Source organism: Odontesthes bonariensis, chromosome 9, assembly GCF_027942865.1.
Source record: "Odontesthes bonariensis isolate fOdoBon6 chromosome 9, fOdoBon6.hap1, whole genome shotgun sequence".
Lineage (NCBI taxonomy): Eukaryota > Metazoa > Chordata > Actinopteri > Atheriniformes > Atherinopsidae > Odontesthes > Odontesthes bonariensis.
In genome coordinates this window covers 26,858,049-26,930,137 of record NC_134514.1, presented here as the reverse complement: position 1 = coordinate 26,930,137, position 72,089 = coordinate 26,858,049, and the positions used below count along the sequence as shown (strand labels likewise).

Sequence of the window (72,089 nt, the reverse complement as noted above, 5' to 3'; positions counted from 1 at the left end):
CAATAAAAGCCAATGGGTGTCATTATTTTGCCCTCTTGCCAATAAAGAAATAATATTCTGATATGTTCCAAATTGACTGTGCTGTAAAATTGAGTCTGCAGAAAGGAGCAGAATCAAGTGGCCTTAAACCACACTCTGCGGACTTAAGGAGGGACACAATGAGGCAGCAGACAGACCATCATCATTATGATATCCATACAATGACCAATTCACAGCGTTTTCTCCACACATATAGGGTGAAGCGGTTCTGTTTGTCGTAACCAGTTTTATAGAGACGCCAAACCAGAAGCTAGGATACTGTGCTGAGGTAAGAATGGGTTTGTATTTGGACTCGCATATAAATCACTGACTGGAGGTCCGTTTCACAAAGCAGGTTGAGGGAAAACTGAGTTTATTAACCCTGAAATGAGGGAAACTCTGAGTTTTCCGTTACACAAAGGGAGGTAACTCAAACCCGAGAAAGAGGGGTAACTCTAGCCTGTTTCACAAAGAGAGGTAACTTAAGCTCTCGGTCAGTTACCGTAGTAACAGACTCTCTGAACCTAACCTGGTGGGGACCAGGTTTTACTCAAGAAACCTCAAGTTTCTCTCTGTCTCCGCCCTCTTTCAGCCATACACGCCATTTGATTTCCTCATTCATTCAGTCAGCAGAGCGAGTTCTTCTACTTCTAGAAGTCCATTAGGCACAGGAGACGACTTTTTTCACGAGCATGGCATGTCCTTTTGACAACGATCCCGTGGATGAAGGTGCAGCGTTATTGCGCAGATAATTAAATATTCGTCGGGAGATGGTTATAAAAAATAGATGTTTTAGCATTTACAGACAATTATCTTTTTGAGCGGCACCATCAGAATTTTGTTGGGACAAAAGAAAAAAAGACATAAAAGACAAATAAATATTTTTATGAATAGGCTTAAAAAAGATATATATAGGCCTATTATATTTTATAAAGGCACTTGTGTCTTGGGGGTGGATTCCCTCAGCCACTGGCCTTCGGTTAGAGGTGGCGGTGCTGGGCACCACCCGTTTTACGGGCATCTGCCTTCTTTCTGTTGGCTGAGTAGAAGTCTGTGTTAGTTTAAATAGGCTTAATTATTTAACAGAACATGATATAGATGAGAAGACATAGTTTATGTGTGTGAAAACAGCATTATGTTGGGGATAAAATAACTGCACAGTCAAATAGCCCCTTAATATCTATTTTAAATTGTAAAACATGATCAAATTGAGGTACCTTCATGCCGAGGTCTCACCTGTTTGAACAATGTTTTTGTATTTCATCTTAAACTGCTGCCAAGTGCGCTTCTCCCCCGCGAGATTGCACCTACATTAAATAAATGAATGGGCTACCATTTAGTCAGGTTCACTGTGTACTTTTGTGGGAATTTTTTGGGGATTTGTTGACCTATACATTTTTGGAATCTGCAGACCTTGGGGATTCCAAAAACCAATGTTGCCACTTGAACAGACTAAACTTAAACTTATCAGCACGCACTGCTGAATGTCTCATTCATAAAATCGAAGAAGGAGCTAATTTAACCTAGGAGCTATATTTCAAAATTGGCCGAATATTTTTAAAAGCTGAAACATTTGGTAATAGCTGAATGTCTTATGAACATTTTAAAATTTGAATGGTGTCTCTAGCTGAAAGTATGCTGAAGTAGTTAAGATTTGAAAGGATTTGAAAGGATATACCATTACTTTTAAAAGGAGAAAAACTTGCACAAAAAGCTTAATATCTTAAAAAGTTTAAAAGTTAGAAACACCAGAGACAATAGCAGAAATGTACTGAAAGAGCTGAACATTTTGATACCAAAATTGTTGAAATAGCTGAAAGTATGCTGAAGTAGTTGAAGGACAAAAATCGGCGGAATAATACGGAATAATAATAAAGAGAAACAGGAACTGGCATTAAGCATTCTCACTATTACAGGCACTTTTCTTTCAACTGCTGCCTATTCAGCTTCATACCTGCTGCAACACGCTGTTTATATTCAACATTTGCATACTGTGTTCTACTCATTTCCTTCTTCTTGGCTTGATACGTGACATTAGTCATGTACATGGTCTTACTCATTTTTTTTAAGCCATTTTCATATGAAACCATTTATTTTTTTATTTCGCTGACATGGTATTAACAGCACTCGTAATTGCTTCCCATTTCTTCGCTTTAGCAGTTCCCGTCCACTGCTTCCACTGCTAAAATGACAGATTTTCCTTTTTGGATCTCTGAAAGCAGAACTTCAGTCTCAGAGCCCGTAAAGTTGTTCTTTTTGCGCCTTGATGCCTGTACATGGTCTTACTCATTTCCTTCTTCTTGGCTTGATACGTGACATTAGTCATGTACATGGTCTTACTCATTTCCTTCTTCTTGGCTTGATACCTGACATTAGTCCTGTACATGGTCCTATTCATTCATTCATTGTGAGAATGCATTAAAGCATTCTCACTATTAATTAAGTTCCTGTTTCCCTTTATTATTTCCGTATTATTATTATTCCGACGATTTTTGTCCTTTTTTGGGGGCGCTACAGCACGATTCTGAGCATAATTTTGAAGTCACCATTGGATTCCTTGACCAAGAAAACATAGGTTTGGCATGTTAAATTGAGTTTTTAGGTTGTTTAGAGGCCAAGGTAGCTGAAATTCTGTATTTTATGGCGCCCATTTTGAAATTCCAAAATGGCCGCCATACAGGTGTCTGTTCAAGTGGCAACATTGTTTTTTGGAATCCCCAAGGTCTGCAGATTCCAAAAATGTATAGGTCAACAAATCCCCAAAAAATTCCCACAAAAGTACATTTTTGTACACAGTGAACCTGACTAATTCAAGCAGTTTTCCCCTGTAATATTATTGTGATTACAAAGGACTACATTTAAACTTCTGCTTTTGTTGCTACAACGGTGTTGCACTTCTTTCTAAAAACGTGTTGAAACTCACCGTATGATCGAATTAAAATTTCCAATTCAAGGTTGGTAAAAAACGTGGCCCCTCCTCTTCCCCGTTGCCATGGTGACTCGTCGAATCGGGGCTCCATTGATGCTGGCTTTTTAACCCATAAGAACCCACCGAAGTTGTGACGCACACGCTAAACTCAAGGTGAAACTACTCAGAGTTGACTAAACTCACTCAAATCAGCGTTTCTGGAACCGAAAACTCAACAACTCAGAGTTCAGGAATAGACTCAGAGTTTGTTGAACCTGCTTTGTGAAACGAACCCCGGTAGAGCAACTTGTTTGTATATTTAAGAAAAAAATGTGACAGGACACGTCGAAATGAATATTCTTGCCCTTTACTCATAATTATCTGCACATTTGACGCATAGCAGTAGAAACAGTCCCTGATCACATGCTGATTTTGCCGTTGTTTGCATACTTGGAATTGCAGGTCTGACACAAAAGAAACTTTTGGCATTATGCATATAAAACAAAACAAACTCACTGTCAAACACTCATAAATGATCTTTGGTGTTAGCGCTTTGGCTGTTTAGTGCAATAACTCACAGAGATTCACTTTTACTTGCGGTTTTCCCACTGGCTGACATGTAGCTACTTTTCTGCTTTTGTAGTTTGACAGCAAATGGCTCCTATGGTTGCACAGCCATTACAGACTTGAGCACTGGTCTGCTTTTCTTCCCTCAGTGACAAGTTGTTACAAAAGATTTGTTACTTTTAACGAAGCCTTACACACATCTGTCTGCTTCCAATGAGTGTGCGTGTCTTCTCATTTTTTTTAAACCACATCTTATGCAGCAATCATTCTGACGGTTTGTGGTATGTAAACTCAGCCTCTCTTTTTGTGCCTCACTGCCAGCAGCCAAGAGGAATAGCCTGCTCTTGTATACGCCAATGCTCCCACCCGGAGGAGGGCCTGCAACACTTGAGCTGTAGCATTTCAGTGACATGACGCGTGCTCCTAATGTTCCTAATATGTTTATGCAGGCGCTTTTATCCAAAGTGACTTACAAATGAGGATATAACATTGCAGCTAACATCAAAGCTAACAATAAGCTACGTAGAAGGAAACCACTTGTCAGACTAGTGCAGGTATAGAGGGAAGTACAGAAAGTGCAGTAGAGGGTGTAGGGAAGTGCAGGGTAAGTGCTAGGATAGGAGACGCTCTCTGAAGAGTTTCTTGAAGATAAACAGGGACGCCCCTGTTCTGACCTTGTCAATACAGAGGTTTTCAGTGGCTTCACTATTACAAAGGAGCAAAGACGTGTCAATATACATACAACCCAAAGCTTAATTTTATGTTTGTTATCAGTGATGCGGCCACCAGGCTCAGACCACATAGTCACTACCAAAACCATCTAATGTAAATTAACCTTTTTGTATGGCTATATTTAGAATAAAAAAAGAGAAAGATTTCAATCTGCTAGTATATATGAACCAGTAAAATATATGGAATCATCACTCTTTGGAGGAGGTTAACTTTGCTGTTTTATTTTGCCAGAGACTGTTCCATTTAACAGCTAAACATAGCTGGAGAAAAAAGGTCATTCTTTTTTTTTTTTTGAGGAAATAAATACAATATTAGTAACAAACAAAATCACAGAACTCATAGCTCATCTGAATGCATAAGCTGGATTTTTTTGGAGGCATTTTTTGAAATTGCCACCATACATTTTCAAACAGAGTACGATCCAGACTGTTAGGTGGCCATTACAGTTTACTTGATATGTCTTTACTGAAGATTGGTTTTAACAGTTTGCTCTGTGACGAGACGCTAGATGGATGGAACGTGAAAATGTACATTCACATGTCCATTTACTTTAGAGATACATCAGCTGATGTGCAACCCCATATCATGACCTTGGAAATATGCTTGTTGTCTTCAGGCAGTTATTTTTTATAGTTTCCACTGTACTTCAACAAAGGTTGTTTCTTTTTTTTCGAAGGTCGAACATTCACTCGGATCTAGGGAAACGTTGAATATCAGTATTCTTTTTTTAAATGAAAAAAATGACCATCTGCATGTGCTTCAGCCTATCATTTGTATTGACAGATACGTCGGACGATTAGAAGTAGCCCTGTGATCCAGCAGAGGGCGCTCTAGTATAAACTTGACTCTGGTAATCTCTCAGTAAAAGAAGCTGGTGTTGCCAGTGTGACGTTTGCGGTGTTGTTATGAAAACGGAGGAAACAAGCAAGCAAAGTGCTCATTTACATGAATTAAGTGTTTATTTTAAATTTATCAAAACTTGATTCTATCTTTAAAAACCTTGTTGTTATAAACAGTGACCTTGTTTTCTTCTGTTTAAGTGTTAGCCATGGTTTACATTTGGCTGTGTTGGGTGTACTTGGCATTACCTTCACCTGTTTTCCTACAGTTCATTTACAGACATTGACCCGTGTCTTTGCCCATTTGCTTCTCATTTCTTTTGTTGTACATTTTCAGTTTTCCTGCATGTTGCTTTGAGTTGTCTGTTCCGACACTTTGATGTTTTCTTTGGTCTATCTGTATGTTTCCCTTTTACAACTTTCCCAGTGTGTTTGTACTTGCTGCAAATTTAGGCACAGGTTAAAAGTAAGTAAATCACAAAGTCATAATTGTAAAATACTAACTAGAAATGAATACCTAATAAAAAAAATTGGAAGCCAAATTAGTTAGAAATGTGAAATCCAGAACTTGTATGCTCTATGATATTTCATTATAACATGAGAACCTTATTTAGCCTTCAAAGCTAAAATGTGAATAGTTCAACGTATCATTTTCGTACTGCAACAATAAAACAAAACTGAGAAAACCTCTGCCTTTTTTTCTGTGGCATCGGTTCCCAGAGCCCCCGAGTGCTGGATGGCCTCTGCAGAGGCGATGAGGACTGTAAAAAGGGGGAGATGGTAGTGGCAGGTCATGGTGAGTAATCCTGAAAATGTGATGTCGCTCCATCACAACAGTGAAACCAATGGTCTGATCAACATCTTTAAACCTTGCTATTACTCTTTTGGGGTAATAATCTGATATAATCTGACATCTGTTTCATGTCAGATTATTTTAGTTGATTCATTTATGATTTGAAAGGAATTAATGAGGGATAAGCTGGGTGACTTCATGCTGTCTTGCTGTGCTGGTTTTTTTTAGGTGAAATGACAGGACGATGCTTACAAACGGATGAAAACTCCAATGGTACCTGTGAAATTTTCAGCTGGTGTCCCATTGAAACAAATTCCAAACCACGGTAAGGAGTAATGTTTAATATCCGCATGATATGCTCTTATATATATATATATATATATACAGTATATATATACATTGGCATGCCGTTCAGGAAATTCCTCTTTGTATATATGGAATGAAACTTTGACTATATGGAGTGAATCTTGAATATATTGATTGAACCTTGAATATATTGAATGAACCTTGAATATATGGAGTGAACCTTTGAATGAAACCTTGAATATATTGAATGAAACTTTACTGACGTCAGACTTTGTGGCAGTGCATGCTGCCATCTTGTGTAACAGTGTGTGAAAGTGAATGACAATGAGTCAGGCTGCACGCAATCTAGTTGCAGCAATATTAAGCAATGAGGACATGATAAATACACTGGCGAATGCGTGCCAACATCCACCCAATACCCCTGCCCAATACCCTGCTCGTTCTTCTGACGAAGAAGTATGCTCAATTTTTAACCGTGTCAGGTCTAAAACAACAGGCCAGGCAACTGCTTATCAGGTCAACCTGTGCATACCCTCCACCTCTCAGGAGCGCCCCAATACAGCTCCTGTGTACAATCTCCGGCAGTACACACAAAAGGGACCAAGACACAAGAGGTAAGAATATTTAGGCTTAATTTAAAACTAGATGAGGGCTCTCAATAGAGTGAATAGAAATATATACTGTAGATCATATTCTATATCTCAGTGCAGCTATGATGAGCCCTGGTAACAGGGCATCTCCTTCATAAAAACAGCAGAACTATTAACGGAATACTCTGCAGACTCTGTAGAGATCTGTATGTAAAGCGCAGTGCCATTACGTGTTTTACCTTCATCATATCAACTGAAAACTATATCTAGCTAACCATAAGAGCTACATACAGACCTCTACACACAGCAGTGTTCCGTGAATTCAAAGTTTCACTCCATATGTTCAAAGGTTTACTCCATATATTCAAAGATTAATTTCCTGAACGGCATGCCATAATATAAATATATATATATATATATATATATATATTTACATACATACATACATGTATGTGTGTGTGTGTGTAAACTGCCGCACAAATCTTTATTCGAACAAATATGTGTACATATTCTTTTTCACAGCAAACCATTGCTGACATCGGCCGAAAACTTCACCATATACATCAAGAACTTCATCCAATTTCATCCAAAGAGTTTAAGGAATTTTAGCTAATAACTCCCTGTGAGTTGTACACATTTACACACAAGTCTCACTGACTGCATACAGAGTTGAGCTGTAATGACAAATTGTTCCATAATTGTTTGCACACACAAACATACTTGTGCGATCATGTTTAAGTGTTGGCAAAAAAAGAAATTCCAAGGAGATCATTATGTTGTTTTTCAGGGTGCCTCCCTTGGTATTATGATAAAATGGGTCTGTGACCTCGACAAAGATGTCTGTAATCCTCAGTATAGCTTTATTCGCTTGGACCGCAGCTTCTCCAACAAGTCCATCACAATGGGATTTAACTTTAGGTGAGACAAACACACCATTTTTGTTGGCATTTTGCATAGACATGTAATGATTTATGATCCCCCTCCATAAGTTTTTAAAAGAGAAAAGGCTTAAGAGGGTTATCAAAGGCATAAGTTGGCTTAAATTACTTAAAGATGTGTCTCCATTTTTTCCTTGTTTCCAATAGACACACTCGATATTTTAAGAATGCTGACGGCGAAAGTTATCGTACGCTGTATAAAGTTTACGGCATAAAACTGAACATAATGGTGTATGGACAGGTATGTAGTTTTCTTTCAGGTCAGTGCTTGAAATATTGCTGAAGCATTATGGTGAAAAATGAAAAACGACAGATATTTGTCAGTTACTGGTTTACCCCCACAATGTGTTTTTGGACACATTTCTCTCCTCTTTGTAAAGCAAATGTCAGGAAAGATGTGTCATACGACTGAAAGAAAACTTCTCAGGTCTCTTCTTGCTTGAAAAACTTTTGTCATAGGCTGGAAAGTTCGCAATTTTACCAACAGCCACCAATCTCGGTGCAGGACTGGCATTAATGGGTGCTGTAAGTACTGTTTATATTGGAATCTTCTCTAAAAACTGCTCAGGATTGTGTGTGATTCTGTGAAAACTTTATTCAACAGGCAGTATTCATATGTGATTTTCTGCTTCTCCGCATTACGAAGAAGAAGCACACATACAGGCAGAGGAAGTATGAAGCGCCAAGGTACGAAATTTTATTTGTCCTTTTTTATTACAGTTACAGCACAGTGAAATAAGTTTCGTCAGAAGTTCTGTTACTGGGACTAGCTCAGCAAGACAAAGAGAAGCTGCTCAAGTCACAGATGATTATTTTCAAAATTCTAAGCACAGTTAGTGTATGACATTTTCATTTTTGGACAGTTTTTTAACCGAATAAGGGAAAGGAGTACCACAAAAAAGATACTTGAGCTCTCCACTCACTTTTATCATGTCAGGCCTTATTCATTTGTAGGCTCTTGTAGATGTTCACAAATGTATGCATATTCCTCCTTAAATCTTGCACTATGAGACCTCTCCTAGAGTTCTCAACGGGCCTGAAAATTACAACTAGACCCGACCCGGCCCGTGGCTTTCAAAGCCCGAGCCCGATGTAACCCGACACATCAATATGAATTATCTACCCGAACCCGGCCCGCGGCCCGACGCCGGGGGTCGAGTTTTCCCATGTTATCCTATGGAGACTGATGGGCTGTGGGTAGTTACGGCACTTATGTGCAGTGGTGAATGCCCACAGCTGGCGGCTCAGGCTGTCATATTTTAACAGCACCTTGCATCTTGAGCATTGCACATAACCTGTGGAATTTCCATCAGAATCCAGCACCACTCCAAACACTTTCCAGACCTCTGATTTTCCCACTCCTGTAGCGACGGTGAATTCATCTTCTTCTCCGCTAAAGGCGTGCACGTCCCCGCTCCATGCAGACTTTAGTTACGATAGATAGATAGATGCTTCATTGATCCCCAAGGGTAAATTCACCAGGATTCACGGTAAACAGCAGCGATTATTAATACTTATTTTTTATTTTTTCACTGGGCGGAAAAGATTAAGCCCGAGGACCGACCCGACCCGAGTCATCTGCTAATATTTTCGACCCGAACCCGGCCCGAACCCGCGGGTCCCGTCGGGTTTTTCGGGCCGACCCGACCCGTTGAGAACTCTAACCTCTCCCACTTTTGTGCATGAGGATGAATGGATCAGGCTTTGTGTTTGTCATGTTGCAGCCAGAGGCATGGAGAGGATTTCCCTCAAAGAAGGAAGAAAAAAATTCAATAAAATGCCAGCAAAATCTGGAAGAACTTGCCCTGAACTATTCCCACAGAACCTGAAAATTAAAATAAAAGGGCCTTTACGACAGAATAATGTTAGACAAATACATTTTTAATTCCCAATTGGTGGGGGTGTGACCTTACTTACGCCCGTGGTACCATGCGCAAATGTTTTGTGAATCGCTATGGCACGTAGATGGCACATTCTTATCTGATTGCTCTGGTTTGCAAAGATGCACGTAGTGCTAGCGCTGGAACCATGAATGAATCATTATCCTGATGAAATGCACTGAATTTGTGGATTATTTTGTTCTACAGGAAGCTTGAAGTAGGGGGTTTTGGTCTAAAATGAGCGAGCTAACCATCTCATGGGCATGCAAACACCTCCAACAGCCCAGTTGGCAGAGATAAGTGCTTGCAGATGCTATTAGCTGCATAGCTAACCGTTAGCTAACGTTAGCTGCTAACGATACAAACCCTTTCTTGTGGTAACAAGCTATGTAACTATACTGTACATACAGGAAAGCAACACAATTATAGAGCGTTAAATCACTTACTCTCGGGAATGAGATCCTTCCCCAAGTGAGGGACGAATGGACACAGGGTGTCTGGGCTCTCCCTTATTGGGCTCGGTATTGGCCCAAGTTCTGGAAACATTCGTCGGTGAAATGTTTGGCGCACACATACACAAATCTCTTCGGTTCTGTCGTCACTTTCCCAGAAAAAAACAAATCTGTCCACTGGCTCTTTAGAGGTTCTGATGCAGGAGCTCTAAACAGATTTTTTACATCCATGTACAGCGCAATGAGCTGGCCAAAGAGCTGTGGGCGGGGAAAGGCAGTTTATTGGCTCTGGGGGGAAACAACCTCCACGTCATAAGAGGAGCCACGTCATATGAGGCAGCTTTCCCGATCAGGCCATCTGCATGGTCACATTACCAAAGGCGGAGAATAATTTCCATTGCATGGTTTAGGTCTATCGTCATTTTTAGCCACTGGGGGACCGCAGGCAGGCTAGGGGAACTCATATTAATGGTAAACAACCTTAAAAAGTGAAAATTTCATGCCATGGCTCCTTTAAAAAAAAAAAAAACACAACCCATAATATAAAGAATAGAACACTTGTGGACTCTTGTTGACATCTAGTGAATAGGTTAAACAGGAAAAAAAAAAAACAGTCAGTATTCTAATAACAGTTGGCTATTAAAGAAGAGAGAACCTATATTAATTGGTGTTTTATTTAATGCTGCAGTTTGGACATACTATAAAAAAACCTGTAAAATAAGTAATGTTGAAATACCTTTGTTCCTTTCTGCAGCAGTGAAACAGCAGCACCTGAAGACAACATGGATGCCATGGAAGCTATGGAAGATCTTTTGGAGTCTTGATCCCCGGCTCCTGAAGTCCGTTATGTGGAAGCAAAATACTGAACCCCATAAATGCTCATCTCTGCACCGCGTGAATGCAGCTCATATTATAAAGCACTAATAGAATGATCAGCAAGAGTAAAAAAAAGTGCTATTAAACTCCCAGTACAATGTGAGATCATCCATAAAATTGTAAAAACAACTTACACTGTTCTTTTTTCTTTCTACCAAATGTCATTTTTGGAGATATATTGTGTGGATGATATTGTTAAAATCAGAAAATTTGAAAGCAACTTTGTTTAAATAAATTAAATAAAGCTTTTAATAAGAAACACAAGTGTGATATGCTGTATTTGTTATGATAGAGGAAAGCTGAGGCTAAAAAACAACAACATGCTATGCCATTTTACATTGCAATTACAATGTCCCTCAAACTGATGACACACTGGCAATTTGTGAAGAAAGTACAGGATTCTGAAAAGTTGTATTTTACTATGTCGAACCAAGCAGTTTTTTTTTTACCGAAACCTAATGAACAATTGCCTAGTTGATATTGCAGTTTTTTGACTGGTATCTAGAAAACGTGAATAAGAAAGGGTGAATGGAAATGGTAACATTTGAAAAAAAAAAATCAAAACAAGAGTTTGAGGTGGCTTAAGCCTGTTTCAAAGAAGACCTTGTTCTGGATTCTAAGTTGAAATGATTACAAAAATAACTAAACTCCCGAGCCTTTAAAGAAACGAGAGAAGTCATTAGTTAATTACGTGTGCAATTGCACGATTTCAGTATAGTGGCCAACGCACACAAGTCATCCAACAACCAGCTGAATGCCAAACTGAGGTTAAACATGCCCCTCATTTCTACCCCGAAGTCAATTTATAACTATTGACTAGAAGCTGGACTTGTGAGTGTAAGCAAATGACACCATGCAAACAGTTAGGGTAAAAATGAGCGAGGTTTTGATTAAACTTCCATGTTTTGTAAACATTCCACACATGTGGTCATTGTTGAATCCCAACAACTGTACAGAGAAAATGCAAGAAATGCGAGAGCAAAACAAATTGCTGCAGCGAGAAGGCTCCTCTGTGAGGTGAGGGCAGCCGTATAAATTAGACCCATCTTAAGAATCACAGACGTGGGTTTTTTTTCGATTCCATGACGCAATAGAGCATGGAAAGGCCACAGCCGTGGTGTGAGGGATAGGTAAAGAAATAAAATGTTGCCAATTAGCTGATGACACAGCTATTTTCCTCAAGGATGAAATGCAGATAAAAAAGGTCATTAATTGTATCAAGGAATTTTCAAATATATCTGGACTGCACCTAAATATTAAAAGATGTGCTCTCTTCCCACTAAAAGACAATTATTCTGTTACTGAACTTGAAGGCATTCCCGTATCAGCTAAGGTCACCTATCTGGGTATTGACATCTGTAAAGATCAGACAGAAAGAGTTAACTGCAATTTTCATCCTCTCATCCCTAAAATTAAAAACCGGTTTAATTTATGAGAGACCTTTCTATTAAAGGACGCATATTACTTTCTAAAACGAAAGGTATGTCTCGATTAGTTTATCCTGCTAGGGTTCTCGATACCCCAAAATCTTTTGTCAAAGAAGTAGACTCATCCTTATTTAACTTTATCTGGAAAAATAAACCACATTATCTAAACAGACAAATACTAAGTAACCCTTATGATCGTGGTGGACTAAATGCACTAGATTTTCACTCCTCTAATATAATGTTCAAAGTAAATTGGATCAAAGACTATATCAAAAACAAAAACAAGATATGGTACCTTACTCCAAACCTGATCTTCCAAAAAGTTGGTGGTTTAGAATTCCTTCTTCACTGTAATTTCCAGGTCAATAAGCTCCCCATAAAGTTGTCTAATTTTCATAAACAAGTCCTCCTCTGTTGGCTTTTGACCTACACACACAACTTCTCACCTCACAAACAGATTATTTGGAACAATCATCTCATTACTTTTAAAAAGAAATCTATATTTTTTGAAAAAAGTAATGACATCTTGTAAAAAACAAACAAAAAAAAAAACCTTGCTGTCCCAACATTTTTTGGAATGTTTTGCAGGCCTAAAATGCAAAAAGGATTTAAAGTGTTATACAATATGTAAACGATTTCAATGAAGCTGACAAGATGAAACATAAACAAACACACGCTGGGTTCATAATGTCTGCAATGAAATCAAAGTTAAAGGAAAAGCAAGAATCACTGGATTTCCTTTTTACTTGCATTTCTATACTGTCCCAAATATTTCTGATTTTGGGCTGTAATTAACTTTAAAATGTGTGAGCCAAGTAGGTGGATTAAGTTTTAAGTAGATTTAAACATGCTGTGGCATTACTGACAACTTCCATTACATCAATACAGAGGATTCCGGCTCGCTTCAGGGGCGGCCGGTCTTTTGGCACGAGGAAATCCTCAATCGCCATCAGCCGTCAGAGAGACGTCGTTCGCAAAACAAACCAATTCCAGGTGGACAAACACGCCAAAAACCCGGCGCCGCCCGCCCCGACACCGCCGTACAGCACGGTGCAGGTAGTCTTCACTCCTGAACAACGTATGCCTCCGAGTGTGTGTGCGTGTTTGTCGGGGGGGTGATGACCGAGCATCCACAAAGGTGCAGTGAAATACAAGCAAATGTTTAAACAAGCAAATAGTCAGCAACACAATAGCAGCTGATAACAAAGGCCGCTTAACCAAACCCCAGTGCTGTGTGCAACTGTGTCAATGGGAGACTGATTTCTCCTTACTTTTCTTCTTAGACCCGTGAAAAGTAAGGAGAGAAGAGCAGAGAGTCAGGATCGAGCGCAGGCCATACTTCTTCGTTTCATGAAGAGCAGAGCGTGTAAGTTTAACTTATTAAACACGCGCAGGTTGTGTCCGTGTCGTATGAGGAAACATTTCAGCCGTGACAACACGACATGGGGCGTGGCTACCAACCACCAAACACCTCCGTCAGATGTGTTCCTATAGAACCCAGAAAAGACCCAGCCTCGGAGAAGGAGCTAAAATGGTTATAGGAACTGAGGGCCATGGTCCCGAGTTCCTGTATTTGCGAATGCGGGAAAAAACGGCCTCGTTCCTGAAAAGGTTATAGGAACTGCCAAAGGTTCCTACAGTGCGAATGCGGCTATTGACAGAGCAAAGTAAAGGCAGAGAAGTGTTCCTGCAGCCTGGGAGAGAACTCACCCTTGCAGGGCAGTGCTGTGGATATTTCTCCTAAAAATTGCCAGGTTTGTTGCTTGCAACTATTTTGCCCTGTTACTGCAGCACATGTGTTACTCCTGCAGTAAGTTCTAAAAAAAAAAATTCACTTCCCCTAGCCTGTTGATTTTATTTATTTATTTATTTTTCTGCATATGGGTCATCCTTTAAACAGCTTTACCTCACCTGCAGCACGTTACAAATGCCCTTTTTCAGGCCTAAACCTGAGCTTTCCCAAAGAGACTGATCTTCAACCCCAAAATGTGCCCATGTGGCCTTTGCTCATGCAGGCACAAACAGCCAATAATGAAGTTAAAAGAATATATTACATCTTTAGAGGTATGGGTAAGTAGTAGTAGTTTTAATTTCTAGCCCTCACCGAGTGATGTTAGCCTACTGCCTAAAGCCAACAAAGCTTTGTCACAACACGTTGTGTTTACATGCAACCAGTAAAATGGCATCCATGGCTATGATGGTCACCTTGTAAAAAGAATGTATTTTAGCCCCATCTATGATTGTTTTCTAATCATACTGATGTAATGTTATTGTTTGCACTCAAAAAGGAAGTGACAATAGTGTTTTGGCTGACTATACAAATTTTTAAGTAATTTCTTTTTGCTTTTTTTTGACAAGACAATGTCAGACTTATTATGACAACATGCCCGTGCAGTATAAGACTCTGGGTCCTTCAACCTTTGTTGTACAAAGAAATAAATGCTTGATTTAAAAAAAAAGAAAGGGAGGCATTCGCAAGATTAATAAAATGACCCCGTCCCATCTTCTAAACTTGTTGTTGTATCTCCAGCTCATTCATTGTTCATCAAGCTGTGGCAAGCGATACTGTATGCATGTCTCCTCCTTATTTCGAATCTGAAAATATGAATGTTTTACATTTAAGAAGAATATTCCTCTGTCTCAACCCACCCATCGAACAGCCAGATATCGAACAAAAATTCTGTCTGCCTTTGTATCCCGTAATTTGATTGTCTGTCTTTTCTTTTGTTAGTCTGTGATAATGGTGCCTACACTTGGACAGAATCTGTAACTGCTCTCTACTTCCAACAGTGCAGAGATTCTTCTGTCATTGCCAATCTGAGGGCTCACTGCTGAGCATACAGAGCTGTTTCATAATGACACGCTGCCACCTTGTGACAGAAATTGTAATCCACCATCAAATAAGATTTTAATAACTCACTATCACATGGCAAATGTTCCCTTTCACACATTGCACATGAAAAATATACATAACATGTTAAAGGGGAACTCCGGGGCATTTGAAGCGTGTTTCCATTGCTAGAGGTTGTCAAATACTTCTAGTAGGACACAGAGAGGTCCAGATCTGCGCTCCCTGTGTGGAGATCGCTCTGTCCGCACAGCCTGTCATGCGAGGCTAATACGTGGTGGCTAAGGGGCAAGCGCTAACCTTTCCACGTAAAACAACAACTTGCACACTGCAGAAACGTCACACCACTTTATAACCCATCCGACAATAAAGTCACAAGCCTTACCATCAAAACCATATGCATGGTTCTCACATTACTGGCATGGGGACGTTACAAAACAACTTTATAAACAGCATAGAACTCACCGGCTGGTTGTAGGCTCGCGCATGTGAAAGCCCAAAAGAGTCGATGGACGATAATCCCATATACAAAACTATTATCTTCTCTAGAAAAACTACGTTCAAGTATTTAAAACATTACAACAATATTACTGGGCATGTATTGTTGTAATGTTTTAAATACTTGAACGCAGTTTTTCTAGAGAATATAATTGTTTTGTATATGGGATTATTCTCCATCGACTCTTTTGGGCTTTCACATGCGCGAGCCTACAACCAGCCGGTGAGTTCTATGCTGTTTATAAATTTGTTTTGTAACGTCCCCATGCCAGTAATGTGAGAACCATGCATATGGTTTTGATGGTAAGGCTTGTGACTTTATTGTCGGATGGTTTATAAAGTGGTGTGACGTTTCTGCAGTGTGCAAGTTGTTGTTTTACGTGGAAGGGTTAGCGCTTGCCCCTTAGCCACCACGTATTAGCCTCGCATGACAGGCTGTGCGGACAGAGCGATCTCCACACAGGGAGCACAGATTTGCACCTGTCTGTGTCCTACTATCAGTAATTGACAACCTCTAGCAATGGAAACACGCTTCAAATGCCCCGGAGTTCCCCTTTAACTTAAATCTCGTACTGTAACCGCCATGCTGTGGACATTCTTCTGAAAAGACGTCTTTGGTTAGAACCAAACATGTCTACAGCTGCTGTGCCTGGAAAACGCCCAGGGCCATATCTATAAGCACTACAAAGGTCACACAACAGAGCTAGAAAAAGAAGGCATGGCATTTCTAGACCAAATTTGGCAGTGTTTTGATACAAACTTAACATGACAATCTGTTCACCTGCACGCAAACTGACCCGTGTGTTTTAGTTTTACAGTGAAAACTGGGCAAGTTTTGAATTGAAGCCAGATTGTAAAAGTCAAAACGGGGGGGGGGCAGTCTCAGTCTCAAGATAACAGCCTGAATATATTACACAAAAAAAAAGTTTCAAGAAATGCCGCTCTTGGGTTCCGTTGTATACCGATGTTTGCGGTGATGGAAACAGTATATATAAATAGCTTAATGGTCATTACTACAATCTGTTGCCATTTGAGTCCCCATGACTTTATATGGTACATTTTGTTTAAAACTATACTTATATTTATTTAAAAAAACATCTCCAAAAAAGCCGAGTAAGTATACCTGTATCTGCTCTTTTTCAGCCTTTTAGAATGGCTCACTGATGTGGCATAGCACCTCCACTCTGACACTATTCTATCGCTGAAACTGATCATTTTTGCTCATTTTAAACTATAGTTAATAAACGTGTTACCACATGTCTAGTGGTGGCAAACTTTGGCTAAAAATGTCCCCGCAGAGAGGAAGGAAGAAAAGGAAAATTGTCAAACCTCAGCGAGAAGACAGCACAGAGAAAGAAATGGCGAGGAAAGGAGAGAAAGTGCAGGATCCAGCACACTCTTTCATTCAACTCCTCCTTCAAGACCACAAAGTCTCCCAGAGTCACATGTCCCCCCAACCAGGGCCCTCAAGTTTAGAAGAAAGCTGACAGTTTAATGATGATATAAGTCAAATCTGTAGTTGAATTATCTGATGGTTTAGCCCTTACTGTGTATGCTCATCTTTATGTGTGGGGATGTGCTGCCTATACAAACAAATGGATGCTATGAACAATTTACTTTAAAGTGACTAATGATCTTCTGTTCCAGTATTATTGTATATAGAACATTTATCCACCTGAGTCATTGTAAATTGGAAGAACATTGTGTTTTAGGCAATATGTTGTTGGGTAGAGGAATGCCCAACAGGGCAGGAGGAGGTTGCCAGGTTTGTTACTTGTCACTATTTTGAAAAAAATAAATAAATAAATAATTTAGTTAAATGCATGGTGTGTAATCCTGGAGAGCTAGCAAGATAGTTCAAGTGTAGAAAGTGGCACCTCCGCAAAGTTTGCAGAAAACAATTTGATTTGTTTTTTTCTATTAATTCCTTAATCTGGCCATACATCATGCATTGGGTATGATTTCAGCATCAGATAATCAGAAAATGATGCAGTAAAATAACTTGAAAATCCCCACAGAGGTAGCTGGGGACATGTAGAACTTTTGCATAAAACAATTAGATTTTTTTTTTTTTAATCAACTGTTAAGGATACTGATATTTGTCCATTCCTTTAAGCAGTTGTTTCAAATATTGTCAGTTTGTGGGTTTTAGGGAGGACACGGATATTCAAAAAACAAGGTAGATTTATTAACAAAAACAAAGTATCAAAAAGAAAGCGCAGCTGAGCCAGATAGAAAAACCTGAACTGTGGAAAAAGGTATAACAAAATAAAACACTTGGCATATCATGGGAAAAAGACTTGACTTGACTTGACTTAACTTAGCTGTGGCGTGGCGTGGCGTAGCATGGAGGGTGACGGGAAAGGATCTCACAAGAACTGAAAGGAAACCTGGAAACTAAATACTGTGGAGGGTGATTAGGGATTGAGTGCAGCTGAAGGGGAAAACACAGGTGAGGGACGTGAGGCTGATGGCATGACATGACATGAAAACTAAAGACCTGAACCTAAAACATGATCTAACTAATAACTAAAGACATTATCTAAAAACCAAACATGATCTAAAACATAAAACACATGACATGAGTCCATGGCATGACAAATATATACATTCCTGTATAGCTGATGCTAAGGCAATGTATTCTGCTTCACATGTAGACAGTGCAACTGTCTGTTGTTTTCTTGACTTCCACGAAATTAGAGAGCTTCCTTCACTTAGACTGACACAATACCCTGAGGTACTACGCCTGTCTGCTCTCTCTGAGGCCCAGTCTGCATCACTGTACACTTTTAGACCTAGTTTGTTTGTGTCATTTCTTTTGAAGCATAAACCTTGTTCTGATGTACCTTTAAGACACCTGAACACGTGTTTTACTGTGCTCCAGTGTTCTTAAGTTGGATTATCAAAATGCTGTGAAAGTTTACTGACGACAAAACTTATGTCTGGCCTTGTGCAAGTGGACAAGTATATTAAACTTCCCACTGCTTCTCTGTATTTTCTTGGATTTGTCATTTTTTCAGCATTTTCTGAATAGTCAAGTTTTGACTCACAATCTCCTATTTCAAATCTTTTCAGTATTTTGTTCACATATCTCGTCTGTGACATGACAACTTGACCTTCTGTTTGTTCAAAATCAATTCCCAGAAAATGTCTGAGTCTTCCCATATCCTTCATTTTGAACTTTTCAGTTAGCATGGTTTTAACACTTGATAACACTCTTTCATTGCTTGCTGCTGTGATGAGATCGTCAACCCATATGATTAGGATTACTTTTTCATCATGTTTTTCTTTTGAATACACACAATTATCAGCAGAGTTCTGTGTAAAACCATATCTCGCCTTGTATTTTTCTGATCCATCAGTGTCATTTTTGAGTGCAAACACCCACTTACCCCCCACTGCACGTTTGCCTGGTGGAAGATGGGTAAGGCTGAATGTTTCATTCTCCTCCAGTGATTGCATCTCCTCGTTCATAGCGTTAATCCACCGCCGTGAGTTGGATGATGCAATGGCCTCCTTGTAGGTCTGAGGAATGTCACATACTGCTCTGCAACAGAAGTCAATACAAGTTTGTAATTTGTCTACCTCTTCTTCTGTTTCAAAGTCCTGTAGGTAAGTTGGTTTCTTTCTCGTCCTCTGTGTGTTCCGCCTTGTGCTCTCAGCGTCGTCTCCTTGCTGAGGCGTTTCAGTCTGTTTTGGAGAAATCTCAGAGACATCACTTGATGTATTTTCCTTGCTTTCAACAACCTTTTCTCCATTGTCATGACTCACTGGCTGTATCTCTCGTTCGCAGTACTCAACATGTGCTTCAGATGTTTGGGTCTCTTTTTCATTTGCTGTTTTAGTTGTGAACTTCACTAACCTGTGTTTTTGGACTTTTTCTGTGTCTGGATAGTACACAAGACAAGCTGGGCTGTTCTTATCGTAGCCAATAAAAACACCTTGCTCACACCTGGAATCTAACTTTTGTCTTGTTTGTAGGCAAAACAGATAGACCCGAACTTGTGTAGCTTGAAAACCTCTGGTTTCACACCTGTAAACATCTCATATGGTGTTTTTCCTGTGCGCCTACTGTAGCACCTGTTTCTCACATACGCGGCCGTTTGTACAGCATAGTTCCACAGTCTATCTGGTAGTTTACTCTCCAACAATAAACATCTGCTCATGTCATTCACCAACCTCTCTCTGCTGTGCAATTCTGGTGTGGTGAATAGGGTGCAGATTTTTCATGCCTTATCCTATTCTTGGTTAACAGTTCTTGAAAGTCTTTAGTTGTGAACTCCGTGCCGTTGTCTGAACGGATGCACTTGACTTCGCCATAAGGTGCTATGTCTGCCAAAAATCTTTCTGTGGCACGAACTACATCACTTTTGGCCTTAAGAAAATACACAAACATGGTCCCTGAGTAGTCATCTGTGAAAGATTGTGCATATCTGTGTCCCTCTATGCTTAAGGTTCTCATGGGGCCTGCTAGATCAGTGTGTACTAGCTGTAGGGGTTTTGTGGCTTTTCTGTCTGGCTCCCTATTTCTACTCTGTGTGAACTTTCCTTTTGTACACACTTCACATATCTGAGTTGGCCTGACCACACTCCCCTTTATCACCATGCCTTTTACAACACCTTGTAGTTTCTGTACATCCTCGTAATTGCAATGACCCATGATCTCATGCCAGGTTTGTAAGTCGTGGCACGCTTTACACTTATCAACATTTTGCTCCACATTTGATAGATAATACAAATTACCACTTTCATGAATGTCAAACCTGCTGCCATCTTTTGTGATCATGTGACTGTTCTCTTTCTTGAAGGTGACCGTTGCTCCTCCGTTCGCTGCTCTTGCCACAGAGAAGATGTCATGAGTGTATGAAGGCATGTAGAGTGCTTGACGAAGCTGCGCTCTGTGCTGGCGTCCGGTGCTGTCCAGGAGATGAATCACCGCTGTCTCTCTGCGTTGAGCAATCCCGTTGCACTTAGTCCCATCTGCCAGCTCGACTGAGTGGATCTCTGCCTGGAAGGTGTCGTCGAAGCTCACAAACTTGCTCACGTCGTTCACGATGCGGGAGGTCGCTCCTCCATCCACCATGATGCCTTTCATCTTTATGTTGTCCGCTGGTCTCTCAGTCTTTGTATGTTTCGCCATGAAGAGATGATCATCATCTCCTTCTTGCTCTTCTTCAGCAACTTTTCTGGCACCATCTTGTTCCCCCTTTTTCCTGCACAGGGATTCTTTGTGCGTGTTGCTTCGACAGTGACTGCACCATACTTTTCGAGTACACTCTCTTGCTTTGTGCCCTTTTATCCCACACTTGTAGCATGTCACAGTGACATTTTCTTGTCTTTTGTTATTAAAGGTTGTATTCACATTTTGTTTGCTGTGCTTCATGTGTGTTTTCATTACATTGTCCGTTGTTTCAGCTGTTTTAATTTTTTCAGCTTTTTCATAGAATCTTAGTCTCCTTTTAAAGTCTGTGAATGTAACAGTGTCTTCATTCTGCGTTACATGAACAGCTAGGGGCTTGAATGTGTCCGGTAGTCCACCTAGCACCATGGCTATGATGAGCCCATCACTCATGCTTTCACCTGCATCTCTCAAAGCAGTAATGAGATTTTCTGCTCTTATAATATAGTCTGTAACACTCTCGCCGTCTGTCATTTGTAGCCTGGTCAAAGATGTGTATAGACTTATTATTCTTGGTTTGCTCTTTCCCGAATAATATTCTTTCAGTATCTTTATGGCTTTTCTGCCATTATCAGCAGCCTCATGTCTGATTAGCGATAGGCTTTTATCATCTATCAGTCTTATCAGTTCGGCATAGCAGTCAGCATTCTTCCGGCTGTCTTGAGCTAGCTGGTCTGCTGAAGCCCCTGTGGCGGGCTCATGCAAAATAGTCTCTTTTAGCTTTAAAATGTGCATATGACCAAGAAATCTCGTTTCCCAAAGGTCATACTTATCTTCTGTCCCATCAAAAATAAGTTGCGGTGATACAATCCCTGTCGCTCCTTTGCTCGCCATCTTTGCGTGTGGAACAGTCTTTTCGTCGGTTAGCTTTAGCACTTAGCTCTGGCAGCCGCGTTATGCTTCGCGAAAATCCCCCGCCGTTTTCTTATCTTCAAGTCGGCTCTCATTCTTCCTAGAAGCTCCGTGTCATACTTCACGGTAAACTTCTCCCGTGGCAGTGCCCAAAGCTGCCTGGGCCCATAACCTGTTAAGGAGACTCAATCGACTTTGCAGCAAGTTCAAGTTTCATCATTCATTGCTTTATTCGCTGAACACAAGACAGGTTACAACAACTTTCCCGGGGTTACTACCACACATCACTTCCGGGAGAAAACTTCCTTCAAAATAAAAGTACTGCCTATAAACACATGAGTAAAGGCGCTTTCTTTAACATTTCTTAACATTAACATTATTAATCTGTCCACATTGTGCATTAGGCTCACACGCTTTACCGTACGACGCGATGTAGATGGACACTCGATTTTCAAGTGTAGATAGCGCGACCGCAGTCTAACACGGTGGACATTTGGCTCATGTCATATGCCAAGAATTTGGTCAAAATTATTCCAATTCAATATCCTGATCTGGACTAACATAATTTTTCTTGTAGTTTAACGAGCCCTCCGTCAAATGAAATGATAAGAATTCTTGCTAATGTAGTGGACCTATAGAGGTCTTAAACACAACCCAAGTCAACCTGTAAGCACCTCCTTTAGCTCCTCCCCATTCCTGTATATAAAGCCTCAAAATGGCTCCCTTCAGCCTCTTGCTGAGCTTGTGTTGTGACCTAATTCAGGTGGTGAGTAGGGTCCCTGTTTCATCATCATGTTTGGTGCGATCCTTTGTCCTACTAATATGTGTTTTGTCTTTGTAGGTTCACTTGCTGCTGTGCTTGGTCTTTATTAGTTTGTTCTTACCTGTTGTTCTGTTCTGTTGTGTTGTTTTGTTTGTACAGCTCTGCTGTGCTGTTTTGTTAGTTTGTTTGTGCTGTTTTATTGTGCAGTGTTTGGTTGGTTTTACTTGTGTAGTTCTTTGTGTTTTAGGTTGATTATTGATTTGATATTAGGTTTGTTAACTTTTCCTTTTTTTTTGAGTTTCAGTGTGGTCTAGGTGTCATCAGGTGGGAGACTAGGCACTGTGGTGAGGACCTCACTTCCGTTTTCGCATGCAAGTACACTGGGGCACACTTAGCATGTTTGTTGTGGCTTTCAATTGTAGTGTTGCACCCCAGCTTAAAGGAGAATTCCGGCATTTTTACAAACATATCCTATCTGTTGGAGACCAAGGAAAGTTGGCCAAAGGGAAAAACGCGAGACATTTTCATGCCCGCTGCGCAAAGTTTTCCGATTGCGCTGATTTCCATGAAAGCGGGCTCTATCGGGCAACCTTTTAACCTTTCCTGAGGCTCTTAGCGTGTATCAAAATACTTTTTACCGAATTGGCCGTGGTGTCATTAGCAATACAAGTCAACCCAGGGGCTAACCATACCATTAGCTAGCACAGACATTATACATTTTGAGATTTCAAAAACCGCGCACTTACCGCTCTCAGCTTCCGTGTTCCACAGGCGTGCGCACAAATCAAAAGCCGAAGTCATACACTATAGTATTCCAAAATTTGTCCACCAAAAACAACCCTCGGGAACCGAACTACACATTTCCATGTTTGTTATTGTTTCCTATCGAACAACTGACTCATTTCAACACCCATTTTCGCCGTGATGTCATGACGTGTCACGTGACTGGTGGAAAGAGCGCACAAGCCACACTGTTCTGATGCATGCTACATTTTGTTTGTGTGCTGCGTAATAGACAACAATCGGACGTTTCGAGATAGCCTCAGAAAAGTTGGGGGATGGGCTAGTAGTAGTAGGTACATCAGCTGAGCCTTTAGCACACGCATCAGACATCCCCCTCCTCCATCACCTATGCCTACCGAGGCTATCTCAACATCTCCGCAATAACACAAACATGTTTACAGCACAACAAAATTATGAAATGCACACAAACAGAACAGAACCTTTGATTTTTCAATACCATACGCAGAACTCTGTAGATAATCATGCATATTGTATTAGAAAAGCCCCAAAAGCATATCTACTACACTCCAATATGTCTCGACATGCAAAGCTATGTACACGAACTAACATGGAAGATCATAACAAATGATTAGGATATTACCTCCACTTTGTCTGCAGCTGGGTGTTTAGCCTTTGGAATGGCATTTGGTTTCAGGTGGCGGTGTTTCACAGTCTTTTCGGTGAAGTCGTCTTCATCGAAGTGCTCACTGCAAACACGATGATCTTTCTCACGAAGTGTTTTCAGAGGGGTGTTCGGATCCAGGTGAAGCGCAACAAGCCACAGAGGTAAAGTCTGCCGGTTGCGGACGGGAAGGCGATGGAAACTCAAGGCCAAATACCTCCTCATTATGTTGCCGCAATTTGGAAAGGCACACACTCTCATTTTGTCAACTGTTCAAGTCCAGGACGTGCTGAAATCCCGAGGGTTCTCATCTCCCGCAGCTGAATAATGGGCGTAGGTGCGCTCTTTCCAGCAGTCCCGTGATACGCCATGACATCACGGCGAAAATGGGTGTAGAAATGAGTCAGTTGTTCGATAGGAAACAATAACAAACATGGAAATGTGTAGTTCGGTTCCCAAGGGTCGTTTTTGGTGGACAAAAAAAGGTGGACAAATTTTGGAATACTATAGTGTATGACTTCGTCTTTTGATTTGTGCGCACGACTGTGGAACACGGAAGCTGAGAGCGGTAAGTGCGCGGTTTTTGAAATCTCAAAATGTATGATGTCTGTGCTAGCTAATGGTATGGTTAGCCCCTGGGTTGACTTGTATTGCTAATGACACCACGGCCAATTCGGTAAAAAGTATTTTGATACACGTTAAGAGCCTCAGGAAAGGTTAAAAGGTTGCCCGATAGAGCCCGCTTTCATGGAAATCAGCGCAATCGGAAAACTTTGCGCAGCGGGCATGAAAATGTCTCGCGTTTTTCCCTTTGGCCAACTTTCCTTGGTCTCCAACAGATAGGATATGTTTGTAAAAATTCTCCATTAAGAAAGGGACACACATCCTGTAGTATGCCTCCCCCTGAGACCTCAGCCCACTGATTTTAATGTTGTTAGTCATTTGACTTTTAATGTTATGGCCGGCCTTTTAGCTTTGTCATTAAAAATACTTTATTAAATTCGTCTTGTGTAACCTTCTTTCGTTTCTTCGCAGCAGTTTTACTTAAAGTTTTATTCATAAATATTATTTTCAATAAATATATTTTCTTTACTTTACTGTCTCTGCCTCCTCAGTCACGACCCTGCGTCCTTATAACAATTGGGTTTCAGTTGTCATATCCTGGGGTGCAAGTCCCCAGGTGGCGTTGTTGGCTCTAACAATTTCATCCTTTACTCCGCTCCTTGCCACACAAAGTATAAAATATTTTTAAAAGAAAGCCTAAACGCTGAAATGGGACCGACTGGCTCAAATGTACTCAAACATACACGACAGGACAAAGACAGAGTTTTATGGCGTGATCTTTGTGCCACCAGGTTGAGCGCGCAGTGACACTGATTTGAGGGCACAGATCTATCTGAGTGAACAATCATTTTAAGCGTGTGCATATGAATCTCACACACGCTCAACTCTGACCAGGGGCGTCTGTAGCTTGAGCAAACATTCGGGGCTGTAGCCCAGACATGAAAATAATTTTTAACGGGGGTCAGGGGGTTTTTCCCCCGGGATTTTTTTTAAAAAAAGGGGGTGTTAAAATGAAAATTTAACACAGTTCATGACCAGCTGCTTAACATGTTGAATGCCGAGCTGTGAATGTTGGCATTCATGTTTTGATAAAATGCCGAGATCCATATATCCAAATGCTGACATTGTGTCTTTGTTAGCCTAAACGGTGCGTTCACACCAAACGCGATGCGAATATTCGCACCGCCTTCATCGCGCGATTGTTGCCGCAGGTGTAAATTAAATTCCATCGCCTCAAACGCCTCTTTCGCGCGAGTAAAAAACGAGTGAATAGCTCAAGGGGCTATCCATGGCTGATCGCGTCCTTGTACCTGCTGTGGCAGTCCGAGATTCGTCTGAAACGCACACGCCGTCGTGTCTGGGTCAGTGACATCATCCGGTGGTGCATTCAGCTCGGATAATTTCATCGCCTTCTCCAGGAGTTGCGTCTGGATGACGGCCGCCTCCAGCGGCACCCCAGGCCCACCAGGACCCAGCCCGACGACCCGCTTGGGAGGACCGACGCCTGCAGCCGGCGTCCCGCCGAGAGATCACGGCACCGATCCTCCCGAGCAGGCCAACAAACTGGGTCCCGGCTAGCCCGAAACACCGCTGGAAGCGGCCGCCACGGGAGGATCGGTGCCGTGATCTCTCGGCGGGACGCCGGCTGCAGGCGCTCCGCAGCTGGGCCGAGAGATCGCGGCGCCGGTCCTCCATGAGTTCCGTCTGGATGACGGCCGCCTCCAGCGGCACCCCAGGCCCACCAGGACCCAGCCCGACGACCCGCTCGGGAGGACCGTCGCCGCGATCTCTCGGCAGGACACCATGCCACAGGCGCCCCGCAGCTGAAACGGAGCCGCGGCCCAGCTGCGGAGCGCCTGCAGCCGGCGTCCCGCCGAGAGATCACGGCACCGATCCTCCCGTGACGGCCGCTTCCAGCAGTGTTTCGGGCCCGCCGGGACCCAGTTTGTTGGCCTGCTCGGGAGGATCGGTGCCGTGATCTCTCGGCGGGACGCCGGCTGCAGGCGCTCCGCAGCTGGGCCGCGGCTCCGTTTCAGCTGCGGGGCGCCTGTTGGTGTCCTGCCGAGAGATCGCGGCGCCGGTCCTCCCGAGCGGGTCGTCGGGCTGGGTCCTGGTGGGCCTGGGGTGCCGCTGGAGGCGGCCGTCATCCAGACGGAACTCCTGGAGAAGGCGGTGATTTAATTTTTTTATTTTATTTTGTCAGGGACCATGTGCAAAGTACATTAATTACAAAGTAAAGAGATGACCTGCACCAGATTGTAGCTTAGAAGCTAATTTCCATGTGCAGTCCCATCTGCATGTCACAGACAGCGCCTGTCCATCTGTCTCCACGTCACTGTCGTCCAGAATCTCAACGCTGATAGGCTGTCTGGCGCGAATATTTCGCCAAAGTTGGATTTTTTGAACTCGCGCGAATCGCATATTTTCACTCGCGCGGCGGCCACCGCACCGCATCACCGCTCCTCACCGCGCCTCAGAATCCTGCGGTCTGAGCTGGTTACAAAGTTGCATGATGACAGCAGCGCCGCGGTAGTCTATCACCGCTCAAAGTGTGGTCCCGTGACGGAGCTCTCCTTCTTTTTCTTCTTCTTCGTTCTTCTTCTTCTTCTTCTTCTTATTATACATATTTTTCTTTGTCAGTCCAGAGAGATTCGGGGCTGGTGGCGTGGCTCATTTACATACAACTAACAGAGTTGCGAGCGCAGAGACAGAGCCGCGAGCGAGCAGAGATAGAGCCGAGCGCGAGCAGAATGAGCCGTTCGAGCGAGCAGTTTGTCAGAGTTGAGCGTGTGTCCGAGCACCTATGAGCGAGCGTCAGTGTTTGAATTACGGGGGGGGGGGTACCGGGGGGGTCTGACCCCCCCCCCCCCCCCCCCCCCCCGATTGAGACTTGATACCCCCCAAATGGGACTAAATTACACTTTTGGGGGGTACTGAAAAAATTATCTATTATTAAAATCAGGTGTTGAAAATGTCTTGTTACTTAGTATTTTTCAACGTGTACTATGAATAACCAAATAAAATGCGTTTTGGAACACCCCTTCGATGGACTGTACCACCAGCGGGCGTTTCGCATGTTCGCAGGCAGCTCGCGCATAGTCCAAAACATCGGCAGCACTGAGATGCAGGCTGTTGATGCCCATTGAAGTTATGTGTTTGAGCTGTGAGTGAGTGGAGCTAAGGTGTCAAGGTGGAGGTTTCCCGTGATTTGTTAAATGAAACTAACAAATCAAACTAATATTATTTCAACTTTAAAGCACTGAACTTACAAACACTCAAGACGACCGCCTTTCCCTTTCTCCCATGAGAAAAAAAGATAGCCTACATCAGATTTCCATCGAGTCAACATGCACAAGTAGTCTCAGTTCAAAGACAGAGGCGGACTGCTCTAATCCAGAATACACCAACCAACATAGTTGATGTCAGAAAATAAAGTACAAGGCTTGTAAAGCACAATTGGAATAATAGCATTTAACTAAGTAAGAAGAAGGCAAATGGACAGTGTGTGACTGACTCCACCAAGTAAGAAGCAAGGCAGTGGCGTAACTCCCATTAGGCAAACCTAGGCATTTGCCTAGGGCCCCAACCAAATCTGTCTTTCATAGGGGCCCCCAAATCTGACTGTCCCTGCCAAAGTAAATACACAAAAAAACTAATGTTAATTTGTTACTTATGTAAATTAAAAAAACATATTTCTATTAAAAAAAACAGAAATATCAGCTTAACACCGAACTAATGCCTAAATAATAATTGTCCAAGCACACATGCCCCCATCCATTGTGCATTGGACTAGTCCAGAATATGATGACGTAGCAATGTGCGACATAACGTGATTTCAAATCAAAGCAGAGGGAACTGTTAGCCTGACTACGTCATACTCACGATTCTAGTCAGAATGTGAGTCTGATACCGCTCAATAGAGATTCGGGTATGGGGCGTGTTTCAACCGAACCAGGAGAAAAAATGCCTCTTCGCTCAAGTGGATAGACCTATAACCAATCAGAGCAACGTAGTATGTGACGTAGATTAAGCGACACACACTTGTTGTAGGAAGGACGGAAAAAACATCTTTTCTATCGATAAAAGCCTTTATCGCGTTCCTCTGTTCGTCTTTCAAAATTAATGCAATGTGGAGATCCTGTAGAACAGACTGGATGGCAGAATCTACACGCCCTAGCTCTCCAGCGGCAGCCGTGTTCAGCTCTTTAGTGACGTAGTCGATAATGTCCCTGTTGACCATCTGTCCATCATCGTATAAAGCCCGCCCTGGCAATCTGATTGGTCCGACCAATTCTTGGTCGGGCATAATGATTTCCCAACTGAGCAGAGCCAGACCGAACTTCCCGACCAAAACTTTTATGGGCGGGGCTAAGTTCGGCTGGCACCCAGGCTAGGGAACTGTATGCGACTCGGTGAAAAATGAAGCGGAGTTATGATAGTGGTAATGCTAAAAGAAAGAAACGGACAGAGAACAAAAGAATTGCAGATGCACTGCTGAAAAAATGAGAGAATGAGACCTGATAAAGGGCAGGAAAAGCACATGAAGAAGAGATGAGTGAGACAGGTGTGAAGCAGAGGAGCTTGAAGGCAAACCAGGGACACAGATGAAGAGTAAGGGATACAGACAGAGAAAAAGAAGAGAAGATAGGGAGAAAGGTAATCATTCAAAAAACATTGATACTTGACTTGGATATTTATTTATAATGCTATATTTATTTATAATGCTCCATGATTGACCAGAGGTCCGTTTCACGAAGCAGGTTTAGTGAAAACTCTGAGTTGGTTAACCCTGAAATCAGGGAAACTCTGAGTTTTCCGTTTCACAAAGGGAGGTAACTCAACCCCGAGAAAGAGGGCTAACTCTAGCCTGTTTCACAAAGAGAGGTAACTTAACCTCTCTTTGTGAAAAGGGAGTGTTTTTTTTTTTTTTTTTTTTTTCAATGCGAGTGAGAGCGTGCCGGCAATACAATAACTCGTGCACCATGCGCGTTTCGACTGCGCCGGCACGAGAGAGAGAGAGAGAGAGAGAGAGAGAGGGGTGTGAGAGGTTGCTTGTGAAACCTGTGCGTATGTGTCCAAAGTGATGCTCTGTTCAACGAGCGTTCGGCGACTGCTTGTCAGAGGGCGCGCTGATTGGTTTAGTCAGCAAAATAAGCCAAAAACGTTCGGTGTGGGAGGGCTTCGATTTACTCTCTGACAGTCACCTAAGTTACCACTCAAAACTGTGCATCCTGCCAAATGGCAGAGGGTGAATCCTCGAGTAAAAACCGAAAATATAAGACTCATTTTACAGCAGAATATACTATATGTCCATGTGTAGAGAAGGTGAAGAATGATGACACCGTGGCGAGGTGCACTGTATGTAATAGTGACTTCAGTATTGCCCACGGCGGACTTAATGACTGTAAAATATGTGGAGGTAGGTGAACGCGCCATCATCTGCATTTTGTTTCTGTAGGTTAAATGCTGTTATAAAATAAAGCAAAAAGTATCAAAGACTTATTTGAAGTATCAATACACATTTACTTACTAAATTGTGTAGGCCTGTATCTAACTAGCCAGCTACAGTATCTAACTATCTATATCCAGCCTGTCTAAGCCTTTTAAAAAATCCCCAATTTACTATGTTGATATATTGTTGTTATTCTGTACACATACACTCACAAAATACGTTGGCAGGCAGGCCTTTGAGGGAGGGCTTTACTTCTAGGATAATGCTGGAATTTTGTGAAGTGCTGGGAAGTCCTCAAATTTCTAAATCATTCCTATGGCTTGATTTTGCTTTCAAAGCAAACACTGAACCACTGTTATTCCTGTCCACACACAAAATCTTTTCGTTGGTCCTTTCATTGGTAAATGTAAATGGTGGTTTTACTCATGTCCATTTTGTATTTTAGTTCTGTTAAGCATAAGATCATTTTGTATCTCTGGCAGTGAAAACATTATTTGATTTTCACATGTAATTTACTTGTGTCATGGAAATTCTAATCTCTCTCTCTCTCTCGTGCCCTCTCTCTCGTTTGATCTGAATAATAAACATATAATTTTGGCAAATGCTGGAGAAATCTGAAACTGATTTTACTGTGGAGAGTTGATACCATTGTTAGTGGCAGTGCAGTATTGGTTTATTGCGATTCTTTAATCTCAATTTAAAGTAAGGGTATTGGGATGGTAATTTGTTTTATGTGTGTATTTAAAAAATGAGGGCCCCATGTCTATATTTTGCCTAGGGCCCCAAAATGGCTAGATACGCCCCTGAAGCAAGGATAGCTGTGTCTAGCAAGAAGGCAAAAAGGATAGCATGCCCACAAAGAGGGAGGGAAAATGGGATTCCTTTACGTATGTCCGCCTTGACAAATATAGGATTAATTATAATTTTGACTGTGTTTGAAGCCATTTCATATAGCAGCTAGCAGTGTACCATGACTAGCACCACGGGGCTGTCTGATAGCACTTTTCAATCTCAAGAAAAGCACACACTTTACAAGCTATGTTGAATTTGTCATTTGTAGTCTGATAATTTACAGCTTGATTCTGTATGCGTCATTGGGTTCACTTTGCTGTTTGACGTTTCTTGATTGCGTTTCGTGGGCACTACATAATGTAGGCTAGTTGCTAGTTTGCTGGGCTTTTGGTAAGCCATTCAGCTGTTTGAAGTTGGGTCGTTGCTAGGTTTAATATTTATGTATTATTCTGCATGTGTTGGTTGTGCAGTTGCTAACTGGAAAGTGGAAACATTTCTGTTGCAGCAACCTGTGTGACAGTTAACTTTGGCTAGGTGGTTGAACTTGGCAGTGCTGTGTGCCGAGTTGAGCTAAATTCACCACTGTGCAGCGGATTTTGCAGGTTGCCAGATGATTTCCAAACATGCTCAAAACCCGCCTGGAGCCACTAAATCTGAACTAAACCAGTCTAAACTGAATTCTATTTATTTCCATGGCCATAAAGCTACAGAAAACCTCGCCTAATACCCATTTTTACCCACAGACGGTAATCCAAAACAGCCCAATCTGGCAACATTTTTACGGAGACGAGTGCTTTGATCCCGCGAACGTGGTCACTTGATTCATATGATATAGCGGCTATATTATAGCCTAAGGCTCTAGCACTTTAGCAGAGAGTTTGCAAATGATAACGTTGTGTTTGCATATCATGTTACATAGCCTATGGGTTTGTTGTGTTCAAAGTTCAAGTTTCTGTTTTTGCATTTTATTTTGTGCAGTATATTATCACTTAAAGAAAAAAGGTAGCACTCGCAGTTTTTTTTTTTTGGAGGGGGGGGGGGTGACGTCATCAATTAATCCGCAAATAGTCCGACGCCCCCCGAAGCCCGGTGGATAATTCGAACACTGGCGAGCGTGTGTGAGATTCATACGCACACGCTTAAAATTATTGTTCCTTCAGATAGATCTGTGCCCTCACTGCGCGCTCAACCTGGTGGCACAAAGATCACGCCACAGAGTTTGCCCGTTTTCACCACAGAACGAACTCTGTCTTTTGATAAGTCGGAAAATCATCACTGGATGCCGAGATGATGACGGTAAAAAAAAAAAGCGAAAGAAGTTAAGCGAAAGGACAAACAGGCAGCTTTAGCCTACCTTCCGCTGGATGTGTAGGTTTGAAAGTGCTGTGAAACGTAGGAGAAATAAACATCCTTCAGGTCTGGAGTTGGTTTCATTCTCACTGTGCTGTCTGCGCGCGGCTGCATGATGGCTGGGGGCTCCTGGAGCAGACCTTTCCTATCCTTACTCAACTATGGGACAAAAAAATACGTCGTCGCAGAAAATAGAAGAATTGGGCTCTTGTACAGACTTCTTCAGTTATCTATCCTCGGATACATATGGTAAGCAAATCTGAATTTGAAGTCCTCATTCTGATAGGTAACAAATCATGATATTAGTTTAATAACGCGTGGGGTTCTCTATACAGTTGGTGCTGCATAGGTTTTGGCTGAATAGATAGTCGGCTGATAGAAAGATAGATGTTTTTATTTTCGAACATGTATAAAAAAGAAAATGTATGTAACTATTTGTACATACAAAAGAAAGAAAAAGAGCAATTAAAAAATCCAATCACATCTAATACATACATTGTTCGAAAAAGGAATGGGAAGAAGTACAATACTTTTTTTTTAAGTTTCCCACCCCTTTTTAACTACTCTTCAGTTTGTAAATATCCTAACTACAATACACCTATATAAATATATGCCTACACTTCCTAATATCATTTCTAAGATAATGATAATTATGATGATGATAATTTGGTAGCTTTGCTAAAGACTTTTTATGTGCTCACAATGACAGGACTAGGTACTCTCTGATGTTCAGTTCACTCTTTGGGGTTTTGAGTGGGGGTCACACTTAGTTTAGGAGTTGTGTGCTCAATTTGAAATGTTTTGTAACCTTCTCTTCCCCTCTCATAAAATGAAGCTACCTTGTGGTTTAGAACGAAATCCAACTGCAAGCAGTTCAAAGGCTGGGTGAAAGAGAAAGCAAACTAACCTTATTCCACAAAAACAGATGTGCTACATTGCAAGGTATTGAAAATGCTACGCACTTGTGCTTTTATTCAAAGCTGGGTTTTCTTAACCAAGAAGGGCTACCAGGAGACCGATTTGAACATGCAGAGCACTATCATGACCAAGTTGAAGGGAGTCTCGATGACAAACACCACTGAATCTGGTCCTGTGGTGTGGGGACCCGAGGACTACGTCATCCCGCCACAGGTGAAAACAAACACTTGTTCACGTTTTACAAGAATTAGCTGAGTGTCCCTCTGATACTAAAGAATTTGTTCACCATACCAGAAACATCTATTGCATTTTCTGAATGTGGGGGGGGGGTCCTTCTACAAATCCAGACAGTCACACCTAACTACGTCTTCGAAACTAAATAATTTGCAAGTTATATTTCTAACTTTAAAACGACAGCAAACAACAAACTTTGGCCACTGTGAGCTTCGAATTTCCCCTTGTAGAAGGAATAAAGGTCTATCTTATCTTAGATCTTAGGTTTGTATTTCCTTCTTAAAGTCTAACAGTGTGTTGCCTTCCTAAAAAGTGAAATATCTGCACCATTCAGGCTCAAAATACATATGGCATCCTAGAATTTCGGGTCTTCTCCTGGTTTTAGCCCCAATCCACACAGGCTTTCTCTCCATAAATTTAAATCTAGATTAGCTTTCGGCCGCCTACGTCGCTTACAGGAAACAACAGGCACAAGTCTTTCTCTATCTCTTCTGTTGATCGGCAGACAGGAGCAGCAGAGCACATTTAGTTGACTGCATGCTGTTTCTTAGAAAAACTAGTGCTCCAGTGCTTCATATTCTCTCGGCGCGATCTGAGAAATTTCTCAGGAAAAGTTAGCAGAAGCAGCTACTGTAGAGAGGAAAGGACAGCAGTAGTCTTCAAGGCAGAACCATTCAGAACATAAGGGCAGGATCTCTGCTACGCGGTCAGATTGCGGATAATGCCTCTTGTCCTATTTTGTTGTTCTTTAAATACACTTAAATACTTGAATGAATTAAGAAACAACAAACATGTTTTGCCAAAAGCCTTCTAGGAGTTAAAAGAATAGCGGCGCTTACACAAAATAAGTAGCAGGTCGATGGATTTACAATCTGTTTCCATCTATGTGAAGTCAGGCTTTTTCGAAAACCATTTGTGAGAATAGCACGAACGTATTTCTTTTCCAACAATAAAAGCCAATGGGTGTCATTCTTTTGCCCTCTTGCCAATAAATAAATAATATTCTGATATGTTCCAAATTGACTGTGCTGTAAAATTGAGTCTGCAGAAAGGAGCAGAATCAAGTGGCCTTAAACCACACTCTGCGGACTTAAGGAGGGACACAATGAGGCAGCAGACAGACCATCATCATATGATATCCATACAATTACCAATTCACAGCGTTTTCTCCACACATATAGGGTGAAGCGGTTCTGTTTGTCGTAACCAGTTTTATAGAGACGCCAAACCAGAAGCTAGGATACTGTGCTGAGGTAAGAATGGGTTTGTATTTGGACTCACATATAAATCACTGACTGGAGGTCCGTTTCACAAAGCAGGTTTAGTGAAAACTGAGTTTATTAACCCTGAAATGAGGAAAACTCTGAGTTTTACTTTTTAACAGAGGGAGGTAACTCAAACCCCCGAGAAAGAGGGGGTAACTCTAGCCTGTTTCACAAAAGCCCCTTTCACACTGAGGAATAACCCGCGTTTAATCCGCGAATTTAGCGTGTCCGCTGTTGCGTTCACACTGACGACCCAGGCTGGCGTGTCAACTCGACTCGCCTTTCGACCCGCGTCGGACCCTAGTCTTTTTGCCGAGCCGAGTTTGGTGTGAAAGCAATTGACACTCTGTTTTACTTCAAGTTCGAGACATTTTTGAAGATGGCCAACTGGGGAGACAAGGAGGTCCGCGGGCTCCTCAGCCTCCGAGCAGAGGACGTTATTTACCGCCACATTTCGGGGACGGAGAAAGATGGACCTCTGCTGGAAGGGCTGGCGAGAAAGATGGGAGAGCGCGGTTTCCCACGCAGCAAGACGCAGGTGACCAACAAACTGAAAGCCATGAGGAAAAAGTTCCATGCTGTTAATGACCACAACGGCAGGAGTGGCAGAGGGCGATTGGACTGGCCATATTTTGACATGTGCCACGCCATCTGGGGAGGAAGCCACTCTGTATTTAACCCTACCTCCGACGCATGGCTTGTGACTACGTAATGTACACGCCCAGCATTTTATGTGTTTCGTGTGACGCTCTGCCACTAGGCAACGCCCCCTGAACTCGGCTTCAGGCGACACGGGTCACCCTGACACGCCAAGCGTTCACATTGCTCGACGCGGGTAAAAGGTGCAATTGGATCCGCTAAGGTAGCGGGCCTCAGTGTGAAAGGGGCTGAAGGGAGCTAACTTAACCTCTCGGTCAGTTACCGTAGTAACAGACTACTATTATAGCAACATAACTCCGCTTCTTTTCTATAATAAAGTAAAAGATTACGGCCAAGTGTTTAAAAAAGACATAAATGACAACGTACCTTTTGACTTTCTTCTCTTTCATTAATATGGTAGATCTCCCATAGTTGATCCCCTATATCACAGGTCGAGACCGCCTAGTGGCCTGGCGAACTTCCGTTGTGTTTTGATGTTTGCAGCGCATTTTTTTCTTGCATGTGTTTTGATGTTTGCAGCGTTTCTCTCTTGCATGTGTTTTGGGGTTTGCAGCGCGTGTGCTCCGGTCGTTTTTGTGACTGCCACATTTTTCTCTTGCAGCGTTTTACTGTTGGATTTGTTTCGCCGTTTGCAACGCGTTTGCAACGCGTTTGCACGTGTCGGCCACCGTAGAAGACATTTATGTGTGTGAAAACAGCATTATGGGGATGAAACAACTGCACAGTGAAATAGCCACTTAATATTTATTTTACAGAGTAAAACATGATCAAATTGAGGTACCTCCATGCCGAGGTCTCACCTGTTTGAACAATGTTTTTATATTTCATCTTAAACTGCTGCCAAGTGCGCTTCTCCCCCGCGGGATTGCACCTAAATTAAATAAATAAATGGGCTAACATTCAAGCAGTTTTCCCCTGTAATATTATTGTGATTACAAAGGACTACATTTAAACTTCTGCTTTTGTTGCTACAGCGGTGTTGCACTTATTTCTAAAAACGTGTTGAAACTCACCGTATGAGCGAATTAAAATTTCCAATTCGAGGTTGGTGAAAAACGTAGCCCCTCCTCTTCCCCGTTGCCATGGTGACTCGTCGAATTGGGGCTCCACTGATGCTGGCTTTTTAACCCATAAGAACCCACCGAAGTTGTGGCGCACACGTTAAACTCAAGGTGAAACTACTCAGAGTTGACTAAACGCACTCAAATCAGCGTTTCTGGAACCAAAAACTCAACAACTCAGAGTTCAGGAATAGACTCAGAGTTTGTTGAACCTGCTTTGTGAAACGAACCCCAGTAGAGCAACTTGTTTGTATATATAAGAAAAAAATGTGACGGGACACGTCGAAATGAATATTCTTGCCCTTTACTCATAATTATCTGCACATTTGACGCATAGCAGTAGAAACAGTCCCTGATCACATGCTGATTTTGCCGTTGTTTGCATACTTGGAATTGCAGGTCTGACACAAAAGAAACTTTTGGCATTATGCATATAAAACAATACAAACTCACTGTCAAACACTCATAAATGATCTTTGGTGTTAGCGCTTTGGCTGTTTAGTGCAATAACTCACAGAGATTAACTTTTACTTGCGGTTTTCCCACTGGCTGACATGTAGCTACTTTTCTGCTTCTGTAGTTTGACAGCAAATGGCTCCTATGGTTGCACAGCCATTACAGACTTGAGCACTGGTCTGCTTTTCTTCCCTCAGTGACAAGTTGTTACAAAAGATTTGTTACTTTTAACGAAGCCTTACACACATCTGTCTGCTTCCAATGAGTGTGCGTGTCTTCTCATTTTTTTCAACCACATCTTATGCAGCAATCATTCTGACGGTTTGTGGTATGTAAACCCAGCCTCTCTTAGTTTCGTGCATCACTGCCAGCAGCCAAGAGGAATAGCCTGCTCTTGTATATGCTGATGTTCCCACCAGGAGGGCCTGCAACACTTGAGCTGTAGCATTTCAGTGACATGACGCGTGCTCCAAATATGCCTAATATGTTTATGCAGGCGCTTTTATCCAAAGTGACTTACAAATGAGGATATAACATTGCCACTAACATCAAAGCTAACAATAAGCTACGTAGAAGGAAACCACTTATCAGACTAGTGCAGGTATAGAGGGAAGTACAGAAAGTGCAGTAGAGGGTGTAGGGAAGTGCAGGGTAAGTGCAAGGATAGGAGATGCTCTCTGAAGAGTTTCTTGAAGATAAACAGGGACGCCCCTGTTCTGACCTTGTCAATACAGAGGTTTTCAGCGGCTTCACTATTACAAAGGAGCAAAGACATGTCAATATACATACAACCCAAAGCTTAATTTTATGTTTGTTATCAGTGATGCGGCCACCAGGCTCAGACCACATAGTCACTACCAAAACCATCAGACTAATGTAAACTAACCTTTTTGTATGGCTATATTTAGATTTAAAAAAAAAGAGAAAGATTTTAATCTGCTAGTATATATGAACCAGTAAAAAATATAGAATCATCACTCTTTGGAGGTTAACTTTGCTGTTTTATTTTGCCAGAGACTGTTCCATTTAACAGCTAAACATAGCTGGAGAAAAAAGGTAATTTTTTTTTTTTTTTGAGGAAATAAATATAATATTAGTAACCAACAAAATCACAGAACTCATAGCTCATCTGAATGCATAAGCTGGATTTTTTGGAGGCATTTTTTGAAATTGCCACCGTACATTTTCAAACAGAGTACGATCCAGACTGTTAGGTGGCCATTACAGTTTACTTGATATGTCTTTACTGAAGAATGGTTTTAACAGTTTGCTCTGTGACGGGACGCTATAGATGGATGGAACGTGAAAATGTACATTCACATGTACATTTACTTTAGAGATACGTCAGCTGATATGCAACCCCATATCATAACCTTGGAAATATGCTTGTTGTCTTCAGGCAGTCATTTTTATAGTTTCCACAGGACTTGAACAAAGGTTGTTTCTTTTTTTTCGAAGGTCGAACATTCACTCGGATCTAGGGAAACGTCGAATATCAGTATTCTTTTTTTAAATGAAAAAAATGACCATCTGCATGTGCTTCAGCCTATCATTTGTATTGAAAGATACGTCGAACGAATAGAAGTAGCCTTGTGATCCAGCAGAGGGCGCTCTAGTATAAACTTGACTCTGGTAATCTCAGTAAAAGAAGCTGGTGTTGCCAGTGTGATGTTTGCGGTGTTGTTATGAAAACGGAGGAAACAAGCAAGCAAAGTGCTCATTTACATGAATTAAGTGTTTATTTTAAATTTATCAAAACTTGATTCTATCTTTAAAAACCTTGTTGTTATAAACAGTGACCTTGTTTTCTTCTGTTTAAGTGTTAGCCATGGTTTACATTTGGCTGTGTTGGGTGTACTTGGCATTATTACCTTCACCTGTTTTCCTACAGTTCATTTACAGACATTGACCCGTGTCTTTGCCCATTTGCTTCTCATTTCTTTTGTTGTACATTTTCAGTTTTCCTGCATGTTGCTTTGAGTTGTCTGTCCCGACACTTTGTTGTCTTCTTTGGTCTATCTGTATGTTTCCCTTTTACAACTTTCCCAGTGTGTTTGTACTTGCTGCAAAATTTAGGCACAGCTGAGAACTACATCTTCGGCCACACTTAGATTGCCTTCTTGATGGTGTTTTATAAGAATTTCCATTATTTTAATGGACAGCACTGTTGCAGGGACCATGTTTCCTGTCTGTGAGTCTGGTGCTAGCTTGTATTTAATAGATGATTAAAAGAAAAATGCAAATCATGAGGTTCCTTTTTTTTCTTTTACTTTTACTTTTACTTTTTTTTCTTTGGAAGGAAGTTCTTATAACCACAACATTTTATTTTATTTTTCTAGGTGTGTTTTACAAAGCTCTAAATTGAAATTGGATATTTCTGTTTCTTTATTTCCTATGCAATAAAATGAATAGAAAGTCCTCCAGAAACAGTGATTCCATATTTTTTGCCAAAGATTATAAATATGAAAATAATTTTCAAAACAACAGGTTAAAAGCCAGTAAGTCACAAAGTCATAATTGTAAAATACTAACTAGAAATGAATACCTAATAAATAAAAATTGGAAGCCAAATTAGTTAGAAATGTGAAATCCAGAACTTGTATGCTCTATGATATTTCATTATAACATGAGAACCTTATTTAGCCTTCAAAGCTAAAATGTGAATAGTTCAACGTACCATTTTCGTACTGCAACAATAAAACAAAACTGAGAAAACCTCTGCCTTTTTTTCTGTGGCATCGGTTCCCAGAGCCCCCGAGTGCTGGATGGCCTCTGCAGAGGCGATGAGGACTGTAAAAAGGGGGAGATGGTAGTGGCAGGTCATGGTGAGTAATCCTGAAAATGTGATGTCGCTCCATCACAACAGTGAAACCAATGGTCTGATCAACATCTTTAAAGTTGGAGGCTAAGTTTTTGTGGTCCTTAAGCCGAGTTGTTCTCACATTGTCGCTGAACACATCGTCACAGGTCTGTTTCTCTTTTGAGAAATGAATCTTTCTTTTAGAAACAAAACTCACTGTGGCCAGTGAGAGCGTTGGTGAACTGGCTTCTCTATTAATCTTTCTATTTGTAAGGGCTGATACTTGTGCCTAACCAACATAGCCGAGAGTGCAGTGACTCATATAATGACAACAAGAAATAGTCCGCTGTGTTATACTGTGTCTGCTTGAAATTCCACCATAAGTCAATAGTAATGCAGTATACATCAATAAAAACCCTTACCCTTGAAAGACAGATGTCAGATTATTACCCCAAAAGAGTAATAGCAAGTTGCTATTACTCTTTTGGGGTAATAATCTGACATCTGTTTCATGTCAGATTATTTTAGTTGATTCATTTATGATTTGAAAGGAATTAATGAGGGATAAACTGGATGACTTCATGCTGTCTTGCTGTGCTGGTTGTTTTTAGGTGTGATGACAGGACGATGCTTACAAACGGATGAAAACTCCAATGGTACCTGTGAAATTTTCAGCTGGTGTCCCATTGAAACAAATTCCAAACCACGGTAAGGAGTAATGTTTAATATACGCATGATATGCTCATATATATATTTATATATACATTGGCATGCCGTTCCGGAAATTAATCTTGAATATATGGAATGAAACTTTGAATATATTGATTGAACCTTGAATATATTGAATGAAACTTTGATTATATGGAGTGAACCTTTGAATATATTGAATGAAACTTTGAATATATGGAGGGAACCTTGAATATATTGAATGAACCTTAAATATATGGAGTCAACCTTGAATATATTGATTGAACCTTGAATATATTGAATGAAACTTTGAATATATGGAGGGAACCTTGAATATATTGAATGAACCTTAAATATATGGAGTCAACCTTGAATATATTGATTGAACCTTGAATATATTGAATGAAACTTTGAATATATGGAGGGAACCTTGAATATATTGAATGAACCTTGAATATATTGATTGAACCTTGAATATATTGATGAAACTTTGAATATATGGAGGAAACCTTGAATATATGGAGGAAACCTTGAATATATTGAATGAAACTTTGAATATATGGCGGGAACCTTGAATATATTGAATGAAACTTTGAATATATGGAGGGAACCTTGAATATATTGAATGAAACTTTGATTATATGGAGTGAACCTTTGAATATATTGAATGAACCTTGAATATATTGATTGAACCTTGAATATATGGAGTCAACCTTGAATATATTGATTGAACCTTGAATATATTGAATGAAACTTTGAATATATGGAGGAAACCTTGAATATATTGAATGTAACTTTGACTATATGGAGTGAACCTTGAATATATGGAGTGAAACTTGAATATATTGAATGAAACTTTGAATATATGGAGTGAACCTTGAATATATTGAATGAAACTTTGAATATATGGAGTCAACCTTGAATATATGGAGTGAAACTTGAATATATGGAGTGAAACCTTGAATATATGGAGTCAACCTTGAATATATGGAGTGAAACTTGAATATATTGAATGAAACTTTGAATATATGGAGGAAACCTTGAATATATGGAGTGAACCTTGAATATATTGAATGAACCTTGAATATATGGAGTCAACCTTGAATATATGGAGTGAAACTTGAATATATTGAATGAAACTTTGAATATATGGAGGAAACCTTGAATATATGGAGTGAACCTTGAATATATTGAATGAAACTTTGAATATATGGAGGAAACCTTGAATATATGGAGTGAAACCTTGAACATATTGAATGAAACTTTGAATATATGGAGGAAACCTTGAATATATGGAGTGAACCTTGAACATATTGAATGAAACTTTGAATATATGGAGTGAACCTTGAATATATGGAGTGAACCTTGAATATATGGAGTGAAACCTTGAATATACGGAGTCAACCTTGAATACATGGAGTGAAACTTGAATATATTGAATGAAACTTTGAATATATGGAGGGAACCTTGAATATATTGAATGAACCTTGAATATATTGAATGAAACTTTGAATATATGGAGGAAACCTTTAATATATTGAATGAACCTTGAATATATGGAGTCAACCTTGAATATATGGAGTGAAACTTGAATATATGGAGTGAAACTTGAATATATTGAATGAAACTTTGAATATATGGAGGAAACCTTGAATATATGGAGTCAACCTTAAATATATGGAGTCAACCTTGAATATATGGAGTGAAACTTGAATATATTGATTGAACCTTGAATATATTGATGAAACTTTGAATATATGGAGGAAACCTTGAATATATTGAATGAAACTTTGACTATATGGAGTGAACCTTGAATATATGGAGTGAAACTTGAATATATTGAATGAAACTTTGAATATATGGAGGAAACCTTGAATATATGGAGTGAACCTTGAATATATTGAATGAACCTTGAATATATGGAGTCAACCTTGAATATATTGAATGGAACTTTGAATATATGGAGGGAACCTTGAATATATGGAGGGAACCTTGAATATATTGAATGAACCTTGAATATATTGAATGAAACTTTGAATGTATGGAGGAAACCTTGAATATATGGAGTGAAACTTGAATATATTGATTGAACCTTGAATATATTGATGAAACTTTGAATATATGGAGGAAACCTTGAATATATTGAATGAAACTTTGACTATATGGAGTGAACCTTGAATATATGGAGTGAAACTTGAATATATTGAATGAAACTTTGAATATATGGAGTGAACCTTGAATATATTGAATGAAACTTTGAATATATGGAGGGAACCTTGAATATATTGAATGAAACTTGAATATATTGAATGAAACTTTGAATATATGGAGGAAACCTTTAATATATTGAATGAACCTTGAATATATGGAGTCAACCTTGAATATATGGAGTGAAACTTGAATATATGGAGTCAACCTTGAATATATGGAGTGAAACTTGAATATATTGAATGAAACTTTGAATATATGGAGGGAACCTTTAATATATTGAATGAACCTTGAATATATGGAGTCAACCTTGAATATATGGAGTGAAACTTGAATATATGGAGTGAAACCTTGAATATATGGAGTCAACCTTGAATATATGGAGTGAAACTTGAATATATTGAATGAAACTTTGAATATATGGAGGAAACCTTGAATATATGGAGTGAACCTTGAATATATGGAGTCAACCTTGAATATATGGAGTGAAACTTGAATATATGGAGTGAAACCTTGAATATATGGAGTCAACCTTGAATATATGGAGTGAAACTTGAATATATTGAATGAAACTTTGAATATATGGAGGAAACCTTGAATATATGGAGTGAACCTTGAATATATGGAGTGAACCTTGAATATATTGAATGAAACTTTGAATATATGGAGTGAACCTTGAATATATGGAGTGAAACCTTGAATATATGGAGTGAAACTTGAATATATGGAGTCAACCTTGAATATATGGAGTGAACCTTGAATATATTGAATGAAACTTTGAATATATGGAGTGAACCTTGAATATATGGAGTGAACCTTGAATATATTGAATGAAACTTTGAATATATGGAGTGAACCTTGAATATATTGAATGAAACTTTGAATATATGGAGGAAACCTTGAATATATGGAGTGAACCTTGAATATATTGAATGAACCTTGAATATATGGAGTGAACCTTGAATATATGGAGTGAACCTTGAATATATGGAGTGAAACTTGAATATATGGAGTGAACCTTGAATATATTGAATGAAACTTTGAATATATGGAGTGAACCTTGAATATATTGAATGAACCTTGAATATATGGAGTGAACCTTGAATATATGGAGTGAACCTTGAATATATGGAGTGAAACTTGAATATATGGAGTGAACCTTGAATATATGGAGTGAACCTTGAATATATGGAGTGAACCTTGAATATATTGAATGAAATTTTGAATATATGGAGGAAACCTTGAATATATGGAGTGAAACTTGAATATATTGAATGAAACTTTGAATATATGGAGTGAACCTTGAATATATGGAGTGAAACTTGAATATATGGAGTGAACCTTGAATATATGGAGTGAACCTTGAATATATGGATATATGGAGTGAACCTTGAATATATTGAATGAAACTTTGAATATATGGAGTGAACCTTGAATATATGGAGTGAAACTTGAATATATGGAGTCAACCTTGAATATATGGAGTGAACCTTGAATATATTGAATGAAACTTTGAATATATGGAGTGAACCTTGAATATATGGAGTCAACCTTGAATATATGGAGTGAACCTTGAATATATTGAATGAAACTTTGAATATATGGAGTGAACCTTGAATACATGGAGTGAACCTTGAATACATGGAGTGAACCTTGAATATATGGAGTGAACCTTGAATATATTGAATGAAACTTTGAATATATGGAGGGAACCTTGAATATATTGAATGAAACTTTGAATATATGGAGGAAACCTTTAATATATTGAATGAACCTTGAATATATGGAGTCAACCTTGAATATATGGAGTGAAACTTGAATATATGGAGTCAACCTTGAATATATGGAGTGAAACTTGAATATATTGAATGAAACTTTGAATATATGGAGGGAACCTTTAATATATTGAATGAACCTTGAATATATGGAGTCAACCTTGAATATATGGAGTGAAACTTGAATATATGGAGTCAACCTTGAATATATGGAGTGAAACTTGAATATATTGAATGAAACTTTGAATATATGGAGGAAACCTTGAATATATGGAGTGAACCTTGAATATATTGAATGAAACTTTGAATATATGGAGTGAACCTTGAATATATGGAGTGAAACCTTGAATATATGGAGTCAACCTTGAATATATGGAGTGAAACTTGAATATATTGAATGAAACTTTGAATATATGGAGGAAACCTTGAATATATGGAGTGAACCTTGAATATATTGAATGAAACTTTGAATATATGGAGTGAACCTTGAATATATGGAGTGAAACCTTGAATATATGGAGTGAAACTTGAATATATGGAGTCAACCTTGAATATATGGAGTGAACCTTGAATATATTGAATGAAACTTTGAATATATGGAGTGAACCTTGAATATATTGAATGAAACTTTGAATATATGGAGTGAACCTTGAATATATGGAGTCAACATTGAATATATGGAGTGAAACTTGAATATATTGAATGAAACTTTGAATATATGGAGTGAACCTTGAATATATGGAGTGAACCTTGAATATATGGAGTGAACCTTGAATATATTGAATGAAACTTTGAATATATGGAGTGAACCTTGAATATATGGAGTCAACCTTGAATATATGGAGTGAAACTTGAATATATTGAATGAAACTTTGAATATATGGAGGAAACCTTGAATATATGGAGTGAACCTTGAATATATTGAATGAAACTTTGAATATATGGAGTGAACCTTGAATATATGGAGTGAAACCTTGAATATATGGAGTGAAACTTGAATATATGGAGTCAACCTTGAATATATGGAGTGAACCTTGAATATATTGAATGAAACTTTGAATATATGGAGTGAACCTTGAATATATTGAATGAAACTTTGAATATATGGAGTGAACCTTGAATATATGGAGTCAACATTGAATATATGGAGTGAAACTTGAATATATTGAATGAAACTTTGAATATATGGAGTGAACCTTGAATATATGGAGTGAACCTTGAATATATGGAGTGAACCTTGAATATATTGAATGAAACTTTGAATATATGGAGTGAACCTTGAATATATGGAGTCAACCTTGAATATATGGAGTGAAACTTGAATATATTGAATGAAACTTTGAATATATGGAGGAAACCTTGAATATATTGAATGAAACTTTGACTATATGGAGTGAACCTTGAATATATGGAGTGAAACTTGAATATATTGAATGAAACTTTGAATATATGGAGTGAACCTTGAATATATTGAATGAAACTTTGAATATATGGAGGGAACCTTGAATATATTGAATGAAACTTGAATATATTGAATGAAACTTTGAATATATGGAGGAAACCTTTAATATATTGAATGAACCTTGAATATATGGAGTCAACCTTGAATATATGGAGTGAAACTTGAATATATGGAGTCAACCTTGAATATATGGAGTGAAACTTGAATATATTGAATGAAACTTTGAATATATGGAGGGAACCTTTAATATATTGAATGAACCTTGAATATATGGAGTCAACCTTGAATATATGGAGTGAAACTTGAATATATGGAGTGAAACCTTGAATATATGGAGTCAACCTTGAATATATGGAGTGAAACTTGAATATATTGAATGAAACTTTGAATATATGGAGGAAACCTTTAATATATTGAATGAACCTTGAATATATGGAGTCAACCTTGAATATATGGAGTGAAACTTGAATATATGGAGTCAACCTTGAATATATGAAGTGAAACTTGAATATATTGAATGAAACTTTGAATATATGGAGGGAACCTTTAATATATTGAATGAACCTTGAATATATGGAGTCAACCTTGAATATATGGAGTGAAACTTGAATATATGGAGTGAAACCTTGAATATATGGAGTCAACCTTGAATATATGGAGTGAAACTTGAATATATTGAATGAAACTTTGAATATATGGAGGAAACCTTGAATATATGGAGTGAACCTTGAATATATTGAATGAACCTTGAATATATGGAGTGAACCTTGAATATATGGAGTGAACCTTGAATATATTGAATGAAACTTTGAATATATGGAGTGAACCTTGAATATATGGAGTGAAACCTTGAATATATGGAGTGAAACTTGAATATATGGAGTCAACCTTGAATATATGGAGTGAACCTTGAATATATTGAATGAAACTTTGAATATATGGAGTGAACCTTGAATATATTGAATGAAACTTTGAATATATGGAGGAAACCTTGAATATATGGAGTGAAACTTGAATATATTGAATGAAACTTTGAATATATGGAGGAAACCTTGAATATATGGAGTGAACCTTTAATATATTGAATGAACCTTGAATATATGGAGTCAACCTTGAATATATGGAGTGAACCTTGAATATATTGAATGAAACTTTGAATATATGGAGTGAACCTTGAATATATTGAATGAAACTTTGAATATATGGAGGAAACCTTGAATATATGGAGTGAAACTTGAATATATTGAATGAAACTTTGAATATATGGAGGAAACCTTGAATATATGGAGTGAACCTTGAATATATTGAATGAACCTTGAATATATGGAGTGAACCTTGAATATATGGAGTGAACCTTGAATATATGGAGTGAAACTTGAATATATGGAGTGAACCTTGAATATATTGAATGAAACTTTGAATATATGGAGTGAACCTTGAATATATTGAATGAACCTTGAATATATGGAGTGAACCTTGAATATATGGAGTGAAACTTGAATATATGGAGTGAACCTTGAATATATGGAGTGAACCTTGAATATATGGAGTGAACCTTGAATATATTGAATGAAACTTTGAATATATGGAGGAAACCTTGAATATATGGAGTGAACCTTGAATATATGGAGTGAACCTTGAATATATTGAATGAAACTTTGAATATATGGAGTGAACCTTGAATATATGGAGTGAAACCTTGAATATATGGAGTGAAACTTGAATATATGGAGTCAACCTTGAATATATGGAGTGAACCTTGAATATATTGAATGAAACTTTGAATATATGGAGTGAACCTTGAATATATGGAGTGAACCTTGAATATATGGAGTGAACCTTGAATATATTGAATGAAACTTTGAATATATGGAGTGAACCTTGAATATATGGAGTCAACCTTGAATATATGGAGTGAACCTTGAATATATTGAATGAAACTTTGAATATATGGAGTGAACCTTGAATACATGGAGTGAACCTTGAATACATGGAGTGAACCTTGAATACATGGAGTGAACCTTGAATACATGGAGTGAACCTTGAATATATGGAGTGAACCTTGAATATATTGAATGAAACTTTGAATATATGGAGTGAACCTTGAATACATGGAGTGAACCTTGAATACATGGAGTGAACCTTGAATACATGGAGTGAACCTTGAATACATGGAGTGAACCTTGAATATATGGAGTGAACCTTGAATATATTGAATGAAACTTTGAATATATGGAGGAAACCTTTAATATATTGAATGAACCTTGAATATATGGAGTCAACCTTGAATATATGGAGTGAAACTTGAATATATTGAATGAAACTTTGAATATATGGAGGGAACCTTGAATATATTGAATGAAACTTTGAATATATGGAGGAAACCTTTAATATATTGAATGAACCTTGAATATATGGAGTCAACCTTGAATATATGGAGTGAACCTTGAATATATTGAATGAAACTTTGAATATATGGAGTGAACCTTGAATATATTGAATGAAACTTTGAATATATGGAGGAAACCTTGAATATATGGAGTGAAACTTGAATATATTGAATGAAACTTTGAATATATGGAGGGAACCTTGAATATATGGAGTGAACCTTTAATATATTGAATGAACCTTGAATATATGGAGTCAACCTTGAATATATGGAGTGAACCTTGAATATATTGAATGAAACTTTGAATATATGGAGTGAACCTTGAATATATTGAATGAAACTTTGAATATATGGAGGAAACCTTGAATATATGGAGTGAAACTTGAATATATTGAATGAAACTTTGAATATATGGAGGAAACCTTGAATATATGGAGTGAACCTTGAATATATTGAATGAACCTTGAATATATGGAGTGAACCTTGAATATATGGAGTGAACCTTGAATATATGGAGTGAAACTTGAATATATGGAGTGAACCTTGAATATATTGAATGAAACTTTGAATATATGGAGTGAACCTTGAATATATTGAATGAACCTTGAATATATGGAGTGAACCTTGAATATATGGAGTGAAACTTGAATATATGGAGTGAACCTTGAATATATGGAGTGAACCTTGAATATATGGAGTGAACCTTGAATATATTGAATGAAACTTTGAATATATGGAGGAAACCTTGAATATATGGAGTGAAACTTGAATATATTGAATGAAACTTTGAATATATGGAGGAAACCTTGAATATATGGAGTGAACCTTGAATATATGGAGTGAACCTTGAATATATTGAATGAAACTTTGAATATATGGAGTGAACCTTGAATATATGGAGTGAACCTTGAATATATGGAGTGAACCTTGAATATATTGAATGAAACTTTGAATATATGGAGTGAACCTTGAATATATGGAGTCAACCTTGAATATATGGAGTGAACCTTGAATATATTGAATGAAACTTTGAATATATGGAGTGAACCTTGAATACATGGAGTGAACCTTGAATACATGGAGTGAACCTTGAATACATGGAGTGAACCTTGAATACATGGAGTGAACCTTGAATACATGGAGTGAACCTTGAATATATGGAGTGAACCTTGAATATATTGAATGAAACTTTGAATATATGGAGTGAACCTTGAATACATGGAGTGAACCTTGAATACATGGAGTGAACCTTGAATACATGGAGTGAACCTTGAATACATGGAGTGAACCTTGAATATATGGAGTGAACCTTGAATATATTGAATGAAACTTTGAATATATGGAGGAAACCTTTAATATATTGAATGAACCTTGAATATATGGAGTCAACCTTGAATATATGGAGTGAAACTTGAATATATGGAGTCAACCTTGAATATATGGAGTGAAACTTGAATATATTGAATGAAACTTTGAATATATGGAGGGAACCTTTAATATATTGAATGAACCTTGAATATTTGGAGTCAACCTTGAATATATGGAGTGAAACTTGAATATATGGAGTCAACCTTGAATATATGGAGTGAAACTTGAATATATTGAATGAAACTTTGAATATATGGAGGGAACCTTTAATATATTGAATGAACCTTGAATATATGGAGTCAACCTTGAATATATGGAGTGAAACTTGAATATATGGAGTCAACCTTGAATATATGGAGTGAAACTTGAATATATTGAATGAAACTTTGAATATATGGAGGGAACCTTTAATATATTGAATGAACCTTGAATATATGGAGTGAACCTTGAATATATTGAATGAAACTTTGAATATATGGAGTGAACCTTGAATATATGGAGTGAAACCTTGAATATATGGAGTGAAACATGAATATATGGAGTCAACCTTGAATATATGGAGTGAACCTTGAATATATTGAATGAAACTTTGAATATATGGAGTGAACCTTGAATATATGGAGTGAACCTTGAATATATGGAGTGAACCTTGAATATATTGAATGAAACTTTGAATATATGGAGTGAACCTTGAATATATGGAGTCAACCTTGAATATATGGAGTGAAACTTGAATATATTGAATGAAACTTTGAATATATGGAGGGAACCTTGAATATATGGAGTGAAACTTGAATATATTGATTGAACCTCTAATATATTGATGAAACTTTGAATATATTGAATGAAACTTTGACTATATGGAGTGAACCTTGAATATATGGAGTGAAACTTGAATATATTGAATGAAACTTTGACTATATGGAGTGAACCTTGAATATATGGAGTGAAACTTGAATATATTGAATGAAACTTTGAATATATGGAGGGAACCTTGAATATATTGAATGAAACTTGAATATATTGAATGAAACTTTGAATATATGGAGGAAACCTTTAATATATTGAATGAACCTTGAATATATGGAGTCAACCTTGAATATATGGAGTGAAACTTGAATATATGGAGTCAACCTTGAATATATGGAGTGAAACTTGAATATATTGAATGAAACTTTGAATATATGGAGGGAACCTTTAATATATTGAATGAACCTTGAATATATGGAGTCAACCTTGAATATATGGAGTGAAACTTGAATATATGGAGTGAAACCTTGAATATATGGAGTGAAACTTGAATATATGGAGTGAAACCTTGAATATATGGAGTCAACCTTGAATATATGGAGTGAAACTTGAATATATTAAATGAAACTTTGAATATATGGAGTGAACCTTGAATATATGGAGTGAAACCTTGAATATATGGAGTGAAACTTGAATATATGGAGTCAACCTTGAATATATTGAATGAACCTTGAATATATGGAGTGAACCTTGAATATATGGAGTGAACCTTGAATATATGGAGGAAACCTTGAATATATGGAGTGAACCTTGAATATATTGAATGAACCTTGAATATATGGAGTGAACCTTGAATATATGGAGTGAACCTTGAATATATTGAATGAAACTTTGAATATATGGAGTGAACCTTGAATATATGGAGTGAAACCTTGAATATATGGAGTGAAACTTGAATATATGGAGTCAACCTTGAATATATGGAGTGAACCTTGAATATATTGAATGAAACTTTGAATATATGGAGTGAACCTTGAATATATGGAGTGAACCTTGAATATATTGAATGAAACTTTGAATATATGGAGTGAACCTTGAATATATTGAATGAAACTTTGAATATATGGAGGAAACCTTGAATATATGGAGTGAACCTTGAATATATTGAATGAAACTTTGAATATATGGAGTGAACCTTGAATATATGGAGTGAACCTTGAATATATTGAATGAAACTTTGAATATATGGAGGAAACCTTGAATATATGGAGTGAACCTTGAATATATTGAATGAAACTTTGAATATATGGAGTGAACCTTGAATATATGGAGTGAAACCTTGAATATATGGAGTGAAACTTGAATATATGGAGTCAACCTTGAATATATGGAGTGAACCTTGAATATATTGAATGAAACTTTGAATATATGGAGTGAACCTTGAATATATGGAGTGAACCTTGAATATATGGAGTGAACCTTGAATATATTGAATGAAACTTTGAATATATGGAGTGAACCTTGAATATATGGAGTGAACCTCCAATATATGGAGTGAAACCTTGAATATATGGAGTCAACCTTGAATATATGGAGTGAACCTTGAATATATTGAATGAAACTTTGAATATATGGAGTGAACCTTGAATATATGGAGTGAACCTTGAATATATGGAGTGAAACCTTGAATATATGGAGTGAAACTTGAATATATGGAGTCAACCTTGAATATATGGAGTGAACCTTGAATATATTGAATGAAACTTTGAATATATGGAGTGAACCTTGAATATATGGAGTGAACCTTGAATATATGGAGTGAAACCTTGAATACATGGAGTGAAACTTGAATATATTGAATGAAACTTTGAATATATGGAGTGAACCTTGAATATATTGAATGAACCTTGAATATATTGAATGAAACTTTGAATATATGGAGTCAACCTTGAATATATGGAGTGAACCTTTGAATGAAACCTTGAATATATGGAGTCAGCCTTGAATATATGGAGTGAAACTTGAATATATGGAGTGAACCTTGAATATATGGAGTGAACCTTGAATATATTGAATGAAACTTTGAATATATGGAGTGAACCTTGAATATTTGGAGTGAACCTTTGAATGAAACCTTGAATATATTGAATGAAACTTTACTGACGTCAGACTTTACGGCAGTGCATGCTGCCATCTTGTGTAACAGTGTGTGAAAGCGAATGACAATGAGTCAGGCCGCACGCAATGTAGTTGCAGCAATATTAAGCAATGAGGACATGATAAATACACTGGCGAATGCGTGCCAACATCCACCCAATACCCCTGCCCAATACCCTGCTCGTTCTTCTGACGAAGAAGTATGCTCAATTTTTAACTGTGTCAGGTCTAAAACAACAGGCCAGGCAACTGCTTATCAGGTCAACCTGTGCATACCCTCCACCTCTCAGGAGCGCCCCAATACAGCTCCTGTGTACAATCTCCGGCAGTACACACAAAAGGGACCAAGACACAAGAGGTAAGAATATTTAGGCTTAATTTAAAACTAGATGAGGGCTCTCAATAAAGTGAATAGAAATGTATACTGTAGATCATGTTCTATATATCAGTGCAGCTATGATGAGCCCTGGTAACAGGGCATCTCCTTCATAAAAAAAGCAGAACTATTAACGGAACCCTCTGCAGGCCATTCACTGTGTTTTACCTTCATTAAATCAACTGAAAACTATATCTAACTAACCATAAAGAGGTACATAAAGACCTCTACACACAGCAGAGTGTTCCGTGAATTCAAAATTTCACTCCATATGTTCAAAGTTTCATTCATTATATCCAAGGTTCACTCCATATATTCAAAGATTAATTTCCTGAACGGCATGCCATAATATAAATATATATATATATATATATATATATATATATATATATTTACATACATACATACATGTATGTGTGTGTGTGTAAACTGCCGCACAAATCTTTATTCGAACAAATATGTGTACATATTCTTTTTCACAGCAAACCATTGCTGACATCGGCCGAAAACTTCACCATATACATCAAGAACTTCATCCAATTTCCAAAGTTCACATTTTCGAAGTAAGCCCTCCTCTTCAAGCTGAGCACAAATTGTCAGTTCAAATGTTCGGTCAACTAGAAACTTTAACGTACATTAAGTAGCGCAAGCCCTTTAACGACTGTGCGTTTCTTAACTGTAAGGTGCAACGTTCTCGACATAACTGATGAGTCCTATTTGAAGAAATGCCGATACGATGAGGAGCGTCACCCCTACTGCCCCATCTTTAGGCTGGGAGACATTACCAAGAGGGCTGGGTTCGACTTCAAGGACATAGCCACATTAGTTAGTATCACACTTTCACCAGTTTAATGTCAAGAGTTTAAGGAATTTTAGCTAATAACTCCCTGTGAGTTGCACACATTTAAACACAAGTCTCACTGACTCTGCATACAGAGTTGAGCTGTAATTTTTCCATAATTGTTTGCACACACAAACATACTTGTGCGATCATGTTTAAGTGTTTGCAAAAAAAGAAATTCCAAGGAGATCATTATGTTGTTTTTCAGGGTGCCTCCCTTGGTATTATGATAAAATGGGACTGTGACCTCGACAAAGATGTCTGTAATCCTCAGTATAGCTTTATTCGCTTGGACCGCAGCATCTCCAACAAGTCCATCACAATGGGATTTAACTTTAGGTGAGACAAACACACCATTTTTGTTGACATTTTGCATAGACATGTAATGATTTATGATCCCCCTCCATAAGTTTTTAAAAGAGAAAAGGCTTAAGAGGGTTATCAAAGGCATAAATTGGCTTAAATTACTTAACACATTGAATACCGGCGGTGTTTACGGAATTATGTCGTAGACTCCCAGCGTTCTAAACCATTTTTTGACGTTTTTTGTACAGTCACAGCATATTATGTGATAGGGCCACTGAAACATGTTATGGCTCGTTTGAAAGCTGAGACTTTAAACTCTTTGTGGGTCAAAACTGCGTGTCTCTAGGTGCCGCCATTAGCGAGCTAGCCTTAGCTAAACCAAGGCGGGTATCCACCAAAATCAACAACAAACTGAGAGATCGGGGCTTTTGTGAAACGTGCGCTCTTTCAGCCTGTCGCACTTTAGATACTTACATATCCGGGTCAGAGGATTTGCGTCGTGTCACATGTTGCAAAGCTAACCTGTTCATAAGACCGCCTCCTTAGACTTGTCGCGTGTCTTCTTCTCCTTCTTGTTGTTTGTTTATGTTACTTTACCGCCACCCTCTGGAAACCGACACGTGCGATTGGACAAAATGCGGAAATGCACAACAATCAATGCAGCGTTATCAAATAGGGGTGGGCGATATGTATCGTTTGCGAAATTATCGTGAATGTTGTTTTGACGATGAGTAATTTTGCAATATCGAGATATATATATATATATATATATATATTTTTTTTTTTCAATCGCCAAAAATCAATAAAGTGCGGCGCCAGTGGTCCTCTGCCCTTACCACGACGCCACGCCCTGCTTTGAACACTCTAATTTTTTCAAAGTAAACGCTTCGGACCCCGCGGGACACTCAGCTAAGAGCATCGAGGGGGCGCCGAGAGGCAGGGGCTGGGACAGACGGTGGTCCGCCGCGAGGCGAGCTACCGTCAGCTCGATCACGAGATCCAACTACGAGCTTTTTAACTGCAGCAACTTTAAGATACGCTATTGGAGCTGGAATTACCGCGGCTGCTGGCACCAGACTTGCCCTTCAATTGATCCCTGTTAAAGAATTGAAAGAGTCCTGTATTGTTATTTTTCGTCACTACCGGCTCCCCGAGTCGGGAGTGGGTAATTTGCGCGCCTGCTGCCTTCCTTGGATGTGGTAGCCGTTTCTCAGGCTCCCTCTCCGGAGGGAGAAGTAGCCTGAGAAACAGCTCGCTGTTATCTAGAGTCACCAAAGCGGCCGCGGCACCCCGAGAGGCACCCCGCATGGGTTTTTGATCTGATAAATGCACGCATCCCCGAAGGTCAGCGCTCGTTTTGCATGTATTAGCTCTAGAATTGCCACAATTATCCAAGTAACGGTAGAGCGATCAAAGGAACCATAACTGATTTAATGAGCCATTCGCAGTTTCACTGTAGGTCCTACCGGCCGTGTGTGCTTAGACTTGCATGCTTGTGTTCATTTTATTGTGATCTTAATGCAAATTTAAATTTTTTTTTTAAATAACGTCAAAATATCTTTATCGTGAAAATCCTAAAAAATATCGAGATATTTTTTTTTGCCCATATCGCCCACCCCTATTATCAAAAATGTTCTTGAGCTGACGCAAAGCCATTGGCGTAGTGATCAAAATGTCCAGATGATGACACCAGTTTTTGACTGCCATCTATGTCAGTTCTGTTCATCACATAATTACAAAAATCACACAGAATGTGCATTAGAATGTATAGATTCAGAATCCATAAAAAAACCGTAAAAACGTATTTTTACCATTTGGGAGCCAACGCATGGGCAGTAAAAACGTAGTTTTACGTGACTTGGGAGTCAATGTGTTAAAGATGTGTCTCCATTTTTTCCTTGTTTCCAATAGGCACACTCGATATTTTAAGAATGCTGACAGCGAAAGTTATCGTACGCTGTATAAAGTTTACGGCATAAAACTGAACATAATGGTGTATGGACAGGTATGTAGTTTTCTTTCAGGTCAGTGCTTGAAATATTGCTGAAGCATTATGGTGAAAAATGAAAAACAACAGATATTTGTCAGTTCCTGGTTTACCCCCACAATGTGTTTTTGGACACATTTCTCTCCTCTTTGTAAAGCAAATGTCAGGAAAGATGTGTCATACGACTGAAAGAAAACTTCTCAGGTCTCTTCTTGCTTGAAAAACTTTTGTCATAGGCTGGAAAGTTCGCAATTTTACCAACAGCCACCAATCTCGGTGCAGGACTGGCATTAATGGGTGCTGTAAGTACTGTTTATATTGGAATCTTCTTTAAAAACTGCTCAGGATTGTGTGTGATTCTGTGAAAACTTTATTCAACAGGCAGTATTCATATGTGATTTTCTGCTTCTCCGCATTACGAAGAAGAAGCACACGTACAGGCAGAGGAAGTATGAAGCGCCAAGGTACGAAAGACATTTTATTTGTCCTTTTTTATTACAGTTACAGCACAGTGAAATAAGTTTCGTCAGAAGTTCTGTTACTGGGACTAGCTCAGCAAGACAAAGAGAAGCTGCTCAAGTCACAGATGATTATTTTCAAAATTCTAAGCACAGTTAGTGTATGACATTTTCATTTTTGGGCAGTTTTTTAACTGAATAAGGGAAAGGAGTACCACAAAAAAGATACTTGAGCTCTCCACTCACTTTTATCATGTCAGACCTTATTCATTTGTAGGCTCTTGCAGATGTATGCATATTCCTCCTTAAATCTTGCACTATGAGACCTCTCCCAATGTTGTGCATGAGGATGAATGGATCAGGCTTTGTGTTTGTCATGTTGCAGCCAGAGGCATGGAGAGGATTTCCCTCAAAGAAGGAAGAAATAAATTCAATAAAATGCCAGCAAAATCTGGAAGAACTTGCCCTAAACTATTCCCACAGAACCTGAAAATGAAAATAAAATGGCCTCCACAACAGAATAATGTTAGATGAATACATTTTTAATTCCCAATTGGTCCTCGAGACTAAATATAATTGAAAATCTGAGAAAAGAACAATGCTTGCGAGACGGTGCAAGAATTTCTCTGGGTTGTAGGCCTTTTGCAGGTGTAATGGGCTCCCATCTCCCAAACAAGACCCAAAGCTGACACATACTTTGCTAATTTTGTCACTTGTTGATCCAGAAACTTAAAAAAAAAAAAACACAACCCACAGTGCCCCTAACAATGTTTGGTTCGTCAAATTTACACATTCGTGAGGAAACATTGGTACTTTAACGCGAAGGGGAATTCCTTATTGAGCGAAAATAAACCATTGCTTCTTCTGTGTAAGATTCAATCTTCAGCAAGTTGCACAATATTTCCTCAGTTACATACATTTTCGACGTTGGGTTTTGAAAAGTATGTGGTGTCATAAGCTGTCAGATAAATGAAGTAAAGGGTCAAATATTACCCTCAGCAGATTAGAAGGTTGTAAAGCACGGGTACCTCAGTTGTTGTTGAGTGCTGAATGTAATTGAAAGTGACAAGTCACATTCTGTTATTTGTAAGCCCAAATTCCCCCAGAAACCTCCAGTCAAGGGCTTCTCTAGTTTTTCTTAATTAATTCTAGGAGAGCATTCATAATCAGCCACCACTGGCATCACATAATGCATACGATAGCTGATACTGAACGTTATTAATGCAGTATTAGTTGGGATGTTGAATGTAATATAAAGAATAGAACACACGTGGACTCCTGTTGACATCTAGTGAATAGGTTAAACAGGAAAAAAAAACAATCAGTATTCTAATAACAGTTGGCTATTAAAGAAGAGAGAAACTATATTAATTGGTGTTTTATTTAATGCTGCAGTTTGGACATACTATCAAAAAACTGTAAAATAAGTAATGTTGAAATACCTTTGTTCCTTTCTGCAGCAGTGAAACAGCAGCACCTGAAGACAACATGGAATCCATGGAAAAGGGGAATCTGAGGGCAAGCTGATGTTTTTGTCTCTTTCCTTTTCGAGACGAGTTTCTGACTTAAAATGTGACAGAGCAGCTGTGGTTTGGAGGGTGGGCAATGTGGTCCACTGATTGGAAGGTTGGGGGCTTGATCCCCGGCTCCTGAAGTCCGTTATGTGGAAGCAAAATACTGAACCCCACAAATGCTCATCTCTGCACCGCGTAAATGCAGCTCATATTATAAAGCACTAATAGAGTGATCAGCAAGAGTAAAAAAAAGTGCTATTAAACTCCCAGTACAATGTGAGATCACCCATAAAATTGTAAAAACAACTTACAGTGTTCTTTTTTCTTTCTACCAAATGTCATTTTTGGAGATATATTATGTGGATGATATTGTTAAAATCAGAAAATTTGAAAGCAACTTTGTTTAAATAAATTAAATAAAGCTTTTAATAAGAAACACAAGTGTGATATGCTGTATTTGTTATGACAGAGGTAAGCTGAGGCTAAAAAAAACAACATGCTATGCCATTTTACATTGCAATTACAATGTCCCTGAAACTGATGACACACTGGCAATTTGTGAAGAAAGTACAGGATTCTGAAAAGTTGTATTTTACTATGTCGAACCAAGCAGTTTTTTTTTTTTACCGAAACCTAATGAATAATTGCCTAGTTGATATCGCAGTTTTTTGACTGGTATCTAGAAAAGGTGAATAAGAAAGGGTGAATGGAAATGGTAAAATTTGAAAAAAAAAAATCAAAACAAGAGTTTGAGGTGGCTTAAGCCTGTTTCAAAGAAGACCTGATGCAACATTAAGAGGGAATGGAAACCACTTTGGCAACATTAAAATCATGTGACTCACCAGCTGTTTCCTGTTTGAGCCAGAACATTAAACTTATGTGCATGACTGGCATCCTCCTAGATATGAAAAAATATATCTCAGATATTTCTGGGTATGAAAGAAATTTCTGAAGAAAAGCTTTCTCCATTTTCCTTCCTGTGTATAGCTCCTGCAGTTGTCCCTGATCTCCTCCTTGTGGTTTCTGTATGGTTGGTACATTTAAGGTAAACACAAGAAACTTGTGCTAAAGAAAAAAATAGACCAGACTCAGTGAATAATTCCCGATAATACCTATATAGACCAGTGAGCAGTGCTGACCAACATGTCATTGGGGTCATCAGATGGGAACCTCCTTTCATCAGTGTTTCATCTAGTTGGGCCCACGACACCTCCAGGAGGAGAGAGAATGACCACTGGCGTCCCAGAGTCACTCCCCTAATGCCAGCCATCACTGCTCCTCACACCACAACAACCATCTTTTTTCTTTTTCTTTTTTTTCCACAACCACAAGCTACCCCAGCCTCTCGGACTGCATAGTGGAAACGCAGCTAAAGTATAGAGGGTGCCAGAGGTGGAGGCATGACAAGACACACTAGCAGATTCAGCAGACAAACTCACCTAAACAGTCCTACAATCACTAAAAATGCCAGCAAAAACAAAGCCATACAGGCCAACTCACCTTAAATGGCATGGTTTCAAAAGGCTCACATGGGCCACACCCTCCACTTAAATATCCTGAATTTCTTCTTCCAAGAGTCTGTTTACCCTAAGTGCTTCCCCTGCTGGGCCCCCAGCTACTATTGCACAATATTGTACAAATGGTGGCTGTCAATGCTCCTGAGTACATTTCAAGTCAGTTCAATTTAGTTTTATTCATGTAGCACTAAATCGCAGCAAATTGCCACCTCAAAGGCACTTCAAAGATACAGTCAAATTCAATTCAATCCAATCAAATCAAATTTATTCAAATCCAAATTGGTGTAATTCATTCAAAAAACAAACGAAAGAAAAGAAAGTTGCCTAGCTACTGTAAGTAACCAACAGATTTGTTAAATCTCTCTTCAGTTTAATCCCATGTCCTGACCTTGCATGAGGCGATGGTGGAAAGGAAAAACAGGAAGTAGCCCCTGCCAGAACCAGACTCAGGGAGCGCGGCCATCTGCCTCGACTGGTTGGGGGTTAAAGGGACAGGAAAGAGGTGCCAATAAGCACCACATCACCAGGCTAGGGATAGCTGCTGATAGAGAGAAACACAAGTGTACATATATAGTTTACATATGACAGCAATGTCATATGTACACAGAGAGTAAAAGAGAGCAGAGTGAAAAAGCTGTGACTTCCATGGAATTCCCCCACAGACTTTTAAACCGGTTCTAACCTAGAGCAACATTTGTATCGTTTTACCTCTCAAGCTTGGAGTGAAGCAAAAGTAGCATCAATGCTTTCCAAACTCGCTTGCTATTTTCATTTTTTAAAAGTTTTGACAAACATGGAAGCAAGGTCGGTAATCTACGGTAAACCTTAGGATTTAACGTGTGAAATAGTTTCACTATAGAGGACGAGAAACAAAAAGGTTTTAGGATACAGTTCCAAGTGGCCACTATCGTGGAACGACACATGAAAAGAGTCTGGATTGTAAGCGTGGTGTAGTCACCGCTAGACGACAATCCTTTGATGACCAGAGTGACCGAGTTGTGACATAAGCCTTTGCAAGAGCATTCAAGTACATGGGAGCCGTTCCATTAAGCATAGGCTAACATCAGTGACTTGAATTTGATGCAGGCAGTTAAGGGTAGCCAGTGGAGCTCAATGAACAGAGGGGGGATGTGTGCTCTTTTCGTCTGATCGTAGACCAGACGCGCGCCTCGTTCTGGACCATCTGCAGCGGTTTCACAGCACAGGCTGGGAGAGCAGTTAGGAGAGCGTTACAGTAGTCAAGGCGGGAGATGACCATAGACAGCACCAGGAGCCGGGTGGCGTGTTGGGTTAGGTATGGCCTGATCTTTCTTATGTTTAGCAATGCGAAGCGGCACAATCGAGCCTAGATAGGGCTTTCCATCAAAACTCACCGATAAGACGAGGAGGACATCGGACATTTTTGGGAGGCAGGGAACCGCCCCCTGAACGAACGAGCGACTTGAGAGCAGTGTTGTTGCTGTTAGCCGGTGCTAAACTGCGGGACAAACTTTCACTTTCCAGCAGTTAGACGCAGGCGCCTCAGTTCTTTTTTCTTCCTGCAAATGGGTAAAAAGAGGAAGAAAACTCCTACAAACAGTCCTGGGAAAGAGCCAGAGTCGGGGGAAGGGGAATTAAGTGGCAGTGAAATGGATGACATGGACTCACACCAAGCAGATAGTCAAACGATGCAGGGGCAAGGCAGTAAAACAGTGGAGGCGAGCGACAGTGAAGGACAGGTAAGACCCACACAAGACAGAGAGGTAGCGAATATTGAGGTTAAAGTCATCTTAAGGTTTGGGGAACAGGGAGGGATTAAAACCATGAATCCAGTTTTTTTGACAAATGTATTAAAGAAAGAGGTTGGGGATATCATCCAAGGAGTAGTGTTAAATGATGGAAATTTGCTGGTGATATGCAGAGATAAGATGCAAGGTGAGCGTGCGTTTGGTCTGAAGACTATAGAGCAACGCAAAGTGGTTAGTACAAGCTATGTGGGAGTGCGTGGCCGATTGCCTAAAGGGGTGATATGGGGAGTTCCACTGGAGATGTCCATGTTGGAGGTGGAGGCCAACCTACAGGGAGGTAGGCTGAGAGGGGTGAAACGTATGCAAGTTTTTCGCGAAGGTGTGAGGAGAGATTGCGAAGGTGTCCTGCTGGAATTTGAGGAAGAAGTACTGCCATCGAGGGTGTTTTTGGGTCTGGTAAGCTATACTGTGCGTGAATACGTGCCCAGGCCGGTGCGGTGCTATAAATGCCAGAGGTTTGGGCACATAGCAAAAATGTGTAATGGAAAGCGCCGGTGCGCTAAATGCGGAGAGGACCATGAATATTCTGAATGTGAGCGTGTGAAGCCGGTGTGTTGCAACTGTGGAGGGGAGCATAGTGTGGCCTTTAGAGGGTGCGAAGAAGTAAAAAGGCAGAAGGAGATACAACAGGTGAGAGCAAAGCGGATGATCACATATGCAGCGGCGGCTAAAGGCTCTAGCATGGTTGCCGCGTCTGCTCGCGCGAGCGGTGTTGATGACGTCACGAGTTCGTGCCCGCCATAGGACCCTATATAGTGGCGCAAGTCGTTGCGCGCCAGTAGTTGCAATTTTCTCCGTCACAGAGGTGGCGCTGCTACGTGAAGGTTACCTCTACTCTACAACCACGAAAGTGGAGAAGAAAACAATGCCGCTGTCAAGAGCAAGAATACTGTAATTAATGATACTGCTGCAGTTTTCGGATCATTTTAATTTTTTAATTCAGTTAAAAGAGGTGAAGGTTTGAAGCCCCCGGCATCAACAGAGTCTCTGCCCTCTTCTTTGCCTTTACGTATCTGTCCCGTAGCTTCTTCCACACATTCTTACAGAACTCTCCCTCTTTCCCAAAAGTTCTGCCCATCTCTGTGCATCAGTTTGGGGAGTTTACGTGCTCCCTGTGCTGTTTCACTGCAGTTTCGTACAGCTGCCTGTACAAACGCACCTCCTCACTGAGCCTGGTCTCACATCGGTCCATCCGGTTCGTTGTGCTCGGCGCCGCCAAGTTACAAAAATCGACTGGTGCACGACAACGCGCTGCGCCGTCTTTTCAAGGGAAGCGCCATGCCTGAAACGTCATTTTGACGTCACGGTCCACCACCGCCGTGACAGACGCGGCAACCATGCTACCGCCTTAAGATGGTTAAGCCAGTCAGAGGGGGAGGAGAAGTGATTGAGCGTAGCCAAGGAATCAGGACAGAACCTGATAAGTTACATCAGGAGATCTTAGTCGACTTAAAAAAGTTAGTTACGTTTGTGGTGGCGGTCGTTAACTCAACTATGGAAGTGAAATCTAAATCAGAAAGGACACAAATAATAGTGAAAGCTGCGATGTGTAACCTGGGGCTGAAGGATTTGACGTGGGAAGAGGTAAGTAAGGAGTTGTATTATCAGGCTAGATCAGAGAAGCCAGGTGGATAGGTATTTCATGTTCTTTGTTCTTCAATGGAACGCTAGGAGCCTGATCGCTAATGGGCAGGAGTTTAAGAAATTAATTGATGATTTACCTCATAAACCGGATGTGGTGTGTGTCCAGGAGACATGGTTGCGGCCGAACTTGGATTTTAGAATTAGTGGATATGTGGCTGTTAGGTGTGACAGGAAAGAAGGGGGTGGTGGAGGTTGTGCATCGTTTATAAAGGAGGGTGTCTCATTCAAAGAAGTAGGTATAGGTAAGGACCAAGAGTATGTGTCAGTGGAGGTTTGGACAGAAGAGGGTAAGTTAAGTGTTATTAATTACTACAACCCATGTAAGGCTCTGGATTTGAATAAACTATTGTCTATAGAGGGTATTGGGGATAGAAGGGTGGTATTATGTGGTGACTTTAACGCACATGGCACTTTATGGGGGGGCACTAGAGATGAGCCGAATGGGGATGTGATGGAACAGTTGATGGAGGAGAAAGATCTGGTCTGCCTTAATGATGGGCGAGGAACCAGAATTGATGTGCGCACTGGAAATACTTCAGCTTTAGATTTAACGTTGGTGAGTAGCAACATTGCAAAGTTCTGTGAATGGGAGGTGAGGGAGGATTCAACGGTGGGTAGTGACCATTTTCCAGTAGAAAGTAGACTTTTACTGAGGGGGATTGTAACCCAGGGAGGTATTGGTAACAGGTGGATATTTGGTAAGGCTAACTGGAAACTTTTTCAATATATTGCTGAAAGGGAGATGGATAAGATTAAGATTGATGAGGATATTGAAGCCATGGATAAAGGAATAAGAAAAGTTTTAATAGAGGCTGCAGAACGCTGTGTCCCGAAGAGTAGTGGTAGAATGAAGAGACAGGCTGTTCCATGGTGGACGGAGGAATGTAGTAAGGCAATCAAAGAGAGAAATCTAGCACTGAATGTTTTAAGAGAAACTTTGACCTTTGGAAATTTAGTGGCATATAAAAAGGCGAGAGCTATTGCACGAAGGGTTGTGAGACAGACAAAGAGGGAAAGTTGGAGTAAGTTTTGTGATGGGATAGGGAGGAAAACGGCGGTAGGGGAGGTTTGGGGTGCAATCAAAAGTATGAGGGGAATTCGTAGAGAACGGCAATACCCTGTCCTTAAATTACAAGAGGTAGTTGCAGTGGCTGATGAAGAAAAGGCTGAAATGATAGCCAAGGCCCTGGTTAAAATACATAGCTCTGATAATCTGACAGTCTTGGGCAAGCAGGGACGGGAGGAGACAAAAGCGGCTTACCCAGATGTACTTAGATGGAGGGAAGGAAATGGGGGTACAATAGATGTCCGGTTTACTCGGGTGGAGGTGGAAAGGGCTATAGGGAGGTCTGGTAACTCAGCTCCAGGTAAAGACGATGTTTGTTATGCCATGCTCAAGCAGCTGGGGCCAATGGCTATAGCCAAGCTCCTTGGATTCTATAATAAGGTGTGGGAGCTGGGCATTCTCCCCAAAAGCTGGAAAGAGGCTATTATTATCCCGATAAGGAAACCAGGTAAGGACCCTTCGAACCCGTGCAATTATAGGCCCATTGCACTTACGTCACATATGGGGAAGATAATGGAAAGGATGATTGCTGAAAGGCTATTGTATCATGTGGAAAGTAAAGGTTGTATGTCAGTGTTACAAAGTGGGTTTAGAAAGGGGAGAGGAACTATGGACCCAGTTGTTTGTTTGGAGACAGAAATTCGAAAGGCCCAGGCTAACAAGGAGTCAGTCTTGGCTGTGTTCCTGGACGTAGAAAAGGCGTATGACATGGTATGGAAAGAGGGTCTGATGATTAAATTAAGTGAACTTGGCGTATCAGGGCGGGTTTTTAATTGGATTAAGGATTTCTTATTTGATAGACTCATTCAAGTTAGAATAGGAGGGGCCTTGTCAGGGCGATACGCAGTGGAGAATGGGACTCCCCAAGGGAGTGTAATAAGCCCTCTGTTATTCTCTATTATGATTAATGATGTCTTCAAGCAGGTTGATGATGGTGTTGGTTGCTCATTGTTTGCAGATGATGGGGCAGTATGGAAGCGGGGACGAAATGTCAATCATATAGTCTTGAAAGTGCAGGAGGCAATCCGTTCTGTGGAGAAGTGGTCATACGCATGGGGCTTTAAGTTCTCAACTGAGAAAAGTAAAATGTTACTCTTTACAAGGAAGAGGAATGTGAAAGTAAAATTGAGAATGTATGACCAGGTAATTGAACAAGTTAAGGAATTTAAATTCCTAAGTATATGGATGGATTCTAAGTTGACATGGAGAACTCATATTTCGCACACGGTTACAAAATGTAAGGGAGTCTTAAATGTGATGCGGTGTCTAAGGGGGATGGATTGGGGGGCCAGTAAATCAGCCTTGAAAAGAATCTATATAGTGTTGATTAGGTCTGTACTGGATTATGGTTGTGTGGTTTATGACTCAGCAGCAATATCAACTCTTAAAAAGTTGGAGGTGATTCAGGCGCAGGCACTGAGGCTGTGCTGCGGTGCTTTTAAGACTTCCCCTGTAGCAGCTCTTCAGGTAGAGGTGGGTGAAATGCCCCTAGCTCTGCGACGAAAGCAATTAATTATGCACTATTGGGTTAATCTCAAAGGGCATTTAGGGAATCTCCACCCTGCAGTTAACACTTTGCAGCAGTGTTGGGAGAGTGAGAGGGCAAAGCAGGAATGTTTTGCATGGAGAGGAAATAGGCTTGCAGAATTGATGCCTTTCACTCGGATGCGGTTTTCCCCCTCTGTGGCGTGGTCGGTAACTCCTCCATGGCTGTTTCCATCTGTTAATGTGGACTTCAGTATTCTGGATAGGGTGAGGTCACGCAAGCCACCCACTGACGTAATTCAGCTTGTGGAGGAGAGGTTAAGACTAGTGTATGGCTCCTGTATTTCTGTATTCACAGACGGTTCAAAGGACCCCAATTTGGGTTGCACAGGCTTCGCTTATGTCATCCCATCTCTGCATGTTTCTGTTAAAAAGAGGACACCAGATAATCTAGCAGTCTTTACAGTGGAGTTGTTGGCAATTTTAACAGCCCTTCACTGGTTAGAGAGTGCCAACATAAAGGAGGTAATTATATGCTCTGATTCAAGCTCTGCGCTAGAAGCTATCAAATCCTTCAGGTCTACTAGTAGACAAGATTTAATTGTTGAGACCTTTGAGAGCCTTTATAGGCAACATCGTAATACGAAAGTCTCATTTATGTGGGTCCCAGCCCACAGGGGTATTGAGGGTAATGAGGAAGCTGACCAGATGGCTAAGAAAGCAGTGGTGGCAGACGGTCCATTTATGGACGTCGCTATCAGTAGAGCAGAAAGTAAGTCTCTTATTAAAGATTATTTTATTAAGGAATGGCAGGGCAATTGGGAAAGGGCTATGAAGGGGAGGCATCTGTTTATTTTTCAGAAAACTGTGGGTTTAAAGGGAAGGACAGGAATCAGAGGTACTAAGGAGGAGAGAGTAATCACTCGACTCAGAATAGGTCACACTTGTTTAAATAAGAATCTTCAACGCATAGGGAAGCACCCATCAGGCCTCTGTGAGCATTGCAGGGAACCAGAATCAGTGGAACATGCATTACTTCATTGTGGTAAATATGTACTTCAGAGGAGACAAATTCTCCAAGAGATTAGGAGTCAGGGTAAGACAATCAGTCTAGTTAATTTTTTCACTTGTATTAGACAGAGTATGTTTTTCACCTATCTAAAGGAAACAGGATTATTTGACAGAATCTAGATTGGCTATGCACGCACACACGCCTCACACGCACTTACTTCAGACATACACGTTACCCTCCACAAATACCAGAGACCAAGGGAAAGAAAACTATGTTTCTTATAGGACAGTAGGGGGCGGACATGCGCCTAAACTGAGCGCTACTCGCCCATAAAGCCTCCAAAGAAGAAGAAGAAGAAGAAGAGGAGGACATCATTCAGAGAGAAAAAGACCAAAGGTCACCCTTAAGGAGCTGGAAAGCTGCTCTATAGAGACTGGTCTGAAAAGCTATTGCATTGAAAACACTATGTGTGGCTCAAACCCAACACCTCTTTTCTCTATCAGGGACTGAGAAATTCATCAGAATTTAGAAAACAATGGATGGTCCTACGTTCAGAAAAATTCTGGAAAAGTAGTTTCAGTCTTCCAGAGATTTTAGACTTGGGTGGAGGTTCATGTTCCAACAGACGATGACCCTAAGCATACTGGTAAAGCAACACTCATGTGGTTCAAAGGGCTGAGTTTAAACGTGTTTTAGTCAACGCCCAGACTTCAGTCCATTTGAGAATCTGTGGTGTGACTTTAGGATGGCTGTGCACCATGTTACAGGTTCAGTGTGTTTTCAGTCTGATAACATGTAAACATGTCAACGTCCGAAGTTGCCAACATAAAGAAAATATGTTCCTATGGTCAATATTGAAGAGTCTATGGCAAAAACAAGACAGAGTACATCAAGTGATGTTAATTTTACTTCCAGAGTGTAAGGTAACAAAATAGATAAAATGCCAAGGTGGGTGCTTGAAGCATAAATTGCCATTGAAGTAACTTAAGTACAATGTCTATGCAGTGAATTCACCTGAACTTAGATGTAGAATCACCTCCCACAGAAAAAGAATGTCATTTTTTCACAGTATCGCAGCGTCGGACATAATCAGGTAATAAAACTGATTCTCTCCTGTGCATGTATACTGGGACATGGATGGTGTTCTAATTTAATAGCCCAGTCGAGCTGCTGTAACTATTGCTCATCTCAGCTGTGCGTGCAACACAAAATTCCAGAATCTGTGATCCTATTAGGATTGCTGGGAATACTGCAGATAACTGTGTTCAACCGTGGTGGTAACATTATTCACATTGGGTTACTTACATGGTGTAATCTTTCATTTGTGGAAGTGGTCAATCGGCTTCTGTGGCACTACATGCAAAAATAAAAAAGTCACATGGAAAACTGCCGACCAAAAAAATGTTGGGTAATTCCTTGGCTTTTATGTCAGTTTAAGTGATAGATACAGTAGGGATCCCTGTTGCTGTAGCTCTAACAGTTCGGAGGCTCAGTTTTTTAACATGGTAGGTAAATATGTAACCATAGATGCCTCAGACAATTCCGCTTAGAACGAGTTGAGTTATCTGTTTTAAAACGAGAAAAAAAGCTCCCTTTTTTATTTTCAAATGCACGACTGTGACTTTGAATTATGAATAGCTGGAGTATGCTACTTCTCTTCACCTCGCATGCACGCTCAGAAAGAATGCTTGCACCTCCACCCCAATGACTGACATGATGCCACCTCCAACAGTTCATATGCGGAAAAGTGAAAGTAAATAAGACGGGTTCAGATTCCACACGTGCAGAGGATGATTTTTTGTGTGACAGGTTGTTGATCAGCTTTTCTGCAACGTGACTTCGACAGTTGTTTTTTACATGGTGCGAATGACGCCATGTGCAAAGTGGCATTTGAAAGGGACTCTGTGTAGTTAGTTATATAAGCTCGTAGATCAAACAACGCCGTCCCGGATTTTCCAGGAGACATAATATTGTAACCTTCAATAGCTAATTTTAATCCTGCTCACCGTCTTTGAAAGAAATACACGTACATAAGGGGGATGTGCTGCTTTGCATGGCCCCAAGTGTACGTTTTTATCATCTACAGAGGAGATTCTCCCTCCAAAAACATTACAGTTTGTAGAGATGACATTTTTTGGAGAAATTAATTGGTGCACTTTTTTAAGAGAACATTGGAAACTAACATGACTTCCTTTGAAAAACTGTTTCTAGGTTGACCGGAGAAACACAAAAGAACAACTGAACTCTTTAGCCTCGTGACACATTTCACAGCCAGACGTTTAACAGCATGTGTGACGGCTCATTGTTTGATATTACTGTCTCTCTTAGCATATCATTTATGATTTTTTTTTAATAATAATAATACAATATAGCTGGAGAATAATTATTTCTGTGGTTGTGTACTCTGCACTCAGATCTTAGGTCAGTTATAGATTTGTTTTATCAAGACGATAAGCTTTACATTAATTTCATGAGATAAGTGTTTCACCAAAGGCAAACCCGATCTCATGGCAGATCATGAAATAGCTATGTTGGTCAAGAGAAGAAAATATAGCAGTTTCGCCACTTAGAAAGGCTCAGAAATTGAAAAATGACTTTTTCTGTACTCTGGTTTCAGCACACGTCCACATCATGCTGTTTCTGTCCACATCTCATGCAAGAGGCCACTAGTTTGACAATCGTTCTGCAGTTTCTATTATTGTTAAACTTTCGAGACTAAGGTTAGGTCTACAAGTTTCAGAATTCCTGGTTACAAAAATGGACATTTTCATATTCACGGCTCCCCATTCCCATCAGGTCCCCTGAATGTTGCCCCACAGAAATGTTGTCGTCTCATGATTATCAGCCATGGAATGCAACTCGACAACTGCTTTTGTTCACGCGGACGAATGCACCTATCACACATTTTCTGCTTGGACCGGGAACTCAAAAAGAATTCTCGGTCTTTGATAATGTTCGCTCAGGCGTCACTTCATCTCTTGAACATTCTGAAAAAGCTTTCCTTGAATCTGTGAAACTGAAACAGCTGCTGGGAATAAAAAACTTGTTTCTCAGGGCGTTCAATTTCTGTCAGCAGCACTTTATCAAGCAGTACCTCAGGCATAGATTAGGCCTCATGCAAGACTAAAATGAAATTCAATAAACGTTAAAAAAAAAGTAATCCTGGACCATAAAATTAATCCATGTTTAAGACCCTTTTAGTCTGCTTTCTGCCGTCACAGAAAGTCTCGTTATATGACGATACTTGCTGGTCTGTGTTGGCTCTGTTCTTTTTTGCCACAGAGCATCTCAAAGAGAGAGCTCTTAAGAAACTTGGTGTTTCATTCAACCAGTCATTACTCACAGAAAATGAAGAAAGAGGCGTATCCCATCTGTTCTTTTTTTTTTTTTTTTTTTTTTTTTACAGAAACAGCTATATTCTTGTTCAGCCCAACGCCTAAAGAAACTATGGAGTAAACTATCAGGATTTATTGCTGATCACTGACATCCTCATTTTATGTTACACTAGAAAAATGTCTTGTATTAGAACCTGTTTGGGGAGCTGTTCTCTGCTTTAATGGTTCATTTTCTTGTTATTTTCTCCAAATTTTACACGCATGAATCAACTTGTGCAGGCAGTATAGGTATGGGTATTTCATCCTGTAGTTTTTTTTGTACACTCCTTCATAAAATCCATGTCTCTTAACAGATCACTGAGTCTGAAACAACTGACAGGTTGGAACTTTATTTTTTATTTTTTTCAGATTTTAGTTAACAAGTCCATTTTTATGTTAATTTCTAATGTTATCCTTGTAAACTAGTAGCTATTTTCTACTTTCACCCCCATCATCAGGCAACATTGCTTCGTTGGATATTTTAGCATGCCAAAGCTCGCATTTAGCACAAACCACTTCTGCATGCTGTCTACTGCTTCACAAAAAGCCCTTAGAAGTGATGCCACAAAAGAGAACTGCAATGTGATAGCCTTACGATTAGAGAACACCCCTGAATACAACAAGCAGAGAAAAGTTCGCTGTCCCAAAAGCCTCTGTCGAAAAAACACATGCTAATGGGTTGAAATCTTTGGAGCAGTCTTTTATATCAAACACCATCTGATGGGAGTTTGGACCTAATCTCAAATCTAATCTCAGAAATTCAAAGGTGTTCAGCAGCATCGCTGATTGTACACAGGAGAGGGTTAAATTCAACTTCGCCTAATCTTCCCGCACGACTTGAAAGGACACATTTACTGGAATATCAGTCACAAGGAAGTGCATGCCTCGGCTCACGTTTGGTATGTGGTAAGGTGACAGTATAAAAGTGTCCCAGCAGGAGGTTTTTCCACATACCGCCTGACAACATGAAGCTCCAGCTGATCTCCACGCTGCTCCTGCTGCTGTGCAGCACTCAAGGTGAGGGCTTGCTCGATTTTATTCAGTTTTTGCAGTATGTTTCAAAGCAAATCTCAAAATGAAGAACAATCTTGTGATATAGCCTTCATCCATTCCGCCTACGAACCATTTCCTTGAGACACAGAGGAGTACTGGCACATTACTGAAGGAGCTTAATGAGGTTTGATGGATTTTGTCTTCTTAACAGTGCTCGCGCTCAGATGCTTCACCTGTGAAGGTGAGGGTGACGACATCTGTAAGACGGAGACAGATTGCCCCGCGTCAGCCCAGTACTGCAAAACAGTTCAGCGCGGTAGGTAGACCTTGCACTGCTGCATTCGACTCACTTTGCTTTCAATCGTGTGATGTAGCCTGCTGTGTGTCGATTCTGTGAGGCAGACAGCAACGTCACAGGCGAACAGTTCAGTGATTTGGCATCGTCGCATTTGTTTTTTCCAACAGGTGATGAAATGTCTCGAACTTGTGAGGAGTTCTGCGCTGAAGACTACTTCACCACCTGCTGTGACGAGGACCTGTGCTAGACCTGATGCGTCACTCAGCCTGAACGTTCACTTTTAAAATCAAAACCGAATGAAGAACCTTTTGAAAAATATGTATCGACAATTTGTTGTGTCATCAAAATTCAGTGTGCCGATCCTGTCCCTGATTTTTGCTTTTGATTTAAATTCGCTGATGTAAACTGAGAACTGTTGAGCCTCACTCAACGATCCCACAGCCTTCTTAAACAGCGCAACACACTGGCTGCTGAAAGCAGGGCAACCACACACTGGCACTCTTAATCTCTTCCTGATGTCACTTAGTGGGTCAGCGCAACAGCCTGCTGCTATATGGGTCACTGTCTGTCACTGTAATGTAAAGTTGGACTGTTTGCTTTCTGTTTCAAACTCATTAAAGAGGAGAAGAAATGAAACTGTTGTGGTGGAAATTTTATTTTAGTCAGTCATTTTCTGAGGAGATAAGATGCTTTTAATAATATCTTGCAAGAGAGAACAACACAGTACAGAGTACAGAGCTGCTCTGACCACATGGGCAAAAACAATTCAGTTATAATACAGATTATTACGTAATCCTTTGATATGTTCAAGCGTTTTTATCTATTTTCCCTCCCTTCCTGCAGCCAAGGCAACCTTGATACTGTACCATCTTTCCCACCATCCTCCTTAAAGTTGTTTAATCATATAACGAGCACACCATGCCCTCATTGAAAGGAAGAGAGAAAAACAGGTTGGTGTCTTGCAGGACGTTATTACAGGTTATACACAGTAACACTCAGTACAATGCATATAGGAATTAATTTTCCCTTACACTGTCAATTCATCTTGTATGTTTCTGTCATGTGCTGCCGTTTGTGGGTCCATCGTTGGTTTTATTTGACTAATGTGAAACTTTTACCTCTCTAAAGGCGACTTCTTGAAATCTTTTGGATCATTTGCTGGTGCTATAGTTCAATATTATTAATATTTTTTTCAATCTTGTGCTGATGGGA

At 39.7% G+C, this 72,089-nt stretch overlaps 2 protein-coding genes and 1 pseudogene across 2 annotated transcripts; all 3 read left to right on the top strand.

The window, feature by feature from the left end:
* The window catches only part of LOC142388707 (P2X purinoceptor 5-like), a 13,446-nt pseudogene extending 2,599 nt beyond the window's left edge, over nucleotides 1-10,847 (top strand).
* Nucleotides 10,848-31,864: 21,017 nt separating this feature from the next.
* On the top strand, nucleotides 31,865-58,087 carry LOC142388521 (P2X purinoceptor 5-like). Its single transcript, XM_075473881.1, has 12 exons — nucleotides 31,865-32,278; nucleotides 33,010-33,160; nucleotides 34,363-34,434; nucleotides 39,373-39,448; nucleotides 40,035-40,131; nucleotides 53,078-53,158; nucleotides 53,279-53,420; nucleotides 53,645-53,775; nucleotides 55,654-55,747; nucleotides 55,966-56,031; nucleotides 56,111-56,193; nucleotides 57,648-58,087. The coding sequence occupies exons 1-12, from the start codon at nucleotides 32,142-32,144 to the stop codon at nucleotides 57,712-57,714; spliced, it is 1,197 nt and encodes a 398-aa protein (XP_075329996.1). The 5' UTR covers nucleotides 31,865-32,141; the 3' UTR covers nucleotides 57,715-58,087.
* Nucleotides 58,088-70,492: 12,405 nt separating this feature from the next.
* LOC142388899 (uncharacterized) lies at nucleotides 70,493-71,513 on the top strand. Its single transcript, XM_075474471.1, has 3 exons — nucleotides 70,493-70,603; nucleotides 70,791-70,895; nucleotides 71,045-71,513. Exons 1-3 carry the CDS (start codon nucleotides 70,552-70,554, stop codon nucleotides 71,122-71,124), a joined length of 237 nt encoding a protein of 78 aa, XP_075330586.1. The 5' UTR covers nucleotides 70,493-70,551; the 3' UTR covers nucleotides 71,125-71,513.
* Nucleotides 71,514-72,089: the final 576 nt, after the last annotated feature.

Excerpts from the sequence above, each read along its gene's own strand:
- LOC142388521 (XM_075473881.1), top strand. The coding sequence starts at position 32,142 with ATGATGGCTGGGGGCTCCTGGAGCAGACCTTTCCTATCCTTACTCAAC. Across the intron at positions 32,279-33,009 it reads TCTATCCTCGGATACATATG|CTGGGTTTTCTTAACCAAGA; the intron begins GTAAGCAAATCT and ends TTTTATTCAAAG. Across the intron at positions 56,194-57,647 it reads AGGAAGTATGAAGCGCCAAG|CAGTGAAACAGCAGCACCTG; the intron begins GTACGAAAGACA and ends TCCTTTCTGCAG.
- LOC142388899 (XM_075474471.1), top strand. The coding sequence starts at position 70,552 with ATGAAGCTCCAGCTGATCTCCACGCTGCTCCTGCTGCTGTGCAGCACT. Across the intron at positions 70,604-70,790 it reads GCTGCTGTGCAGCACTCAAG|TGCTCGCGCTCAGATGCTTC; the intron begins GTGAGGGCTTGC and ends TCTTCTTAACAG. Across the intron at positions 70,896-71,044 it reads CTGCAAAACAGTTCAGCGCG|GTGATGAAATGTCTCGAACT; the intron begins GTAGGTAGACCT and ends TTTTTCCAACAG.